Raw genomic sequence first — 61,164 nt, forward strand, 5'->3', positions numbered from 1 at the left:
TAGCTGCAGACCAATACGTCAATGCTGCTTGAAGCTTTCCAATTAATCAATAAGCCGATCAATTTTCAGAGCACTATCTCTGTCCTTCACAAACGGCAAAACCGACCCATTGATCTACCACTCAGGACATATTCATTTCAGTCCAATAGGCATAAGTCTGTTCAAAACAGAGGTTACAACAAACTTCCTTCTCTGTCTATGTTAGGTATGCTAGTCCACTTATTCGTCTTCCACTCACCTTACTTATGGTCTGGTGTTCCAGTTGTGTAACACAAGCCCCACATTTAAGCCATTGATCCATGGCGTCCACAACAAGTGAGCTGTGAAATCTAAGCATGTAGACAAAACCTACCCACAACGGCATGCCTGAGAAGAGCGGACTTTGTGTACTTTAGTTTATCAGGAGACAGATACTGAGCAAAGCCAATGCTTTACCACTATAGAACAAAAATCGAATAAGGTCAAAGTTAGCTCTAGTTGTATGGATCGAAAAAGCTTGTGCGAAAGCCACAAAATGCGCTTTCTGCTCTCTCACATTCACACATACACAAACACGCACACGCACACACATGCACTTGGAGTGTGTCTAGTGGCACAGGTGAGGGGGTTTATGGCTGTGTGCCGTGCAAGCTTTATTGTGTTTGGTGAGCGAGAGGGAGAGCTGAGAGAGAGTATGCTCAGCTCTGCGCGTCACAGATTTACTGCTGCGTCTCTAATTTCAGCCGGCCGACGTATTTAAGAGGGCTGCTCGTAAAAGACAGCAGAGGGAAGGGGGGGGGGAACGCAGAGAGCGGCGAGAGCGGGGGCCCGGCCGGACGCTAGCTAAATCAGAGCAGGCACAAAGAGGCAGGCGTCTGAGAGGTATTGACCCCACATCGATCTGCAGCCTGCACACTGCTATTGACCACACAGGGGAGAGACAGAGGGAGCCAACACGCACTGTGCCTAGCCTTAGTGGAATAAAATCAACCGCATACACAGCATGCATCCATTCACATACACTCTCTGACCTTGTGTATGATCTGACCTCCTTGATTACACCTCCACCAAGAAAAGTAAACATGTATGGTTGAAGGCAGGGACAAGCTTGACTTCCTTGTTATATGCTCATGCATTTTGAAGATGTAGACCGAACTAGCCTAGTGTTAACCTTGGTTAACTAAATTCATTTAAGCTGTATAGTTTAGTTTATTTGTGTAGAGTGTTGCTTGAAACATGATGTTAGCATCTTGCTAGTATTATCCAGCTAAATATTATTATCTTGCTACTAATTTGCCATGGTTGCTAACTAGCTAACTCTAGAATGGTCTATTTAGCTTAGCTACCCTTGTTCCTTTTTTTCATACCAGTTTTTCCACATCTGCTATCACCACTATAAGTAATAAACAAGACGGATTCTTTCATTCACACTTAGTAAAACTAGCTAGTTCGCAAGCTAACACCTTTGAATGTCATTGTGCAATTCTGATATCAGGACTCAAGTTATTTACATAATCATGATTGAAAAACGAAAAGTTTTGAATATTTTTTGTCAAGAGAATTGCTAACTTATTTTAGAAATCAGTGGTCCGTGGGACGAAATAGCTATTTTACAATGAATCACTGCAAACTAAACAGAAATTGTGTCAGGGTTGGGTTGCTAGCTAATGCTAGCAACCCTGCTGGGGGAAAAACCCGTACAGACCATTACAATTCTGATGGGTTTTAATAGTTACAATGGGAATTGTATTGGTTTTAAAGGAAACTACAATATTCCTTGTGGCTCTCTACTGGTAATGTGTTGGGTTCTATTGGTGGCATTTTATGTCTAATGGAAACCAATACCAAACCATTCAATCCTAATAGAACATGACCCAGAACACACTACATTTGTAAATGGTTTTAATGGTATTTGTAGTGGAAACCATTAGAAGTTCTGTAATGGTTTCTATTATTGTTGTTTTTCAGCAGGGAAACTTTGCTAGCAGCTACACACTCCCAATAAATAGCTAAAAACAATAAAAAAAAATGTATATGTCATATTATGTGTGATTATCTATCTATCTATTTATCTATCTAACTATCTATCTATCTATCTATTTTTGCAGATTCTACTTTGGTAAAATATGTTCTCAAAGCCAAATAGTAAACTTTTTTTTATTATTATGTATTTGAAATTTGATTATGTAATAGTGTAGAAATGTGGGATTGTTAAAAAGGTTTGCTAGTTTCCTGATCTGTGTCAGCTTTAGCACTAGCACCAGCACCATCTTGGTGGAAAGGGGTTCGCGCTCTCTTTTTCTCGCTCTCTTTTACTCTTGAGTGATTGGGAGCACTTCCTTCCTGCTCATCCTCCACTGGTGCAGGTGACAGGAGCCCAGAGACCTGGCAGGGCACACAACACACACACCCCTAGCACACACACAGGCCAGATGGTCCCAGACCCCAGTGACAGTTAAGGTGGGCTGGAACCCAAGCGCCACTACCTCATCGTTTCTAGCTTTTATCTCCTTCGTTATCTCTTTCTGCCTGTCTCTTTTTTCTCTCTCTCTCTTCCCGCTATGCCAGAGCTTCTAATCACAAATGAGTCATGCAGTTACCAGTCTCTGTGTAAATGCCAGTGAAGGCCAAACCTTAGCAGAAAAAGTCCAGTCAGACGAGGCCCATTCCAATGAGACAACCAAGTGTCATGACAAAAAAGTCTAATAGGCACATTGCTTCTTGAAACCGGTACGGCTTGCACGTTTTTTTGGCTGTACTGGCGAGGTTGTGATATTAGCTTTCACTTGGTGCTGGTGACAACAGGTGTAGCAGCTCCCAGGGGCAGCGTCATGGATTGTGGATGTGCGGCTGGTAATTGGAGAGCAGAGCGTTACGCGGATCTGCGGCAGCATGAGGTTTGGTGCGTGTGTGTGTGTGCTGGCGATGGGAGAGTAGTGGTGGCAGTGGTGGTGGTGGTGGTGGTGGGGTAGGCGTTCTCTGAAGACGCCTGAAAGAAAGAACGAAGGGACGAGGAAAGCGAGAGCACAGAGAGTAGGGAAGACAGTGGGGAGGCGGCGGAGGAGAGAAGGAGGGGGGTCATTAAACTGGAAACCAGGAACCACACGGGAGGTAGAATTTTAAATGATTCCCCCACAGCTACACCGGCCCAGCAACTCTCTCTCTCTCTCTCTCTCTCTCTCTCTCACTCTCTCTCCCTCGCACTTTCTCCTGCTCTCTCGGAGATGCAATTAATTCGGATGGAGGCTGCCAAGAGCGGAGAGATAGAGGGATGAGGGCTGCTCTGTTGTAAGCGAGTTCTCTCTTCCTCCATTACGACTGTCTGCAGTCCATGTGTTTGTGGCCTTATGTCTCCTTTTAGTAATCACCACAAGAACCCTAAATTAGCCCGACTACAGATTTGCCGAGAGACAAATAATGAAAGGAACCTTCGATCAAGAAGAAAGCAATCAATACCGCAAAGTTAGCATGTTTCACTCGATATCTTCTCACCAGCTGTTTTGTGATTACCATCACACCTATTTACAGCTACGCCTTGAACACCCCGGCTTAGCGGCATAACATTATCAACCAGCGTCAGACGCAGGGCTACGTTGCCTGCCAATGCGCTGTTGCTGGGTCACGGCCAGCCCTGACTAGCTGGGCTAGTTTTCTCATGCGGGAGACAGACCAGATGTAGTGTGGGATGACTCATAGGCCCTTTCACTCCAGGGGCCATGGGCAAACAATCCCACCAGAGTCCTGACTAGGGTTAGTTCACAGATTGAGTGAGAGAAAGAGAGTGAGAGGGAGAGAGGAAGAGGGAGGGAGTGTCATGGTACACAAAGCACGTAGCATGTAAAGTGCAGGAGGGAGTGTTGCTCAGGGCCAGAGAAAGCGTCGATATGGGGGAAATTGATCGTAATCAACAGTGCCTGCAGAGCGAGCGGCCATGTTCGTCAAAGCTCCTTCCTCTCCTGTTCTCCTCTCCTCTCCTCGCCTCATCTCTCTTCTTCCCTGCACCTTGAATCTATCTCTCAAAACAGCCTCACCGAGCCCCTGGTGGAGCTTTCAAAGCCTATGTAAACAAGCTGAGAAGAAAAAGTAGATACGATAGCTCAGTGTGTGTGTGTGTGTGTGTGTGTGTGTGTGTGTGTGTGTGTGTGTGTTCTTTGAACTGGTTCATCTTGTGCTCGTTTTTTACACATTATATCTAAAGTCAGACTAAACTGGTAATTAGCATTATGAGCATATGCTGCAAGGAGCATATGACACCTATTCTGGGCATGTAGTTAAATTAATCCCAGTCTTCTTTGACCCCAGTGCACTGTGGGTAAAACTGCAGCATTTCATGTCGCTTGGTTTATAAGTGGACGCAATGAGGAAAACAGTCTGCAGTCTTCTCATCCTCTCTCTCTCTCTCTCTCTTTCTCTCGCGTTTTGCACGCCGTGGTATAATTTCTCATTTGAAGACGCCGGCATACCTGGCTGTGTGGCTGTGCTGTTAAAAGCGCCGGCCCAATTATAGCATAACACCTAGCCTTACGGTTACCATGGCTGCACGATGCATCTGTCCCGCGGGATGCAGCGTGGAGGAACGAGCGTCTTATCAACCATCACCCCGGTAATAACACTCCCCCGAGCCTGCGCGCCTCAGCCAGGCCTTAACGAGAAGCCAGGGTGAAATCTCCCCCGCCTCAGCCGCAGCCATTGATTTGTGCTTAATCTGTTTCTGCGTGTGCGCACACACATGTGTGTGTGTGTGTGTGTGTGTGTGTGTTATAGCAGATTGTTGGGGGGGGGGTTGAAGGGCGTTGTGAGCGTGAGGAAGCGTGAGAGGTGGCGTTTATTTAGCTGTGATTTGGTGGAAGCGTTTTTTTTCCCAAGCTGGATTTTCTTGATGCAAACTGTTAGCAAGTTATTTTCCTGTCATTCTACAAGGCTTAACTGCAACAACGAAATGATCATTCTACGACGTTCAAATGCTTAATCCTTAATCAGACTCATCAATCTGCAACTTTCATAGAAATCCTTACACTATGATGACAATATTTAGGAATCGTTTATGTGATTGCAATTACGGTTTTGACTTGAGGCTATGTTCCCATTATAAGGTTTAAGTAATCCAAATCTGTTTTTGTTTTGCCTAATGGTGAACAAGGTACCTATTTTACAGTAAAAAAAAAAAATAATAATAATAATAATAATTTTAAAAAAAACTAATTGTGAATCCAAAAGTCATATCCAGATTCATAAATCTGCAGCTGTGATTGTAATCTAAATATCACAAAAACTAAGGATGCCTATTTATCCCTACAATGTTCATGTCATAATTTTGAATCATAATTTATGATTAGTTTCATCTTACTTGTCACACTCTACCTCTCATTAAACATGTATAGAGACATTACAAAGAAAAATGAAACTTAGATTGTTGCAGCCTTGTTTAGCATCTAACCTTTGAATCAAACGACCGATTATCACACTGATTAGTAGATATATAAATTTCCCATAAGAATACTGGGCAGTGCACATCCACAAGTGACAACAAGTGACATTAGTGACTTGTGAATGTTTTTATGTGTAGTCCAGGTAGATGTTTTCAGAGAGTGATGTGTAGAAAATGAGAGTCACGCTGGTGGATTCTGCTCTTCAGTTCACCCCACAGGTTTTCTATGGGTTTCAAGGCAGGGGACTGGGATGGCCATAGCAGGACTTTGATTTTTTGGTCAGTAAACCATTTTTGTGTTGAGTTTGCTGTTTAATTTGGATTATTGTCCTGCTGAAAGCTCCACCCACTGCCCATTTTAAGCTTTTTTAAGGTTTTCATTAAATAACTATTGACATTTGATAGAGTCCATGACACCATGTATCCTAACAAAATATCCAGGTCCTCTGGCAGAAAAACAGCCCAAAAAACATCGAAGAGCCACCACCATATTTAACTGTGGGCATGAAGTACATTTCCATGTGGCTACTTTTCTGTGTGCACAAAACCACCTCTGGTGTTTATCGTCAAAAAGCTCTATTTTGGTTTCATCTGACCATAGAACCCGATCCCATTTGAAGTTCCAGTAGTGTCTGGCAAACTGAAGATGCTTGAGTTTGTTTTTGGATTAGAGTAGAGGCTTTTCTCTTGAAACCCTTCCAAACAACTTGTGGTGATGTAGGTGACATCAGATTGTAGTTTTGGAGACTTTCTGATCCCAAGACTCAACTAAGTTCCGCAGTTCTCCAGCTGTGATCCTTGTGGATTTTTTGGCCACTCGAACCATCCTCTTCACAGTGCACTGAGACAATATGTATAATTCCCAGGTTGATTCATAACATTTCCAGTTGACTGGAATTTCTTAATTATTGCCCTGATGGTGGAAATGGTCATTTTCAATGCTTGTGCTATTTTCTTATAGCCACTTCCCATTTTGTGAATCTCAACAACCTTTTGCTACACATCACAACTATATTCCTTGGTCTTACCCACTGTTATGAATGACTGAGGGAATTTGGCCTATGTGTTACCTCATGTTTATACCCCAGTGAAACAGGGAGTCATGGTTGAACAATTTCCTGTTCCTAGTCACCCAGATGTACTTTTTTTTTTTTAAATATCAATGGGAATATACTTCAAATATATTTTTCACATATGAATTCTTAGGGGTGCCAATAATTGTTGCACACCAATATTTAGCAAATATTTTTTTATAAACCTGTGTTGTGTTGAGAGCAGAGAGCAGAGTATTTTTGTGAATTTTTAACAAAAGATCGAAAGGTTAAACAGTAAAGACAATTTTTCACAGCCTTCTTTACTCATATTTACCAAGGGTGCCAATATTAGTGGAGGTACTATATGTCTCAGCACAGCAGTATACCTGAAAAAAAAAAAAAAAAAAAAAAAACAGCAAGCACCATACACTCTTCATCTGGCCTTCTTATTTTCCTCAATAAAATTATGAACCGCAGCGGAGCTATCACCCGACCGCCAGAGTAAATAATTTCTGTGGAGAAGGCTCGTGCTGTTAGTTTAATTTTGGTGCTACTACAATGCTGGATTTGTCTCTGAAATACAGCATTGTTTGTTGATATCTATGATGTGCACCACACACGTGGCACTGCATAGAATATGTGGGCATGCCGGAGGTTTGTTCACACTGATGACACGTACAGGTTAATTACAAATGTAATTAACAAATGTAATGTAAACCAACATGACAAAAAAAAAAAATCTAAATTAGGAACAGTAATAAAGCTGTATGTATCTTGACTGTATCTTGAAACATTTCACTATTGTAACAGTGGCTCCAGAGTGGTGAGTGCTGAGGGGTGTGGCCAGGTGCGTCCCCAAGAAGGCAGAGCTGAAAATAAAGTTCTATGCAAGTTGTATGTAAGTTGTCCATAAACACTAAACACTCTCAAAGACACTCTCAAAACTAAATGCTAAAATTTGTAAACCCATAAATAGAGATATGATGTACAGGTTTTGGTTTCTAACTGACATGAATGCTAAGGTAACTCAAATACCCACTGATTACAACCAAAGTGAGCAGAAAAGCATCTCAGAATGCATAACATGTCAAACCTTGAGGTAGAGTGGCTACAACAGAAGACCACATCAGCCATGAACAGGAAGCTGAGGTTACAGAGGGCATAGGCTCACTGAAACCAAACCACTGAAGATTTGAAAAAGTCTTCAAATGTCCAGTTTGGGTGAGCCTGTGCCCACCGTAGCCTCAGATTCCTGTTCTTGGCTGACAGAAATGGAACTCGATGTTGTCTTCTGCTGTTGTAGCCCATCTGCTTCAAAGTTCTGCATGTTGTGCATTCTGAGGTGCTTTTCTGCTCATCACGATTGTAAAGCATTCTAAGTTGAGTTACCACAACCTTCCTGCCAGCTTGAACCAGTCTGGTCATTCTCTTCTGACCTCTCATCAACTTGCCATACAGTGGGTGTTTTTAGTTTTTTGCACCACTCAGTGTAAAGTCTAGAGACTGTTGTGGGTGAAAATCCTCGGAGATCAACAGTTTCTGAAACTGACTGGAATTGCACTTTGTAAAATTGCATCAGCATTTCATTCATATACAGGTAAATTACAGCCATAAAAAATTATTGTGAAAGAAAGCAAGGTTGGCCGTTTCCAAAATAGGATACCACAGAAAAGGCAACCTTTCAAACTAATCCAGAAATTCTGGAAAACTCCATGTTAGTAGAAAAATGGTTGATTGGACTATGGCTAATAAAACCAAATAAAAATAAAAATCACTTATATAGACAAGGTATACTGGTTCACATTGCTGACATACACCCAAATGCTTTGCATCAACATCCATTTCAGACAGCGTGAAGGCCATGTGGAGTTCTGTCTGATGAGAGAAAAGGAAGAAAATGTCACCACACATTATTAACCACAACAAAAAAAAGTTTAAAATGAAAATGCTAGAAAGGTCAGTTTTAAAGCCAATTCAATGAAAGTCATAAGATAGAAATAGTCAAATCATTTAGATATACATTTTTTACACACTCTCAGAAGAAAGCTAAAGTAAAGTACATTCAAAAGGACATAATTTGTAACTTTAGTATGTATCTTTTATCTTTTACATATACACACAAGTGTTAAAAAAAAAATAAAAAAGGAGACGCAAGAGCTTGTGGCTAATGTGGAGTAAAACATTTGTTAAACGAAAATGGAAAATGTTTCTTAGACAACATAACAGAGGCAGAGGACAACATCAGTGAGAGTCAAAAATATTCATCCATGCATCCAACATAGCTCAGTGGTTAAAACTTTGGGTTACCAATCAGAAGGTTATGAGTTCAAATCCCAGTGCTGCTACTGCAAGTACCTCAACTGCTCTGTTGTGTTAAAATAAGATAAATGTAAGTTGCTCTGTGTAAGGGTGTTTGCCAAATGCCATAAATGTAAAAAATTATAATAATGTAAATAGTTGTTGATGGTGCTTTTGGGTAGTTTAAATTTTTTGAATACTCTAATAATTTGTGACTTCTTAATTTTTTTTTTTATTTTTTTTTAAACTTAAAGCAATATAAACTACTATATTTTACAAACTTGCCCTGCAACTGGTCGACACCCCAAGGAGCATGTCCTTCGCTGTGTTCCCTGAATCCTCTGGAATGGGCTCCAGGCTCCCCGCAACCCTCTATAGGATAAGAGGTGCGGAAAATGGATGGAAGGTTGGATGGATGTTACAAACATTGACTGTTTGGTGTTTTATTTACTTCAGAGCTTTTAAGACTTGCTTAAACTGGTAAACATACACTAGCATGCCCAAAAGGAATCTTTTACTTATTTTTTTCCACTTTAATCCCTGTGCCTGACTGAAATCCAGTAACATTTCAAGGTAATGTCATTTCAAAATACCATATCTCATATTGCAAATTGACTTGATGAGTCATTGACCCTAATAGAAAATTATCGCCTGGTAGGTGATTTTAGCTACTGAACAAGCCAGCTGGCAATTCATAGTGCAACTGAAATTCGTAACATGAAATAGTAGCAAACATATAATGTTGTTTCATACCATAATACAGAAAGGTTAGGATATCTAAAATACTGAATATACTGCAGCTGTGGAAAAATCACTAAGCTCTTTCAATATGTTTACATTTTTATTAAACCACGAAATCCAATATTAACAAGAAATAAGAAGAAATCAGAATCTGCTTTTTTAGATTTAGATTTTTTAGAAAGTTTTAGATGAAATATCAACAGGATAAAGAAATGAATGAATAACGGGCATTAATGGACTGGATAGGAGAACGTGCACTTTTCCTCAGGTTTGTTTGGGTACATGTCTTCCAACTTAGTGAGAGGAATTGCCCATTCTCTGTTACACAATGATTCGAGCTCAGTCATACCACACAGTGGGCATTGATGGACAGCCCTCTTCAAGTCATTCCAAAAAGTTTTGATTGGGTTTTTTGGTGCTTTAAGTAGGCAACTAAAAGACATTCTTTTCCTGTCCTTCAGCACTGTATGGTTGCAGTAGATTCACTTGACATGTTGAAACGTGAATCATCTTCCCATTTTCAACTTCCTGGCTGAGAGTTGCAGGTTCGTCACAAAAGCACCTATGTTTTGCACCATCCATCTTGCAGTCTATTCTGGCAAAGTGCCCTGTCCCAGGTGAAGAAAAAGAACCGTACAACTATGATGCTGCTAGCAATGAGCTTTACTGTTGGAATGACGGTCTTTGGATGATAAGATGCGCTAGTTTTTTTGCCAAACATTCCGCTGTCCGATGGTTTGGATTTTTTTTTTTGGCCTTTTCCTCTTGCCATTTTCCAATACAGGCCAAATTAGTAAATAAACTCTAAACATTTCCAAAGACATAAAGGCTTTCAAATGATTTTGATCCTTAATATTAAGTGATAAAGGGTATTCAGAATTGAGTTACGCGTGCAGTGAAGATTTAATACTGAACTTGCACATCTGTATTCAGTCCTCAGACATAACTAAAGACTTATACCATTATTCAGAATGTACACACGTGGAGGGTGGCGTTTGAGTAAAACAGAGGTGTGTCTCATGATTGCTCGTGATTCTGAATTCCAGCAGGAATCGGAGGCGCAGCATCTTAATCAAAGACTAGAAGACTGCTTTTTTTTCTGGATTAAATTAAGAACAACACTTAAAATGAGCTGTAGGCATGATAGTGTGTTCTGCTTTATCTTAGTATCTGAGGAGTGTCCTACTACTACTACTACTATTGGCACTGTATTTAGTAGCTAGCTAGCTATTTAGCTAATATTTGTAAACCACTAAGATACCAATGCTTAACATTGCTACTACTGTATAGTGTCAAGTTAAATAGCTAACTAACAATATGCAGGCTAGCCTTATCTAAGCATATCTGATCAAATGTTATCTGTTTATTTAGCTAGCATATCGAACTAACAAGCTAACAAAATATTTCCTTCCACTATCTGTGCTGATACCTAGCGATAAATAGCAAGAGTGCTTTCAAAAGTTTTCAGAGTGCTCAGAGGGATATAAACTACATTTTGTTGTCTCATCACACTTTTGCTTTTGCTTTTATTTCTCTGCACCTGATACACAGTTGAATTGCTATTTTGTCTATATATGTCTAATGCTAATTCTGTATGGAAGATAGAACTGTTAGTACTGTTAGCACACCTGGATGTGAGCAGTCAGAATCTCGGTTCATGTGGAGCTACACTAATACACTAATCAGATTCGTCTTGGATATAACCAAATCAATCAAAATCGTATCCTTATGGACAACAGAATGTCAAGTTGCTAGGAATATGTTAGTGGCTAATCATGACCTTAGAAGATATAGTGTGTGCATGCTGTTTGAATTGTGAAATTCTTCAAATAAGACATCACTCCTGTGGTAATGATTGCTGAAAGTGCTAGTTTGAAACTTGACTTTAATGCCATAAGTAAAGTAAAATTATAAGTAAAGTAATTTATTTAGGGGTGCATTTCATTTGTAACTCACAAAACAGTGTCTTTTATCAGCTACATTGGACGGCTGACTTCTGTGTTTTTCATTATCCAGCAGCACACACTGAGCTGCATGGGTAAGAGCCCCACTGTGACAGTGACACATCAGCCTCTTCCCGCCTGCAGCAGCTCATTGCGTTTGCCCCCTCACGCCTCAGCTTCAGCCCTGTACCCTCAGGCACTGAGCCTTCTGCTACTGCTGCCCACATCACTGGAGACTTGCCGTTCCCTACGCCGTTCTCCTCCTGCCTCTATGGCCTGAGGAGAGGAGCAAGGTCATAGCCCAGAGCTGCTGAAGTTCAGGCTGGAGCTCTGTCCTTTCTACTTCTGTACGGCACTAAAACCAGGAGTGCATATCTACTGTTACCTCTCCATTGGAAACACGATGATGAATGCAGGACAAAACGGAGAGAAGTGTGAGATCGATAGAAAGACCAGATCGCATATTTGGTGATTTTGTTGTGACTGCTCTCTTGATTTGCCCTGCAATGAAGAAGAGCCTCATTTATTTATGCCAGGTGCTGAAATGAATTTTTCACATCACTGTAATTGCCTCACCTTTCATTATTGTATAATGATATTTCCATCCATCCATCCATCCATTTTCCATACCGCTTATCCTACAAAGGGTCAAGGGGAGCCTGGAGCCTATTCCATGGAACTCGGGGCACAAGGCAGGTGACATACCACATATCCTATCCTACAAGCCCATCGCAGGGCACAATCACACACACATTCACACACTACAGACAATTTGGAAATGCGAATCAGCCTACACCACATGTCTTTGGACTGGGGGAGGAACCCGGAGCATGAGGAAACATGCAAACTCCACGCACACAACAACCACTTGTTGTACTTTACAATACTGAAAATGCCAGTCAGATTTATTATCTGTAATGAGCTGCTCATATAACCTTCGTGGAAGGAGTCTCCAGTGCTAGCACTTTGTAACAGTCAGTAAGGTTTTCTGCCATGGGAGATTCTTTATGACAAGCTGCTTTTTTTGTCTTGTTTAGTTCAAGAAAAAGAAAAAAGAGCTAGTGAGGGAATAAATGTTGCTATAAGGTAAGTTATAAAATAAACTGCTATAAGGTAAGTAATACCAGGAAGTAGCATGTCTTGTGGACATTCGGATAAAAAAAAAAAAAAACAAAGTGTTATTCTTTAATCAAATAAAAACTGCAACAGTTGGCAAATTGCTGTGGTATAAGAGGAATAAACACTTCCGGATATGCTTTCTGGGGGATTAAATTTAAGTAGTATTAAGATTATTTATTAAGTAAATGATTTACTGAAATTTCTTCAACAAATACAACCCCAATTCCAAAAAAAGTTGGGACACTGTGTAAAATGTAAATAAAAACAGAATGAAATGATTTGCTAATCTTATAAATCCATTCCATAGGCACTAATGCACTCCAATAGCATCAGAGATGCAGGCCTTTGAATTGAGTGCTGATAGAAAGCCGGATAGTCCCTCTCCTCTTTTGTCCTCTTTAGTTTAGAGGACACGGCATCCATGGTTTAGCATAGGGCACATAGGCGGGGTACACCCTGGACGGGGTGCCAATCCATTGCAGGTCACAATCACATATACATTCACACACCCAATCATACACTACGGGCACTTTGGACATGCTAATCAGTCTACTATGCATGTATTTGGACTGGGGTAGGAAACCGGACCACCCGAAGGAGACTCCCGCAGCACGGGAAGAACATGCAAACTCCGCACCCACAGAGCCGTGGCAGAAATTGAACCCCCAACCCTGTGGGTGTGAGGTGAACGTGCATGAGATATTCATAGTCTTTCCTATTTTACACTGAGGAACATTATTCTGAAATTGTTCCACAAATTGTAGTTGCAGTTTTTCGCACATTGGTGAACCTCCAGCCCATCTTTACTTCTGAAAGACTCTGCCTCTCTAAGATACTTTTTATACCCAATCATATTACTGACCTGTTGCCAATTAACCTCCAGCTGTTTCTTTTTAGTAACACTTACTTTTTCAGCTTTCTGTTGCCCCGTCCCAACTTTTTTGAGATGTGTTGCGGCCGTCAAATTCAAAATGACCTTATTTTTTCTTAAAATGGTACATTTTTTCAGTTTTTCTATGTGCTATTGTGAATAACGTATGGGTTTATGAGATATCATTGCATTCTGTTTTTATTTACATTTTACACAGCATCCCAACTTTTTTGGAAGTGGGGTTGTAGATTAGGATAACAAATTGGCTAACTTTGGCTACTTTGAGTTGTTGGGGTCACAGAGTATTTTCCTACATTTCCTACATTTCTTGTTATTTAGCAGACTCACTCACAGTACCAACTAAATGGTTAATTAAATGATTTGTGTATATGATCAGACACAGGGTTATGGTGTTTGGTTACGGACTCCATGTCCTGCTGATGGTGATGGGTACCTGTTACCACACAGATGAAATCAAATATGATTTTTTTTTATGGAAATAGGATGAAAGAACACCTCTATCCTCTACCTTTTACCTTTCGGGTTTCAGGTGTTGGTTTTTTCCCCAGGCACATCTTCATAAAAAGTAAAGCTGGAAATTCAAGTAATGGCAGATAGCAACTGTTGCTAAACAGTGATTGGACTGCCCAGAAAATAGGGGAGGCTTGGAATAACAATAGCATATCATTTGAATATTAAGATATATTATAACTGGTTAATAATACATAACATTAGCATCTTTGAGACTTGTCTTTCTTGGGACTGTTGAACGAATCTATGGGAAATCCTACAACAGAAGGTGTTCCTATCAGAGGGAGTTCCAGGTAGAACCTCTTTATGTAGCAAATAACCTTTAACTGATTTTCTTTGGGCATATTTCACAACTATTAGAGAACCAAGACTCAGAAATGTTCTCTTCGTATATTGTTAGTCGTTCATTTCACTCATGGTCAAATCACCATTGGCTCCGTGCTACAGTGAATGCTTTCTCTTGGCCTGGTTAAGCAGCAGCATTGGGCTGTGCTGGCTGTGGCTATGGTATTGGCGAAGGGTTGGGAAAAGGAGGCGAGTACGGGGGTGGGGGCAGGGTGCGAGTGTTGGCCAAGAGGACGAGCAGATCAGCGCCGCTCCATGTCTGCGAGGTGCTGATAAGATTGCAGGATTCTCTCGCCGTGACAGTCCGCTCAGCCACTCTGACCTTCCTCTTCACAGCTAACCCTGCTAACCCTGCCTCAGCAACCAGCACAGCCTCACGTTTCCTTCCTGTTCACCATCACATCTACTCTCTCTCTTTCTCTCTCTCCTCAACCGCAGCTACTTCCGCTTTATGGCATCTACACCATGTGTAGCTTAACATAACATCTTAAGTACAGTAGAATGGATGAGTAGGAAATGGAAAAATAAAAGTGTGAAAGAGTTAATGGCATCTTAATCTAAATATTCATTATATCATTTTAGTTTGACATTATCACATGTACGCAAATAGTGAGCTGTATTTTATAATTAAACATTTTTATTCTAACAATTTGGAGGTAATTAATCAAGATTTGGATCTTGAAGAAACCGGAACATTTTTAACAGGATGTGTAAAATCTATTTAGAAAGCCAACTGAAATCCAAAATTGTTATCTAATTGATTTTTATCTCCTACTACCTAAAATCATTAGTGCTGGCAATATGTCTTTAAAAAACACTGATTCCTCTATAACAAACCATACCATACTCCATTCCTCTGCTCTCCTTTTTAAATTTACCTTATAAACATATTTCAAAGTATCTTTCATATGTTAGTTGTATTTCATCTGACCTATAATAGCACCCAAATTATTACTCATTCCAATTCATTTTCTGCAATTTGATTCTTATCCTCAAACAGTTTCTATAGAATCTGTCAAATGTACTCACTGTCCACTTTATTAAGAACACTTGATTTGCACTGCATAAAATCTTGCAGTCAGGAGCTTCAGTTAATGTTCATATCACACATTGGAATGGGGAATAATGTCATCTCAGTAACTTTGACCCTGTCATGGTTGACCATGCCAGATTTCAGAAATCGCTGATCTCCTGGGATTTTCATATCTATAGTGCCACCATCTATAGCATCTATACTGTATCTATAGCAACCATCTAAAGCGTTTACACAGAGTGGTCAGCAGTTCAGTCAGTAGAAACACCTTGTTGATGAGAGAGGTCAGAAGAGGATGGCCAGACTGGATCCTTGAGCTGATAGGAAGGTGAAGGTAACTTAAATAAACCCTCTTTACAACCATGGTGAGAAGAAAAGCATGACACATTGATGATGGTCTACAACAGCAGAAGATCACACACGAGTTCCACTCCTTTCATCCAAGAACAGGAATCTAAGGCTACAGTAGGCAGAAGCTCACCGAAACTGGACAGCTGAAGATTGGAAAAAGACCTGATGATGTACGTCATTAGTTTGACATTTGTTTAGTTATGCCGCTGTACTCTTAGACTAGCAGCATCTTCTGTATGAAGTCTTATTATTGAAAATATTATTTTTAGACTGGTACAAAAATTATTACATATAAATCACTTCCATTATAAGTCAAAGCACCTACAGTATGAGAAGGAAAATAGTGTAATATTTTATTTTTCAATAATAATAGCTCTGATTAAAGACATGTGATGACATTGATAGTGAGATGAGGTGTATACGTGGATTCTTTTTGACTGCTTTTGATCGAACCTTATGTATCTACTATATATTATGAGTCTGTTTTCACTGACCTAAAGTGCAGAAAAAAATTTTCATGCTCTCTTACGCCAACACGTGCTTACAAAGACGCACACATAGTGTATGCACTAACGAGCCTCACTACACTCTATCCCTGCTTCCTCTTTCATTCTTTCTTTATCTCACCCTGCTCTCCCTCTCTCCCTGTGTGACAGCAGACTGGGCAGTAGGCAGTGTGGTTGGGAGGAGCGAGGACGCCGCGGTGCACATTAATAATGCAGAGCCTCAGCTTCCTCCCAGCACCGTGGCCATGGCACCGGCCCATCGCTGTCACCAGGGGGGAGCTGGGAACGCTCCCTTATTCTCTCTAGCTTTATCTTTTTCTTTCTCTCTCTCCCTCTCTCACACACACACACACACATTCTCTGCACATTCGAACCCCAACAAACTGGGCCCCAACAAGAGATTTCACTTCATTACTGATCCCCCTGTGATGGCTCCACCACAGACCTGCGCTCATTACAGTGTGAGGACTCAATCCAGGACAGAGCAGAACAGGCCTATGCTGTCAGTCTCACTATACTCATGTATGACCCCCTCCATCCCACGTTCACCCGGCATACAACCACAATCCACTCTTCCTTAGCTTCCCTTACAGAAAAATCACGTACATATCACATGCCATCATGGGTTTTTTTTTGTTTTGCTGTTCATTTTATGTAAGCAATATATGAATAACACATGGCCCATGCAGTGGAACATGTAAACTCAAGTACACATGAGACATCATGAGAATCTTGTGATGAATAAAACCCCGTCATTCATGTGAAACATTATTGTGTGAAAATGAATGAATCGTGTACAAAACAAAAACACGAAAAGAAATGAATCGTGAACAAATTTCATGAACATGAACCATGTGGGGGAAAAAAATCATGTGATAAAATAACAGGAAAATAAATGATTAATTCTGGAGAGAATACTTCGTACTTACTTTCCTTAACTTTTCTCACTGATTACTTATAGCTAATGACAGGAACAAAAGATAGCTTGACACTTTTTCTTACTATTCTTCTTCTTCAAATGTTATTATCCCACTTGATCTGTAATCAATTGATGTGTAATTCTCCTGAAGGCTTACGTTCCCTCACGCAATCTGCAATCGATTAATGACTGACGCTTAGTAGTGCCTACTCAGCGTGGCTCAAGGTCCCTTTCCAGAACCTTCACACTAACTGATCCTCAATGGTGGAATGAACTTCCAACCTCAATCCGGACTGCAGAATCTGTCACTGTCTTCAAAAAACAGCTAAAGTCCCATCTCTTCCGTGAACACCTAACTAACCCCTAAAACGCCAACCCCACATTATCCAAGAAAAAAACTTACTCTGGAATTTACACCTCTACTCTGTGCACTTTGCTTTTCTAGAACTCAAGCACTACTTGTATTGTTCTCTGCTTTATATATCATTTTACTTGTATTTTCCTCATTTGTAAATGAATAAATGTAAATACATCATTCATAAAGAACATGTGTGGTACCTTACAGAAATTGCAAGCTGGGATACACTGTATTTCTAATGCATGTATCCGAACATAATATATAATACATATTAAAAACATAATTTAAGTTGTTGCTGAAATTTGTCAGGCAATTACACTTTGCTTTGCGTCTTTGCTTACTCCAGCATGTTGAAAGATTTTACTGAGTTAGGGCCAGGTATACTCATCCTCAAGCTCAACACTGCAGTCCAGTGGTTTATCAATCTTCAAACGCACACTGATAGCTATAGGACTGGGTACATTGTGTAGCATGAGAAGATCACAGCAGATGTCAAATTCGTACATTTCTTGTTCTTGATATAGAGTTTACAGTCATTGGCTTGATGAGTCTTTAAAGATTTGTAACACTTTACACTAATACTTTGAACGTCTAAATATAAAATAAGTTCTATATGCATGGCAATTATCCATGTTTCAGACATGTGAAACTTTAAATTATGACCCAAATTGTGTTTTAACTGCTTATGTATTTTTATATCTATCACCTGATTTGTGTAGGTCAACAACCTACACAACAACAACTAGCTCTTTTGTGTTGACAATTCCTTGTCTTTGTCCCATAGTAATGGATGATAAAGGGCTTTTACATGTGTGCATCATATTTATACCCCAGGGAAACCCCAAAGGAAAGATCAGTTTCTGGGGAATGAGAGCAAAGGAAATATAATATAAAATCTTCAAGAATGACAATTTGTTCGCATTTATTTAAAATATTCATTGGCAGCGTTAATTATTTTAGCACATTTTTTTAATACTGTCATATATAAAACTATTTTAAATAAAAATGTTTACTAAAACAAAGTTAAATAGTTTATCACATGGTTTTTGAATGGAAATGTTTGATGATTATGTGAAAGAGTTCTACTAAAGGAGTAGAACTGATGCTGCTTGGTGTAAAAGTATGAAGATAATCAGGATAGTGCCTCATCACTGTCTCTCCTTAGGTTCTGCAGAAGATCTCAATCCCTTCCAGCACCCTCCACTCGAATCCAGCTTCACACTCCTGCTCAGAAAACCCCGGCTCTGGATCGGAGATACTGGCTCAGTATCAATTATTCATCTGGCTCTAATTGTGTTTTTTACCTGTAAATGTCAGACTGTGTCACAGAAAGAGATTTATTCCTGAAGATTAGTACTATAGGAGCATTTCTTAGTGTCTGATGTGGATATCCGGCCTCAGTTAACAGCAGTCTGCTTTATTTAGTGCAATATGCTTTATTTTATACGTCCTATATGGCTTACTATAAGCAACTTACAGTTACAACTTACTGTAACCTCCCCTTCCCAAAATAACATCACAGACTTTGACTGCATTTCAAAATGACAGTTCTTGTCCAATCGCATTTTTATTATTATTTTTACCTTATTGAAAACCGAACAATCTATAAGATTTGTGAACATTTCCATACTCGTGGGTTGGTTTTTTTTTAAGCGTTTGTGGTCGTTTCTTAAAAAACATGCAAGTAGACAGACGTCAGAGCTGTAAATTCTTGACACAAATACATGCATTTGTTTTTATTCACAAAACCAGCCCATACTTCTAATTCCAATACAAACATCGCTGTTCATTTTAAAAGATGTAGCTACTGGCAATGTCATGAAAAAAAAAGTAACCAACAAACAATTTTTTTTTAAAAAAAAGAATAATTTTTCAGTGCGTTTAATTGGGCAAGTGCTGTCTCCAAGTGCTTAGGAGGATGTATCCACACCTGCACAATGGCGACGTCGTAACGAAAAGTATGGCCGCAGTCTTACAACAAAACAGTGCAGACTTAAATGTTAGGACAGATGGATGGTTTGGCGGTCAAGGAGCTTCCAGTAGTAGCAACCCCACATGTACAACAGTCATCATCTATTCTGACCATACACTACCATGGGGTCTCGACATATATTTGTTCTTTCATTCCATTCAGAAAAACGGGATTTTTACATCTTGAAATAGTTTCTTTTTCTTAAATGACAAACATTGATCAGTTTTTCCAATCTATAAATTTAAAATCAAACTAAAAAAAAAGAAAACAATCAATAAAATACAGAGTTTTAAGTAAGAACAACGGTGCTAAATTACAATAGTGCTTGCCATGAGCCACTAGTTTTAAAATATAGCTGTAAAATTTACATTCTCTACACAAGTACTGTATCTTTCCACACGTGAACGACATTAACACCAAACACAGAAATTTTGTTGATTGTCCACACTCAGTCCGTCATTTCTGTTTGGCAATGAACTGTTCCAATGTTTAAGCGAGAGAAAAAACCTGCTGGAAAAAGGACAAAAAGGTACCAAAATGGAAACATATAAAAGGGAATGAAAGTTGCCATAATTTTTTTTTTTTATTATGTTTAATTTTTGGTTCAAGGAATAAGTAGGTGCATCCATTATTCGATTGATTACGTTTTTGTTGCGTTTCTGCTTTGTTGTGTCTGTGTATGTGTGTGTGTGTGTGTGTGTGTGTGTGAGTGTGTGTGCGTGTGTGTGTTTCTATGAAGTTTCTGGTGGTTGTTTCCTCTTTTTTTTTTCGTGGATTGAATGCTTGCTAGCCAGTGTCGGTGCTGGAGTCGGTCCAAGCGAGAGTTAGCATTGCACTTGATGGCAGAGCTTTGGGTGGAGGTCGGCGATCACAGCCCTACTGGAACCACCGGAATGCCGCGCCCGTTGGCAGCATCACCTTCTTAGAGAAAGAAGAGACAGAAGGGAAGAAAGAGAAAAGGAATTACAACTAAGACATAATTCTTTAAGAAGGTGTTTTATCATTTAGTCATGCACACTGACACACAAGCTGTAAGTTGGTTTTATCTACCGTCTGTGCTCCACTTTAAAGTTCTTTTCCACTGAAAACCTCTGCATCTCATATGTGCTGTCCCTCCTGTCCTTTTTCCCTTCCCCCAGCTACAGGCCATGGCCTTGGCTCCACGTGAAACCTGATATGGCACATTTATTATTTAGTCACCACGCAGTCACGTCGCGCTCTCACCCCACTACTCACACGCATGACACTCCCTCACGTTATCTGTGTCTCTTTGTCTCTCTGTCTTACCCTCCATTTCCCACCTTGTTTACTAGAGTTTGCTTCTGAAGCCCAGACAGTCTGGGACAAGGCCATGGTCAGCTAGATGAGTGCAGCAGTACTGTGTGTAGGTGTGTATTGAGTTAGGTTCTGGGTGTAGGTGCAGTATTGAGTTTTAGGTATGCATCAAGACTAGCACTGTGCAATTTGGTCATTCTGATAGCCCGAGTATTTAACATGTAAAATAAGGAAGTGCACAAGTACTTGAATCCCCATGGACTCTATGGAGAATATCTGTTTGTGCATTTTGCCATTAAAAATGTATTGCATCAGTTGTGACTAATCAAACATAAGGGGCTTTGGCAAGGGGCTTATGGAAGTTTCCTTCTCAAAGTAAAAAATATAGACCTGATATTATTAACTATCTTTTCAGCTCTTCTGCAAATATTTACAATATATACAATATATAATAATATGCAATAATATATACAATAATGGCAAAAAAGATACTGTGCTTTTAAAGCTACATTAATGTTCAATTATCGATAAAAACATTTGGCAAACATATCCTTTGCCAAGACATGTTCTTATTAATTATTTTAAACAAATCAGAAACACACTGCACTTTCAGGCCTCAGGTACTTTTCAGAGAACTGTCTTTCAGGTCACTTCTGTGATGAGTTTGGAAACATATAAAGTTCCCAAATGACACAGGTGTGAGTAAGGAAAATTTTTACTCTCACAGTTTCTAAATGTATGCAACGGGGACAAAAAACCCCCCATTACCATGACTCATACTCTTTAGCCGAACAGAAAGCGTGTGTGTAGGTGTAGTGTTGATTATTGAGACTGTGTGTAGGTGTAGTATTGAGTACTGAGGTTGTATGCAGGTGTAGTATTGAGCATTGAGCCTGTCTGTAGGTGTAGTATGGTGTACTGAGGCTGTACATAGGTGCAGTATTGAGTACTGTGGTGGCGCGAAAGTGCAGTATGGTGTAGTGAGGCTACAGTATGTGAAGGTGTAGTGAGGCTGTGTGTGAGTGAAGTATTGAGTATTGTGGCATCACGATGGTGCAGTATGGTGTAGTGAGGTTACAGTATGTGAAGGTGTAGTAGACTGTAGTGAGGCTATGTGTGAGTGTAGTATTGAGTATTGAGGCTGTGTGTAGGTGTATTAAGATGTATTGAGACTGGTTGTATGTGTGGCCAGGTGCACTGAGGCTGTGTATAGATGCGGTAGAGAGAACTGAGGCTGTGTATACATGCAGTATTGAGTCTGTATGCAAGTCTTGTATTGAGTACTGTTGCTGTGTGTAGGTGAAATATTGAGTATTGCGGCTGTGTGAAGGTGCAGAATGGTGTATTGACACTGTGTGTAAATGCAGTAGGGTGTACTAAGAGTGTGTGTAGGTGTAGTACTGATTATTGAGGCTGTGTGTAGGTGAGGTATTGAATTCTAAGGTTGTATATAGGTGTAATTTTGAGCATTATGCCTGTTTATAGGTGTAGTACGGTGTACTGAGGTTGTCTGTACTGAGTATTGTGGCTGTGCGAAGGTGCTATATGCTATAGTGAGGGTATTTGAAGGAGTAGTAGGCTGTAATGAGGTGTAATGTGTGTGGGTGTAAGTATTGTGGCTTGTTTTTAGGTGTAGCCAGGTGCATTCAGGTTGTGTATAGATGTAGAAGGGAGTACTGAGGTTGTGTATACATGAAGTATTGAGTATTCAGGCTATCTATAAGTGTGGTATTAAGTATTTATGCTGTGTGTAGGTGCGGTAATGAGTATTAAGGCTTTGCGAAGGTGCAGTATGTTGTTTTGAAGCTGTTTGTCAGTGAAGTAGGCTGTTATGAGTCTGTGTGTAGTTGAAGTAGGATGTATTGAGGCTTTATTTAGATGTAGTATTGAGAATTGAGGCTGTGCGAAGGTGACGTGGTGTATTAAAGCTGTGTGAAGGTGCAGTAGGATGTATTGAGGCTGTGCGTAGTTGTAGTATTGCAGTTGTAGTATTGCAGATGTAGTAATGCAGTATTGAGTATTGAAGCTGTCGGTAAGTTTAGTATTGAGTATTGATGCTGTGTGTAGGTGAAGTATTGAATATTGAGACTGTGTGAAGGTGCAATATGGTGTATTGAGGCTGTATGTAAATGCAGTAGGGTGTACTGATAGTGTGTGTCGCTGTAGTAGCTTGTAATGTGGCCTAGTGTAGGTGTAGTATTGAGTATTGAGGCTGTACGCAGTTGCAGAAGGATGCATTTAGGCTGTGTGTAGGTGTAGTAGGATGTATTGAGGATGTGTCTAGTAATAGGAGGTTGTATAGAGGTTGTGTGTAGGTGCGGTATTGAGTTCTGAGGCTGTATGCACGTGTTGTACTGAGTATTGAAGCTGTGTGAAGGTACAGTAAGGTGTAGTGAGGTTGTGCGTAGGTGTATTGAGTATTGAGGCTATGTATAGATGTGGTAGGAAACACTGATGCTGGTTATAGGTGTAGTAGGAAGTATTGAGGCTGTGTATAGGTGTACTAGATCATACTGTGGCTGTGTCTGGATGTAGTAGGCTGTACTGAGGCTGTATGTAGGTGCAGTAGTTAATATTGAGACTAGGGCAGGGCTTGTGTGTACTGAGGCATGGCTGTGGAGATGAGCTGTCGCCTCCCTCCCAAAGGCAACACTACTGCGGCAGAGAATCTCACACATTCACCAACACTGCCCCGAGCCAGGAGGAGCTCACATGTCTCCTCTTGTGCGTACGCGCGCACACACACACACACACACACACACACACACACACACACACACACACACACACACACACATGCAAACAGTGTCAAACACACTCTAGCCCACACAATCTCACTCTCAGTGAGAGTAACCCACATTCACAAATAAATACACAAACAGACCCAGGCACTATAAACTTTACTCATGTTAAATTTGACTACACAGACCAGAATAATTAACAGGCCACAGTAAGTTTTTTACTGTTCTGATTTGACACTTTAAGAATAAAAAAATATAATGATCAAAACAAAACAAGAACAAAGCAAAATGTCTGTGCTTTCCCTGGAAAAGATCACAGAACAACAGGGAATCGGGAAACACTCCATTTTTATCATTAGCTTACTTTGTCAAGCATGTGTTTGATTATGGTTACGTTGTGGATTATGAGTTTTATGTCGAAATTTGTGTCATTAAAAAAAGACTTTATCCTTCCGTTTTAATCGATGGCTAATTCATTTTCTCCCTGCACCTTTTCAACAACTACATTATCGTATCTCAGCAAGAAATCCAAAAACCAATTCCTCAAAACAATCTCAAAACAATTTAGTAGGACCCATTTTCTGAGATGATGAGTGAAAAAAACAAGCAAGGTGTCGTAAAGGATCATTACTAGAATGACCTACTAACTAATTTCATACTGCACATGACACAAATAAGCCTTGACATGCATGACATAACTGAGAAAAGGAATGAAGGACATTGTCATTTTGTCAGCTATAGATGTAAAAGCAGTGTCTTCTTCTTGTAATTTATTTGGTTTAAATTAGGCTGAATTATTTTATAGAAAAATGTATGCCCATCTCATAGCATGTTGCCAAACCTATTTCTAAGACATCACAAAACGTTGTGTGAAATCACAGCATCAGGCATCACTGTGTTACACATCAACCACTGTCTCTATGTCAATAGCAACCTATCAACCAGCAAATGCTTAAGAAGTCAGCATAAAAATGCCTTACCCTCTCAAAGACTCGCTCACTAGTGACGCCCCATGACCCATGATCTTTGACCCATGCTCTGTAAAAATAGCAGAGCCTGTCACGTGGTCTTGGAGTAGCAGCAGTTGGTTTCCTAGCCCACTGACACTCAGAGTTTGCCCATTCTTTCCACCAGTTTAATCGCCCCATTTCATTCTCCCTTCATTGATTTTACAATGAACCTAGTAGCGCTCCACCTGCTGAAAGTGGTCTCCTACCCTTCATCCCACTCGCACCTTTGTAGAGACTCTACAGAGTAGAAAATAAATTATGAAGCATCTTCATTCATACACAGACAAGAGCATGTCAGAAGGTCTAAACATACTTTTGATTGCTTTATACACATGCTTAAGAGACTGCCCGCTGCCTTTTCCCTGTGGTCTTAATACAGTCTAATCTTACATCAATCACCCTTTCTAATGCAGGTGTCAAGACACAAAACCAGACACATAAACAGAGCACCAGATCCTGAATATCTACACTTGAACATACTCAAGAAAGTAAGCAACCAGCCTGAAATTAATGTACAGTAAAAGTAAGCAAACACCCCATTAGGAACACAATACCCTTATACACACTTATACTCATGAAGAACAGTGCCATAGTGTCAGAGGAAAACGAGTTGTGTCAAAGTATTGCTGAGGAATAGGATAAGTTTTGGGATAAGTCTCTGATCTAAGCATCGGAATAAATGTACGTGGAAATATTAGGTCAAGCATTTGGGTAAATTCTGGACCTATTATTGGAATAAGAACTGAATTAAGCCTTAGGATAAATAGTGGGTTAACTATTAGTTTATGATTTGTAATAAGTGTTTTGGATAAGCCTTGGGTTACATGCTAGGATACGACATAGGTCAAGCATTGGGTCAATTATTGGAATAAATGTTGTGACCTTGGGTTAGTGTTAGAATGAGTAGGAAAAGCATTATGTTGCAGGTAGGTGTTGTACTAAATGTCAAGTTAAGTGTTGTGCAAGTGTATGGTTGAGCACTGGTATACGTGTTGGGATAAATTTTGGTGTAAAGGATGGGGAATGTGTTGGCCTAAGTGTACAAGTAACAGGGTAGGTGCCAGATTAAGGTTTGTGGTAAACATTGGGATAAACATTGTAATACCTATTGGAGTAAGCATTGAGATAATTGTTGGCATAATATTGGGATAAACATTAGTATAAGTGTTGGGATAAGCATTGGGATAAAAAAGAATTGGGATAAGTATTGGTGTAATAATGATGAATGCAAATAATGTTACAATAATGAGTAATGGTAAAAGCATGGCAAATGCTGGAATAAGTTTTGATATAATCAATGTGATACGTTGTGGGATAGTGTTGGTATAAGCAATGGGTTAAGCATCAGAATACATTTTGGGGTGAGTTTTAAGGTAGGTCACAGAAAACATGTTGAGGTAAGTATGCAAGTAAGGATAATAAGTATTGGGATAAGTGTTGGACTAAGTGTGTGTCAAGCAGTTCTGGCCATTTCTTATTCTCCTGTGCTTCTCCTATTGCTGTTTAAACTGAGTGATCCCAAAATAAATTCAGACACATCAGAGAGGTGTGAGGTGGCGCACTGCACACCACCCCCTCCTGTCTCTATTACTATCTCTCTCTCACATGCTTTCTCTGTTTGTATCTCTCTCTCTCTCTCTCAGTGTTTTTATATGGCCCTCACTTAGGCAACAGTAACACATGATGAAACCTGCAGATCCACCAACCCCACAAACATTGCAGCGACACCCACATACTCCCTCTCTCTCCGTCTGTTCCTCTCCTCGCCCCTACCTGACACACACACCTACACATGGTACACAGGCCACAAATGTCACTAGCCCACGCTCTTGCATGGTTTCACAAACACAAGAATCCATATGGACCCATGCAGGTGAGGAGCGAACAGGCTCCTTGGTCCATCTAGGGTGCTTTCACATATGCAGCATTTAGTCAGTTTGAATCAAACTCTAGTGCGTTTCCTCCCTCTGCATGGTTCGTTCGGACAGGAGACAACAAAGAATTCACATTCAGGTGGAGACTAAAACAACCGGTCCGAGACCATCTGAGCAAGGTAGTTTCAGGCAAACTCTAGTACGGTTTGATTGCAATGAGTAAGTGATTTGACCCTGAATTGACCCAACTGCAGGAAGCAAGCAAACATGTTGTGTATTGTGGGTTGTAGGACAGAGTGTTTTTTTTTTAGTTTTGAGCTGCTAAAATAAGACATGAACCACAAACAGTGCAAAGGGACAGATATGTAAAACTGGAGAAATGCTATGTGTTCTGGATATTTAGGTTTTAAAACAAAAGAGAAAGTAAATGCTGGATGTGATACACAAAATGTTTTAAACTATTTATCTATATAATTATCTAATCATTTATATAGCACTGACTCTGTGTTGAGTGCCTGTGGGATTTTTGGCTTTTGTTTACTATTAACATCACTTTATTTCTGACCAATGAATGCTATTCATTCTCAACACTACACATTCCTCTTTTTTTTTTTTTTGGTACTGCATCACATAAATCTGCAGTGAAACTATACCAAACCAAACACCCATCCATCCATCCGCTTATCCTACACAGCGATGCCCAGGGAGACACCCTGGACGCAGTGCCAACCCACCACAAGGCACAATCACACACATTCACGCACTACGGACATTTTAGAGATGCCAATGAGCCTACAATGCGTGTCTTTGGACTGGGGGAGGAAACTGGAGTACCCGGAGGAAATCTCCGAAGCACAGGGAGAGCATGCAAACTCCGCACACACAGAACAGAGGCAGAAATCGAACCCCCAAACCCTGGAGGTGTGAGGCGAATGTGCTAAGCCACCGTGCTCCAACCAAACTAAACAGTCTACAAAAGTCAATTTAGCTCTGATCCACCCTTACACTCAAAATGTAAACAGTTCTTCTGTCACATATTCACTTAGCAAAAAATATTTCCACATCCACATCAATCAATATGCGTTATGTTTATGTACTTTGAAATTTCAGCTTCAAATGATCTTAATTAGAGTCTTTGTGCATGCCACCTGTATCACTCTGAGTTTGTGCTGGAATTAGTATTTGTTTAGCAAAACTGCCGTTTGCGAGCCAAACAATTATGCATCTTGTCAAAACACATGCTCAGTCTGTACAGTTTAATAATGGAATTACTTTAACAGGTAACACTTCTGATGAGCTGTGGGGAAAACCTAAAATTACAGCGAGGAGATCTGCAGAAACCTTCTACACCTGTTGTGCACTTCATAGAGATGTTGAGTAAGGCGACTGAAATGGTTCTGTCACCTGTTTTACAAAAGGCTTGTTGCGCGAGTTTAATTACTGTAATGTAAGATGGCACTCTGATCCCATTGCACACCATGACCTTGTTTGACTCCATACACATTCAAAGTGGCCCCTTAAGCAGTGCTACAGCTTCACGCTGTACCCAATTTTCCAGTTATTAGAGCAGCTTAGGAAATGAAAGCGATATTACAGCAGTAAGTCTGTCTGTGGTACATCGATGCACCATCCTATTCTCTGTGATGTCTGAAGACTGAAGACTGAATACATCTAAAGTTGTTTGCTAAATGGTTGTCATCAATAACAAATTAATCAAAGTTAATGAAGGTCCAGCATTTAGGACAAAAACTAAAAAGTAAAAAAATTGAAAGTGTGTGATTAAAAAGCCTGTATACGCACAAGGCATTTTCTATTCCAAACCTTTTGTTATTTACATGGCTTAGTATCAGTGTAGCAGAACATCTCAAGGGACACATTATTTTATCAGGATCCTGCAGAGCAACCCTCTCTTGACACAAGATCACGAAAGTGATGCATATTTAGAAGTTTTGTGGCAGGCAGAATTACAATGTAAAGTGCTGAGACATGCTTATCACCCCACTACTGGAGAGCCATTTGTGTACCAATGATATTACATTTACAAATAAGTATTGAACGTAAAGGTAGAAGATATTTTAAACATAGATAAAGTGTCCTTCACAACAACCTGTGTGCGTGCTTCAGATAAATAAGTTACAACATTAATAACACCTACCTAACAAGTCTACTGTGCTTAAAAAACAGCATTTTTGCCTGTACAGCTCACCATAACTACAGTTTACCTCGAAATATAATTAAAATGCTTCAAAAATCATATTATTTTCACATTAATGTGTAAAGCACATGCTTGAAACATCATTTTCCATGAGTCATCCATTATAGGTTATGAAAAATATCAAAAATATTCAATAAAGAGTTTGGGTACACATTTACCCCAAAGAAATATTCTGAATATTCCACATGTCACATTTTCAACAGTTGCATCATTCAAATATCCTGATCATAGGGAGAGAAAAAAGTAAGTTTTAACAGTCTTTTTTCCCCCATTATTTTCTGTGATATTGTGATATTGATTGCATGTTGCTCTTTGAATGTACAACCCTGTTACACAAATTATAGACTGAATATAAGTTACTCATTTAAAAAAAACTTTTAAGTTAATAATTTGAATATCCTTAATGCCCTATTAACCACATTTTCTTTATTTGCAAATTCTATGCTAAAACCTTAACCCTGTTACTCATTTAAAGGGGGGGATACTGTTGTCTGGGATGGGGTAGTGCATTAATGATTGAATGGCTGAATGCATGTTTTATTATATTCAGTGTTGGAAAATGATTAAACAATAATGTTTACATTTTACAAGGGCCAAATGGCAAAACTATTGTGGAATCCCCCAGACTATCCCCCAGACTATACCAAAGAACTAGAAGCTGAGAGAGAGAGAGAGAGAGAGAGAGAGAGAGAGAGAGAGAGATTAAAAATCTTAAAACAATGAGACTGAAGTACTTCAAAATCAGAAACAGGCAATATGTAAACACATGAATCACAAAACAGACATACTAAAGATTTTCCTTTGCAAAACAATAAAGAAGACACTCGAGACCTTCCACCGTTATTGAATTGAGCTAACTCCAAAAACGGTATTATTAGTTTTCAACCAAAAACGCAAGTGGCACTGAACATACAACCTTTCCTACTTGTAGACAACCTATTAGTTAATTTAAATCTATTAGAATATGGCTGCAAAATCAGTGAGAATTTATGCACCATAAAACAAAATTCTACAAAATACAGTACAAATTATACTCTATTATTACAATGTAGATTATACAGATCAACTTTATAATGCACTTGCAATAATGTCATTTTTACAATTATATTAATTTGAATTTGAATGACACAAGGCCTTTTAATACATTTTGAAAGGAGGATAATCCCAGGAGGCATGTTAATATACCGGCATCCCAGCTGTATCAGCACGTAATTGTTGAAAACCATTAATTAGTGCCAAAATGATGATGCATTACATAGCTCATGTTCTGCATGAAAAGGTACACTTGCCTTAGTGTATTCAGTACCTTAATTAATACTAAATCAACTTGAGTTAATTCACAGAGAGGAGTTAATGCATAATCTGCATATCAAAACTGTTGAATCTGTTTCATTTGAATATAATTTGTTTAAGTATTCAATACATTGTTATCCATTTACATGAGATTACAAAAATCTGAATTGATTGGATTCCAACAATAACAGAAGAATTATGCAACAACACAAGTAATACTATATAAGCATGAAATAAGACGTGTATTCTTATTTCTCCCATTTTTCTATTCTCCAATATAACTGATTTGTTGGTTCTTTAATTTAATTCTACTTTTAAACCCAAATGGTTACTTATTCTCCAGTAAATGTCTCTAAAGTACTTTGATTGGATTTGGATTGGACAAATCAGTACCCCAGGACATGCCACAAACATTTTTTTATTCATAGTTGCCCAATAGACAAGTATTTACAACAACCAGAAAAATGACCCCCCTTTCTAACATCCACAAAAACAAGTTTGTATTTGGTAGGTTTAAACTTCACACACTTCACCTCAATACTGTGTCTATATGGAATTAAATTTGTGACAAAATTATTGAACATAAGTTTTCAAGAAACGAACAAAAATATATAACGAGAAAGAAGAAAAGCACTCTAAAATTGAAAACTGAACTCAGTGGCAAAAATGTAACATTTCTTCAAATAAACAGCATTCCTTGATAACCGTTTTTTAAGCTTAATTTTCGCTAATCATGGTTTATCAATGCACTGCCAGAGTTTTCGTTTATGTTTTCAAAGGTTTAATTTACACTCATGTTTACATTCACCAATCTGGCACAAACCTCCCATGTGGGCGGGCTAAACAGTGCTTTACTCTCATTGGCTAGTGAGATTTGGATCGACAGTTCGAGTGTCCAGCTGAGGAGGAGGAGGAGGAGGAGGATGATGATGACGCTGCCACTCCGTGCCTCTCCTCCTGAGTGCTCATCTTGAAACAATTGTTGGATGAAACAACCCAAACCTCAAATATTATTTACGAACTAATATGCTGATTAAGTAAGTAAGTCATTTCCACTACAAAGTACAAACACTATAACTATACAGAGAACCGCATCCAGAACGTTCTCCAACATTCGCTCCACCGAAGTCTCTACTTCCAGGTCGGAGAGCTGTCAATTCAAATCTCACTAGCCAATGAGAGTAAATCGCTGTTAAGCCCCGCCCACACGAGAGGTTTGTACCAGAATGGAGAAAACGTACAACTTTGAAAGCGTAAATGAAAACTCTGGCAGCGCATTCATAAACCGTGATTAGCGAAAAGGAAACTTAGAAAACCGTTAACAAAGAATGCTGTTTATTTGAAGACCACGTTGTTGCTACTGAGCTCACTGTTTTCAGTTTCAGTGTTTTTCTTCTTTCTCATGGTATATTTTTGTTCATTTCTTGAAAAGTTACATTCAATACTTTTGGCACAAATTGAATTCCATGTTAACTGTACCAACTGTACCACACATTTTACTAGGTACATTAGGTATGTGCCACAGGTATGGAAACACTGCTGAAATTGAGCAGCACAAAGCAGTCATTTAACTCACCTGCTTACTACACTCAGTCACCTCTCAGTTAAATATATCAAGAACACAAAAAGAAGCCAGTCAGACTCTAATGGTCTTTTATGTGCATGCGAGAACAGAATAACAAAGCTCGTAGCAGAAATGTTTGCCAATGACTTGCAGACTTTTTGTTGATGATGCAAACACTACGTGCACATGCTCACATACGCTTTGCTTTCCCATAGCTAATTAGCTCTCGATGTTATTACATTACGTTAGCTACCACTTTTTAGCCTAGTCCCTAAACATGGGACCTAGCAGCACATTGGAACTTTTACTTGTGCTGTGGCCTAGCTAATAAATTTATCACTTGACCACTCTGACACTACAATTCTAAATCAGTAGAAATCAAATAATTATGCCAAGCTGCACGCTTCTTGCTGCACTCATTGAACAATTCAGCTACATTAAGTAACAGCTAACTGCTAGCAGAAATGAGAAAGGAAATGGTTACCATATACTATAGAGACACTAGCTAGGATGGTGCTATTTTCTTAATTCATACTGAATGTATCATCATAAGCAACATTAACATGAACACAGTGTTATTTGACTTTTAGTTGGCCTTATGTTACTTGTGTGATGTGTGACCCATCTTAGAGACCAGGTGCATCCTATTCAGAATTTGAAACAGATACTCAAATAAACAATCTGTAAGGCAAACATTACTCATTAGAAGCATCCTTTATGGAAAACATCTGGCTACCCAATCAGCTTGACATACTTGTAGTATTTTCTATCATCCTTACAAGCATTAGTGACATTAATCTTACCTGCCTATTAGGGTCTCTTTAAAATGTTATTAGCCTTATAACCAGCCTTGGAGGCCAGACACATTAATTTTTAAGCAAACATAAGCTATAAAGCATGGCAAACTGGCAAATGAATCCCTGATCAGTCTGACATTGGTCCTGGTTATATTTGATGAGCTTGTGGATGATGGTTGCATGTGTGTGTGTGTGTGTATATATATATATATATATATATATATATATATATATATATATATATACACACAAAAAACGATGGAAGCCATTCTACTTAGTATATTCAGTACATTTACTGAAATGTACCTCTGTTTGCTACTTTAGATGTTATGCGTAGTGATTACAAATCATGATGTACTACTAAACAAAAACAAAAAAAGACAGACAAATCACTTTTAAAATAATTCAGAATACTCAAGTGATGTCAAGTTTGTAACATTACTAAAAGGATGACAAACCATGCTAGCTTTGCAGTTTCTAATCATTTCGCTAAATTACAGTGACTTAATAACCTAACTGAGCTATAGCACACATACTATTAGCAGTAAGCTAAGTAAGCTAATGTTTAAATGTCTATGATTTTCTTAGTGGCTTAGTTTACTAGTGAGCTATAGCATACAGACTATTAGCAGTTAGTTGATGTTTAAACTGCTACATTTTGCTCTTTTTTGTGTACAAGCACTTCATAAAAGCTCCTAGTGTTCCACTTTACCCATGACTAGCCACAGAACCAAATGGACTATCTAGCTAATAAGAACGATATTTTTAAGTTCCCAGCCTGTAGAATATGTCAGTGTGTGATTTCAATCGATTTCTATGGCATTTACACTTCACTTTTATGTGCCAGCATGAACAAATAGTGACGGCAAGAAGCACATGTAGCAACGTCTTACAGCCTTAACACAGCTGGCATGGAGTGAAACTTGTAAAATGAAGCCAACTGTCACTAAAAAAAAAGTTTCATAAACATGTCTGGTGTGAATTGACCTGAAAGGAACCAGAGGACAACATAACACCACCTCAATGAGAGTGAGTCAAATTCTCAAACATACACTGACAAACCAAAGAAAAGCAATTAGCAGTCAGCTCCATTGATGGTACTTTAAGCAAAATATTATGAATATTTGAATATTTTCTTAATATTTGAATTGTCATGCTTGTTTTAAACATTTCCAGTTTAGTGTCCTGTTCACTGCTTCAGAATTAGTCAATTAATGGTTTGCTAAAGCTGTTAAAACAATATATAACATACCAAAAAGCGGAGTACATGTTTTTACCACTTCATGCACTGCTTGCAAATATCGATGCTGTGTGGTTTTTTGGGTTTTTTTGGCACTTTTATGCGCATTAAGAAGAGTGTTTGAATGAAAGTGTATTCAACAGTACTCTTCTTTTCAATCTTTCGACAATATTTATAGCCAATTGCTAATATGCTAAGTTACAGCTAAATTTCTGATTGCACCCAGCCTGGTCATGCCTGTTTTGAGATTCTGACACCAAATGTCTAATAGTCCTGTGTGCTTTATGATTGGCTGTGCCTTAACACAGGGAGATGCTGCTGTGGTGTATTTGCATTGTTAGCAGAAAATAAAACTTGATTTAACTGATCCAATTTACAAGAAAATACTGATTATGATTAAAGCAAGATAAGTTTAATTAAATTAATAACTGAATGGCACATTTCATAGTATGTGAAAAACAGTCAAACCAACTTCAGATGACCTCAGCATAAAGTTTGGAGGGCCATGTGCAAGAGAGAGAGAGATAGAAACAGAGGGCAACTGTGGCACCTGGTGCTCCAGATGACAGTCCTTTGGCCAGATGGACCATGTCAAACAAAACTTACAAATGTGCATCCCACTTTTTCTACTATAAACTTACATTCTCCCTACTACATATCATTATACTCATTTATAAGGCACATGCTTTCCAGGAGTCCAACTCCTGTCACATGCACCAACCCTTTTATTACTTTTCAGACACACCTTTCACACTTATCATTCCCATAGTTTTGGAATGACTATGGGCCTATTTGTAAATCGAAGAAGTCTACCAAAAGCTCTCCAGCATGCAGTGTCAGTAAGGCAAGCTGTGTGGAGAGAGACGTGAAGCACAGTGGGTGGACAGATTAGAGCAATCCCCATGGTGCATGTCTGTCCTTCCACCCACTCCCCCAATACTGCCACTGCCACCTGCCACCCCAAAGCCTCATCACCCACCTTTTTAACCCCACCAATCTGGACCTCCATGAGGGGAATGGGCTCTCTGGACATATCAGCTACCTCTACCATGTGCAGCCCTGCCTCCAAAAAAGGTGAACGTGCTGTCTATTAGAACCCATTGCACCATGAGATATCAGTAACATACACCAGATATAAGTATTCACAGTAAGGATACACTACCAGGATTACCTTGTCATAAAGCAAATTGTTTGAGGATTTCAAAGAATGGTCAGTCTTCATCTGTGTTATACCACAGAAATACCATAAATTTCTTCTGAGAAAATTCTTCTGAGAAAAAATTTACCCTACAGCCCTCAGGAGTAAGTAGTGTTTTTTGGTCTTACCTCCAGTGCAGCAGATGGTTTCTTCTTTAGCTCCTCACACTTGCGGAACTTGCAGATCTGGTGACCCGTCTTGCGGTTGCGGCAGCTGCTGCATTGCTCACAGTTGATCCTGCGCCGGCAAGGCGCACACATACCGCAGCGTTTACGCTTCTTTTTGCCGGCATTGATGGCGGAGGCCAGCTCACTGTGTGCTGGATACTCAGCCAGGCCGGCCATGTGCAGGGCACTGTCGGCAAGGAACACACCGGCTGGCGTCATGATGAAAAGCCCAGCCGGGTTGAAGGGAAAGCCACCACCTATGCCATACGGGAAGTCCGTGTGGCCTCCCACACTATCACCTGCTGATGCACCCTCCAGGTCACCTGACCCTGCTTCAGTGCCCACTCCACCCACTCCCACCCCTGCACCCATGCCCCCAGGCAGCAGCATGTGCTCCATGCCTGCTCGCTTGAGCAGCGCTGCTGCCTGGGCAAAGTGTAGTAGGCCATTGTGTCCTTCAAGTGCCTGTTCCAGGCTCCGGTCCGCTTTGGCAGGCACCAGGGCCGAAGCCGTGGATGACGAATGCTGCTGCTGTTGCTGATTGCGTTGGCCAGGCTGGACCTTCCCCTTGGCCTGGCCGTTATGGCTCAGTCCGTTGGTGTTTTGTGGGCAGGCAGCTGTGTACTGGGAAAGAGTGCGAGACCTTTTCAGACTTTTGCTGAGGGGCTCGCTAATAATGCCGCTGCGATTGCGGCGCTCAACGACGGGGCTGTCTTCCCTGCAGCTGTGCTGCTCCCGTTCCTTGTCCTTATCTTTGTCCTTGTCCTGGGCCTCGGGTGTCCGGCTGCCCTCCGGCCGTCCGCCAGACATGGTCCAGCCCCAGGGTGTGAGTGTGTGTATGTGTGTTCGTGGGTGGGTAGGGGGTGGGGTTGGGGAGGGGACAGGGGATTGGCAAAGGAGGAGCCAGGCAGTACTCTCAGTCCACTGGATACCCAGATGAGGGAGGAGCCTCCTCTTTGACAAACTGGCCAGCCAATGGCAGGCAGGCCCTGGCGCCGCAGAACCAGCTTTAGACCTCAGCCGTCATCTTCCCACTGGCAACCGGTAAACTACCATAAAGAAGGATAGAGTGAAAGAGAAAGAAAAAGAAAACAAATGTTTGTTCATCTATCATTCAACAGCATTATAGAAACATACCCAACCATGAGGAACCATCAAAAAACCCAAGTCCTCATATGAAGTATTTTACAGTTTTACAAAGATGTTAAACTGTTTAAGACTGTTTACTAAAATGCTATTCTTTAGAATCATTTCTAAGCATTTAGCTTAGTTAAGCCTAATGGATGGAATCAATTTGTTAGACAGTATTGAATAGGAAGGTTTATAGAACTACAGCTCTTCAGATCTATCTCTCTGTCTCTGAGATGAGCTATCCCTTCATCATTCTGAGTTAAGCTAAATAAAGGTATTGAGTACAACTGGTAAAGTCAGGCTTTAAAAGACATGACTCAGGACCTGGGTTTTAAAAGCAGTGTACATCAATGCAATGTAGTGCAAATATTATTTGTTGCATTTTTTCAGTGCTTTTGGGAAAGCAGGCCACAAAGTTTAGAGAAAAATAAATTACACATTACAACACAATGTCAATGCACACTTTCCTGATAATATGCCATGAATTTAACCACTGAAGTCACGTACTAGGACTCTTTTTCATGACTTCTCCAGAGTGTACCGTCACATCTCGCTTGTTGCATTCCTTCATCTTGTTAGAATCTGCATCTCTAATGAGGTCATATATGTTGTCTACCCATATTCCAGTTGGTGCAATTGGTCCACTGTGGATCAGTCAGTCACATTTTTGACTGAACTACTTACCAGCTGATCTAAGAGTTGTCATAGATACTTACACAAATCTGATGCTAATAATTTAACCAAGGAACAAGGTATTTGCAGACGTTCATAACATCTGTGACATGGATGAAACTGGAGAGATCTTGCATGGTGATACTGCACATCGTTTGATCCCAAACATATTCAATAAAAAAGACTTGTTATTGTTCTTCATCAGTTTACACAGTGACCACAGACACGCATACATGTACAACCCTGCTGAGGAAATGGCCAGGCCTGGCCTTATAAGGGAAACAAAGGGAGGGGGAGGGAGGGCTAGGCGGGTGGGGGGTGTCTACGCAGTGTGTGGAAGTTGGAAGGCCAGAATTAGTGGGAGGTAAAGCTTCAAAGGCAGGAGTGCAGCCCCCGCATTCTCCCCAGCTCAGGGGTCTGTGGCGCCAGTGGACCACAGCCAGTCCATCTCTCGCTCTCTCTCTCGTTCTGTTCCTGACCAGTGGCCATGCTGAGCCAGGCAGCTTCGCCTCCCGCCTGCCAAGCCAACCCCATCACACACAGATCTCATGGGTCCATGGCACAACCCCACCAGCACATTTCTTATCCATTCAACTCGCTCTGTGCGCCAACACTTTCATTTGGATGCTCGAAACTTCAGAAAAATCACGTCTTACCCAGACCTTGCTAGCTCATCACTGGCAGCCTTTGGGTTCTGTTTCATTCTGGCTGAGAACGACAACATGGCACATTTAAAATCCCTTCCACTCGCATGGGTGTTGCATGGAGCCAACGATTGGCTACACACCATCAGTGACCAACCATCCCCCCAAACCATGCAACACTCTCACCATCTTCAAGAATATGGCTGTTATCTGGGTCAGTCTTGTTACAAATCTTGGTTTGTTAGTAACTTCATTAGGAATCATATTAAAGTGTGTTGTTAATAGGCTAGCTTTCACTTCTGCAGGACAAACATACACCCTTCCCTTGAAGGGTGGGATGTGATTAGATTTTGGGCCATCAGCTGTACTCATGGTGCAATACTTAATCATCATAGGTGTAATGCAAAGCTAAGGACCCAACATGAGGGTGCAATGCTGTCATCCCCACCACACTTCATTAAACGAGATGACAAGACAAACAGGCTCATGAAAAGGAAACAGGAAGATCAGATCAATTCAAATATAGCATTAGTTTTAATTATTAAAATGTATAGGCATTAGTGTATAAAGTGCCTGGTTATAAAAATGTATTCATTCATTAATCCCTTCTCTGATATGATTCCTTTCAGGAATTCAGTTTAGCCATCAGTTATTCACCTTAAAGAATATATATAAATAACTACTAAGATATATTTAGTAACTAAAGAAACGGTAGAACTGATCATTATTAAATAGCAATCGCCAGCCATTATTTTTTTTCTTAATTGAGCTTGTTGCTCAAAAAAAAAGAAACAGATTAGCTATAAAGGTATCACTAACTGTTCACTGAACCACTGTACTATATTTTTCTGATTATTTCCTGAGTTTGGTTCCACATAGTGAAGAGAATCCAACACGAGCAGTTTAAAGTAGTTTATTACATTGCTAAACTCCATATCTGGAGTGCGGTCATACAGTAAGATCTTGCAAAGATCTGTAAATATGCAGCCTAGAGAGTTCTGACATTGTCTGTCATCCGTCAGTTATTAAACGCCACACTCAGCAGTGAGCAATTTTGATTTCGCTCTGTCTATTAACGCTTCTTTTAGATCCGATTCTCACAGAGAGAGAGAAAGTGTGTCTCTCAAAACGGCTTCTCCAACGCCTCCAAAAGGAAAATGCTGTGTTTGTCAATCATATTGTCTCTTTATCTTCTTTTCTGCAATAAGTTCTGCTCAAAGGATGTTGGTCTTTATGTCCTCAATGACTTTTTGAACTAGACTCACCAGCCAGTTTATTAGGAACACCCATACACCTGCTCATTTATGCGATTATGTGGCAGCAGAGAAAAACATAAAATGATGCAGATACTTGAAGCAAGAGCTTCAGTCAATGTTCACATCAAACCTGAGAATGGGAAACAAATGTGATCTCGGACACTTTGACTGTGGCATCGTTGTTGGTTCCAGATAGGCTAGTCTAAGTATTTTAGAACCTGCTGAAAAAAACCCAAAACCATACAGTGAGCATCAGTTCTGTGGTTCTCATCACTTTGATGACAAGAGAGGTGATGAGAGGAGAATGGCCAGACTGTTTTGAGCTGGTAGCAATGCAATGGTAACTCAAATAACCACTGTTAACCACTGTGGTGAACAAAAAAGTATCTCAGAATGCACAACAGACTCAATCTTGAGGAGGACGGGCTACAACAGCAGACGATCACATCATGTTCCCCCAGGCTCACCCAAACTGGACGGTTAATGATTGAATTAGGCAATGTCCAGTTTGAAAATATTGCCATCTCATACACAATCCCCTATCACAGCTAATATTATTTTGTGCCAAACCAGGCAACATCCTACACAATATCAGAGTAAGAGTATGGTATGCATGATAGTGTCAGTGCCTTTCAGGGCCTCTAGTTCCTCAGCCCACCTGTGTGCAGAAATCCAACATGAGCTGAATAAATGCCTTTTAGCAGTTATTAACTGTGCAGTCATGTGAACAACCATGTGACTCATAGCAAGAGGTTGCAAAAGGTCAAAGACAAAGACAAGACTTTTGCACAGAAAAGTAAAAATATCAGTGTGTGCTTGTGATCAAGGAGACCATTTAGTCTTACATAACTGGACCTGTATAGGGATTTCACAAATTAATTAATGATAATTTGAAAATAAATGTGTTACTGAATTAAAGAAATAAAATTGCCAAAGTTGGGAATAAAAATATTTTTTCAAATTGAATGCGGGTACAGCGACAGTTTCATGTTAGGTGAGTTCATTAAAGCAATAGTTCTGCATATGGTGCTGTCAGAAACTAATAGAATCATTAGTATTGGAGCACTCGGACTCTGACATGATTCATTTAAATGCAAAAAGTAAGAGAAAATTCACGGATTGTTTCTTAGAGGTCATTAGGCTGCAAGTGAGAATCCAGTTTGAGCTTCAGACAGACGTTGAGATTCACATAGAAATGGTTTGAAGAGAGGCATAATTAGCAAAAGGACAGAAGAATAAGCATGTCGAAAATATTTGAGGGTGAGTTGAATGACAATGGATAAACATATCTTGTTATCAGAAGCCATATAACAAGCCAACTTCACTTCAGTTTTATCATCATATGATGAGGACAAACATAATAAAATAAGGTCTGATTCAGTGTCGTGTTACCTCCAGCGGTGAGTTTGGGGAACTGTCTTAGACTAGCTTCCTGTTTACAGTCTAAATGAAATCTTGAGAGGATATACTGAGGATTCAGTTGCTGAGTAAACATACTGGGTATTTTTTCATCTTCAGACAGCTGTAATTCTACAATGAATAACAGCATTGTGACAACATTATGATTCACCGCAGCACTAGTAAAGCTGAAATTATGACAGATGACAAAGCTCTTTGGAGTTTTTGTTTGTTTGTTTGTTTGTTTTTACAGCCTTTACATCTTATTCCTGTGTAAAACTTTTTATGTTTTAGATGGCTACATATTGGTGTTTTACATTTTGTTTATCTTTTACAGAGAAAAGATAAGCCAGTTCTAGACCACAAACACAATTATAAGCAGTACTTATACAACCCCAATTCCGAAAAAGTTGGGACAGTAGGGAAAATGCTAATAAAAACAAAGAGGACTGATTTGTAAATGTACTTTGACTTGTATTTAAACAAAAAATGTATAAAGACAAGGTATTTGATGTTTTACCTAATAACTTAATTTACTGCATAGTTATTTGAAGATAAATGTTTATTTTAAAACTGATGCATGCAATATATTTCCAAAAAAGTTGGGAAAAGGGAAATTTAGGACTAATAGCGATGTGACAAGTTGAAATAAGCAGGTGAGGCAATCATCTAATCATAGTATATAAGGAGCCTCCAAAAAAGGCCTAGTCCTTCAAGTGCAAGGATGGGTCGAGGCTCGCCAATCTGCCAACAGATGCGTCAGCGAATAATCCAACACTTTGAGTACAACATTCCCCGAAGACAAATTGGTAGGATTTTGGGCATTTCACCTTCCACAGTGCACAATATAATTAACTGATTCAAGTATTCCAGTCAAATCTCGGTAAGTAAAAGGCTAGGGCAAAAACTACTTCTGAATACTTCTGGTCCCTCAGACGTCACTGTCTTAAAAATGTCATGAGTCTGTAATGGATATCCTGACATGGGCTCGGGAATACTTTGGTAAACATTTGTTAGTCAACACCATTTGCCGCTGCATCCACAGATGCAAGTTAAGGCTTTACTAAGCAAAGCAGAAGTCATGCATCCAGACTGTCCAGGCCAACTTCTCTGGGCTCGGTCTCATCTGAGATGGACAGTAGCACAGTGGAATCGTGTTTTGTGGTCCGACGATACAACATTTCAAATAGTTTTTGGACAAAACAGCCGTTGTGTTCTCCGGGCCAAAGAGAAAATGGACCATCCAAGCTGTTATCAGTGTCAGGTCCAAAAGCCAGCGTCTGTCATGGTATGGGGGTGTGTCAGTGCCCATGGCATGGGTAACTTGCACATCTGTGAGGGCACCATTAATGCTGAAAGATATATACACATTTTGGAGCAACATATGCTGCCGTGCAGAGCAGGACAACGCCAAACCACATTCTGCCCGGATTATAAGCGCATGGTTGCGTAAGCATTTTGATTATTTTCAGTCATCAGGTATGAAATGAGTGTATATTTTCGAAAATAAATTAAATCTACAAAGTAAAACATCAAATAATGTGATAATAATGTATTTTCAATATAGTACAGGGTGAATTGAATTTTCAAATGGCTCTTTTTGTTTGTTTTACTGTCCCGGAAAAATTCTGTTTTAAAAAATCTAACAGAATATTACACGTAACCTCAAGAGAGAACAAGTACAGGAATTGTTAACTAGCATTATTTATGACATTAGTTCAAATGTCATCCTCAGTAACTGTTTTGAGCGATTCAGTAACTACATTGAAGCTACCAGGAAAGATTACATGGTTAATATGGCATTATTACCATTCACAAAGTAATTCATAATTGTAATGACGTATGTTTACTTGAATGTTCACTAGATTACTAAGTTATCTTCCAACAACAATGGCCAACACTTTTATAATACTTTTAGGACTGATCTTGTTGGTTAGTTCAAGGACATATAGCTTCCATAACTTACATTAATTAATATAAATAAACCTTGAATTTAACTGAGAAAAATGAGAAATGTAGTTAAATGAGAGGGGTTACAGCCATAAAGGGTGTACATTTAGCAACTCGGACTATTATAATAGCACCTAAACAGCATTGTACATTTTTATTAAGTGACTGAACAAAAAATAGAGTCATTCATAGTGAAGCATTCAGACTCAGCATCCATTGTAATGGCCATAAAACTATTCATTTAAATGAAGAAATGAAAAGAAAATTCATTGATTTCTTATTAAAGGCCATTGGATAGTCATTGGGAATCCAGTTTTGCCATACAAAGTTTTGAAAGAAGCATGATTGCCAAAATGATCATATTTGAGGGTGAAATAAATGTCTTGGGTGTGAAGGGGTTAAATAAAATCAGAAGGATATGCTGTTATATTCTTATTTTATATTTATTGTCATATAATAAGTGTAAGCATTAACCTAAGCAGGCTGTGCACATATTTACCATTATCACTTGGCTGTGTAAGAGTTTGGCAAGCCAGGTGAAGCGGGCTAAGGTACTCAGGTAACAGGTCATTCATTATGTCACAACCCCTTCAGGCCAAACCCAATTAAGCTGTGTCCAACAAAACCTTCAAGTATAAACTGAAACAGACTAATACTCTGGATAGCTGTCATATGAGTAACTCTCTAAAAGTGACTGGGACAAGATTGATGATGAGGCAAAAAAAAAACCCAACAAAAAAACCCCATCATGATCAAGATTAGGAATCAATCTTAGTTATGTCAGTATTAAATACCTTTCAGTGAAAAAGGCTTCCATTCTATCTGAATCCACAATAAATCCAACATTTTAAATACTTCCATGGAATTATGTTGTTTTGGAAGTCTTTTAAAATTGACTTGCTATTGTTTACATCACCTATATCATGTCTTCACTGGAAGCCTGTTAGAAGAAAAAAACAATAAGTAAACCATGATATGACAATCAATGTGTGTGGTGCAAATAACCAAATCTCACTGAGATTTTTATCATAGGAGATGTATGAAGCTCACAAAATGAATAGGGTTAAGCTGATTTTTAGAAGATTTTTTTTTTTAAATCAAAAAGTGGTGAAGCCCAGACTGAGCATATCAAAAAGTGGTGGTGAAATGTCACCAGCGTCCCCAGTGTAAGTTATGCTTTAAAAGTTATAAGGAAGCTTTGGTAACCGGCTATGCAGTCATTCAGTTATTAGAAAATTGAATAATTTTGTCTTTATCTTATTTTTCCTTTAAACAATAAACTACAAAGAAAACATATGTAAATGTAATAGCTGCTGTATTCATTTCTTATCAAACATGACAGTTCCTTCATAGATAGATCGATAGATGTTGTACACATGTTGTAAGCATGTAATAACTCAGGTAATAGCCTTGTAAAGCGATAAACTGAGTTATTACATGCTTACAACATGTGTATATGCCTATAAAAAGCAGCCAGCACACTTCTGCAGGAACAATTCCCTTGTTTACAGTAGCCGTTTTTCAGCACTACACTGATCCCGTCAGAAGAAGCTGCTCGTAACCACAGCTCGCGCTTCCTCCCTAGAGGTGTGTATGTGTCGGTAATTGGTCTTCCTCTGCAGGAGAGCCATCCCATCCGAACCAGCTCCTCTGCACACCCCATGCCATCCACGTCCACGCGCCACATTAATCCCAACATCTCCAGCTTGAGCCAGAAATCAATAGCAGGATGATTTAAGGGTGTGTTCTTGTTTTGTGCTGTTTTATCAATTTCTCGATTTCAAGCCTATATTTATGTGTTTCCCATAATGTAAGTGAGATTTTAAAAATCAGCACACTTGCAGAATAAAATGACCAAAACAAAAATGGGAAAAGAGTGTTGAGACGCCCTCTCGCCTAGGAGGCTGACAGCACAAGCAGGAGGAAAAATCTACTTGAGGTTGCCTCGAGACGTCACGCAGGCAGATGCTTATTAGTCCAGGTAATGCGGAATCTAACGCATCACTCCCCTAAAGACGGGCGGTCACGCAGACACACACTCACACGCACACACACTCACCCCCCCCTTCTCTCACTCCCTCACGCTCTCAATTTCACACACGCACACACACACACACACACACACCTCTCCAGCCACCCCCCTCACTCCCTCACACTCTCAATTTCTCACACACACGCACGTTGCCCCCCCCCGCTGATGTTAAGGAGAAATTGACGCGCTTTCACGCGTCATCAACATCTGCACTTTCACCATCCAGTGTAAATCCTGTGCGCCCTCGAGTTGAAATGAATTGCAAACTTGTGCAGTAATGACCAAAGTTGAACGAGTGATGAGTGATGCGCGAGATGAGCGGCGAACAATACAGACAGACCACACATCCTCAACTCCTTCTCCGACACACACGCTCAAGCAACACGTTTCCTCTGCGCTTAAGTAGACTGCGTAATTAGTCGGAAAGGCTCAGTTGCACAGCTTCCTGCGTTATATAGCCTAGCTTTTATACTGCACAGGTGCGCTGCCATAAAGTTCCGCTACCATAAAGCCTCACACCACCGCACACACCCGAGCCCACCTGTCCATAAACGCAGGGTTCATCCACGCGGTTCCGCTGCCAAATATTTAATCACAACGGTGATATACAATAAAGAAATAACGCACCGTGTTCTCCGGAAGATAATCCACGGTGAGATTAAAACCTCGCGATTATATATATATATATATATATATATATATATATATATATATATATATATATATATATATATACACACACATATATATGTATATAATTTTAAAAATCATTTCATATCAAACACGGGATTTATTTTTTGTAATGATTCCGTACTTTGAATAGCCGCCAAGAACCGTGTAGGAAATTACTTTCACGCACAGGAAGCCAGGAAAGAGAAATGCATCAGGTATAGATAGCCAGGCAGCGAACCCGAGTGACATTAAAAGCGGCACAAAAATACCTTTTGTCTGGGCTCGGCGGTGTGAAAGCGCAGTGCCGGCGGTCGGTGTACAGCGGCGCGACCGCGAGCGTACGGCGGAACCATTCTCTCTTTCACCCAGACCAGTTGATCATCAGCAAAGATGACACGCCAACTTTTGAGACTTCAACAAACTATGATCCCCTCTACTCCAAATCCACCCGCCCCTTCTATACATCTGCATATTCGCAAACGCGTCCCCCTCCTCTTTCCTCTTTTTTTTTTTTTTTTTTTTTTTAAATTCGCACCTACCAAGGCGGCTTCGAGCTGAGGGGAGGGCTCCGAGTGTCCGTCCGAGCGGTCCGTCTCCGATCCCTTGCCGCGCCGATCCACGTCAAAACGAAAGCAGCAAAAGCTCACGGTGCGCTCCCGGAAAGCGCGGAGCCCCTGAGCAAGGCGAGAGCGCGCCGAACCGGGCGGCGAATCACGTCCAAACGCACTTTTTCTGGACGCCTGAACGCGTGGGCTCCCGAGCCTCTCCGCTCTCGCAATCCCACCTCTACATCCCCGCTCACGGAGACGAGCATGCAAACACATTTCATAGATTTTTGGAGCTTCACGTAAAAACCGAACTGGAGTTTCCCGCACGATGCGCGAGGGCGGAAAGGGGAGGGAAGAAAAAATAAAACAGCGCACAAACCGTGACAAAGACGTCGCGATTTCTTAAATGCTGCTTTTGATTTGCTTTGATTCCGAGGTTGAAAGGTTGGACTGAACTCGCAGGCTTTTTTTCTGTCGCCAGGTACACGGTTAAAAGCTTTACGCTCTATTGTTTCAGCTGCGCGTGATCAGCAGCCGTTTCTTTCGCCTGCCATTGCAGTACACACACAGCCTTTGGGCTTTTGCTCCTCTATGAGCAAAAGTTGATATGTCCTCATACCTCTTTAAGACTGAACTTTCTTTGAACACATTCATGTTTACAGTCAAACAATGTCAAACACAAATGCACGTGGTTACTAGTGGCGCTTATTAAAGCGCATGGTTTTGCGGAGTGCTTTGTTTTTGCAGGGAATGCATCGTGCAAAACAAAAATGAAATTTATTTATGAATAATAATAATAATAATAATAATAATAATAATAATAATAATAAAAAATAATAAAAATACATTTTAATGATGCAATATTTTATACATATACATAAAATATGTTAAATGCTAAAAATAGCCAATATACACTATATGGTATATATTACAACAATTATGGCGTTGCAATGATAGGTTGACGGATAAAAAAATGTATTCTTTTAGAATTATTTTATTTTATTTTTTTTGGCCTTTTAAAATGTGTACCCCAGCACTTGCAATAGGTGACTTTACCGCAGGTAGGTAAAGAGGTGTTGGAGGAAGCATGGTGTTGCATTATTGCATGAATTTGTGCACACAGGGGTTGGTTGGTTGGTTGGTGATGTGTCGATTGATGATGTGTCAGTTGGTTGGTGATGTGTGAATTGGTTGGTGATGTGTCGGTTGGTGATGTGTCAGTTAGTTGGTGATGTGTCGGTTAGTTGGAGATGTGTCGGTTGGTTGGCGATGTGTCGGTTGGTTGATGTGTCGGTTGGCTGGCGATGTGTCGGTTGGCTGGCGATGTGTCGGTTAGTCGGTGATGTGTCGGTTGGTTGGCGATGTGTCGGTTGGTTGGCGATGTGTCGGTTGGTTGATGATGTGTCGGTTGGCTGGCAATGTGTCAGTTGGTTGGTGATGTGTCGGTTGGCTGGCGATGTGTCGGTTGGCTGGTGATGTGTCGGTTGGCTGGCGATGTGTCGGTTAGTTGGTGATGTGTCGGTTGGTTGGCGATGTGTCGGTTGGTTGGCGATGTGTCGGTTAGTTGGTGATGTGTCGGTTGGTTGGTGATGTGTCGTTGGTTGGTGATGTGTCGGTTGGTGATGTGTCAGTTGGTTGATGATGTGTCGGTTGGTTGGTGATGTGTCGGTTAGTTGGTGATGTGTCGGTTGGTTGGTGATGTGTCGTTGGTTGGTGATGTGTCGGTTGGTTGGTGATGTGTCGGTTAGTTGGTGATGTGTCGGTTGGTTGGTGATGTGTCGGTTAGTTGGTGATGTGTCGGTTGGTTGGTGATGTGTCGGTTGGCCGGTGATGTGTCGGTTGGTTGGTGGCGTGTTGGTTCGTTGGTAATGTGTCCGTGTCCCTGCACTCGGCTCCTCTCTCCTCTCCGCGCTGAGCTGGAGTCCACTCCGTCTCTTTGGAGTGGCCGCTCCGATGGCAGGCGGCCAAGTCGAGTGTGTGGAAATGACACCGCCAGGGCGGCAGAGATTTTCCTTCATTTCTCTCCTTCCCGATCGCAGACGGGCTGACATTGGCTAGAAAGTGGAGCAGCTCGTCAGGGACAATCGATGCGAATCGATCGGGCCGCGCGGCTCGAGGCTTTCCGAGCTGGAAAATTACGAGAGAGAGAGAGAGAGAGAGAGAGAGAGAGAGAGAGAGAGAGAAAGAGAGAGAGGATGTTCTACCGATAGCGGTGCAAGCAACCCTTTTTTTCACACAAACACCCGCCGCTCAGAGCGCGTTTATAGCCCGCGTTAATCTTCCATTGAATGCCTTTCCGTTTCGTTTCACTGAACCGACACACAACTTGACCGCGTCGGGATTTTTTGGATAACACATTTTGTTCCCAATCCATTTAGGAACTAAACGTTGCAGGTTTGAGGACAGTTTAGTACTCAATATTTGATCAACTGCTCAATCAGTGTTGGACTGATTAGAGGACACAAAATTACCTGTGTCTCTAGACTTCTTCTAGGATACTGTAGAGAAGTTTTGTTCTTTATTAGAACACTCTTTATGTAGTAGGGTTGAAGTATGTGTTTCTGCTCTTTGTTTTACGCATATTGGTAAACTGATTAACCGCCATATTATTAAAACTACACTTAGTTTATAGCTTATATCAGGTACACTTATTAAGTGCTCTTGATTGGCCCTCTGGCTTATAATCATAATCTTCTTTTTTGTCATCTTTATTTTTGAACCACATTTGATTATAGATCTCAGTGTGCTTTAAATAAAAGATTAAAAATTAGAATAGGAATAAAGAAAAACACAAACAAATTAACAATATGCATAAAGTTAAGCCTTAAAGGTTCTTTTTACGGAACCCATACTTTTAGCAAAAAAGGTTGGCTTGTAAAAATTGTGGAAGAATTTTTATGCCATGTAGAAGCATTTCTTTAATAAATAAATAAATAAATAAATAAATGAATGAATGAATGAATGAATGAATGAATGAATAAATAAATAAATAAATAAATCATATATAACACCATATAGGCTACAAATGTTTCCATATGGAGCCATAGTAGAAACTATGTTTTCTTAGTTTATACTTGTTCTAAATGGATTTTTCCTTTTTGATATCCGATTATACCATGATGATTCATCTATCCTCCATGCCACTCATCCTACACAGGGTCACAGGAGCCTGGAGCCTATCCCAGAGAACTCAGGGCACAGGGCGATAACCGAAAATGTCAGTCAGCCTACAACGCATGTCTTTGGACTAGGGAGAAAAAACCGGAGTACTCAGTGGAAACCCCTAAAGCACAAGGAAAACATGCAAGCTCTGCGCACACAGGGCAGAGGCAGTATTCGAATTCCCAACTTTAGTCTTGCTAACCCATTTATACCAGCCACCCTTGATGATGATGATGATGATGATGATGATAATAATAATTATTATTATTATTATTATGATGATTATTATTATTATTATTATTTATTAATTAAAGGTTCAAGTAACTAATTTATTTACCATTTTCAATTAGTAAGAATGATTAAGAATGAGTAATAATTAAATGTGTAAGTTATTTTAAGTGAAGTATTCACATATTTTGTGACAACACATAACTATTACTAGAAGACAACTCATTGTGAAAGATAAGCACTACATTTCCTCTGACATAAAAATATCAAGACCAATAATCAAAACTCTGACTTGAAAATGTCTACAAATTTGTCTAAATTTCACCTGAATCAACAATGTGGTGATAAAATGTACTTGTCCACCCCATCACACCTGACCTAATGTCATTTCATTATGTTAAAATAATAAACTGAACCTGTTTAATCTTTGTTCCACTTGTGGTTCTGCCTTGCTTTTGCTTTATGCAAAGGTTATAAGTTTACTTTTCTTACCAAATATTCAAATATTACAAACAAGCACAAATACCCAAAATTAGTTACATGTATTTGAATAGCACACCTTGAATAAGTGTACATAAAGATAATAAATAGCACATATAAAGAAATTACAGAGAATAATTTAAGTATTCAAATGGTTCTTTATACTATATAACCATTGCCTTTACCAAAGAACCCTTGAAAAACTTTTTTTCTAAGAGTGTATAACAGAGTTTTCCAGTCAAAAATGGTTCCACCTTGAAGGAGCCTTAATTATCCATATAATTATCCATTGACAAACCCCTGAAGGGTTCTGTATACTGAATAGCCCATCAACCCATTGTAATTATATACTTGGCCACTTCAGACACATCGACCTTTGTATTCCACCTTGTAGTAACATGTTTCGAGTCTACAGTCCATATTTCCCCAACACAGTTTGTGTTAATTGTTAATCTACCCAAATGATATCTAGGCATAGGTGGTCTTTCTTGAAGAGATGTGTATTTAACATTTATGGAAAGAGTCCGGTGCGGGGGCGAGTTGGGGGGCGTGGTGGCTTAGTGGTTTGCACGTTTACCTTGCACCAGTTTGCATGCTCTCCTGTGATTGAGGGGTTTCCTCCATGTACTCTGGTTTCCTCCCCCAGTCCAAAGACATGCGTTGTAGGCTGATTGGCATTTCCAAATTGTCCATAGTGTGTGAATGTTTATGTAATTGTACCCTGCGATTGGTTGGCACCCTGTCCACGGTGTCCTTGCCTTGTGCCTTGAATTTCATGGGATAGGCTTCAGGCTCTACGACCCTGTGTAAGATAAGCATTATGAAAAATATATGGATTGATGGAAGGAGTTTGTGCATTCCGGTTTCTTAGTAACATGACAAGCTGCATTTTTTGTCTTATTAACATAAAGAGAGAGAAAAATGAGAAGCTGGTAAGGAACTAACTAAAGGTGGATTGCCTTCAAATTAAAAATGTCAATCAGACTATTGCAATCTGTAATTACTTAATTATATCAATAATAGGAATCAAACATTTTGTGATGTTCTGTTATTACAAAATATTTAAGTTCAGGCTAGTAACCACCCTGTCATTGATTATTTTCCTATAGTCATGTTTTATTTATTAAGTAAACTACACTGAAACTAATATTATAAATGCAAGGACTGGGACTTTCCACAATTTCTTGTAGATTAGATTTTTTTTTTTTACTAATGATACTTTTGGAAAGATTGGTTTCCTTTATAAAACGTATGCCACCCATGCAGAACAAGGTTTTACATGAATGGCAGGTTTGTGATTTATGTACAGTAAATTGACCAATTACAGTGTATGGCGAATGCATTTCACCAATATTGTGAAGTATGGTCACAGCAGATAGTCTCCAGATAACTATCACACAAGATGCTTCAAAAGGAAGGGAAGAGAATCAATGAAAAAGTGGGTGCCCAAGATTAAGAAAATCTATAAACAATGAGATTGGATTATTCACAGCAAATGAAAGACCACAGGAATATGGTCTAAATCTCTACATCATTAAGGTGACAGCGTTTGTTCCACAGCTGACGTATTTGGTGTTTGTGTGTTGTTGTTTTTTCGCCAAAGGAAGCTGTGTGCAGCCTCTCACGAGGGGAAGGCATTGGACACGCATTGCTTGCTAAAATCCCCGGAGCGTCTCCATTTCCCGGCCAGGCCTCACCGTGTCTTACATTAAGCAGACGTCCGTTTGTGCGTCCTCTTTTAGCTTTTCAAAATCACTTCCATGCCTAAGTGGCCGACCGCTTTCCGCGCTCTCCTGGAGGGGGAGGGAGGCAGAAAAACAGTTGGCGTGGACTGCCGCACTGTTGACGCCATTTTTAGTCACTGTTTACCATAGACCTGAACGGCCTGAATGGTTAGAACAGCCTGCTTCAATAGAACACATCAAGTGACTCTATAAATGGTCACACTGATTATGGATACTCAACTTGCCTCATGACCCCATTCCCCTCTCTCTGTCTCTCTCCCTCTCCCTCCCTCACTAAGTTCTTTCTATCTTTCTATCTTTCTATCTATCTATCTGTCTGTCTGTCTGTTACACACTTTAGTGCAGCAAAATACTGCTGGACCAAAGCCAAGAACTGGTGACGTCAGCAGCTTGGAGAAGGAAATTACCACTTTGCAGGCAATTACGTATGAGCTATATCGTTAATGCTAATGGGTTTAACCTGTAAACCCCCTGGACTCACTGGTGTTTCCACACTTCATTCTCACTTTTGTAGCTAAACATACCTTCCTGCTTGCTTTCCTGCAGTTACTGGATAATTCATAGTAACAAGTAAAATATATGTTATTCATTTTTGTGCATAACGATGTCTCAATCTTGTGTACAGCTGCAAACTGATCTAAAAAAAACCATGATTATTTAGTCAGGGGAGGAAAATTACTAAATAATATGATGAGCTACTGTGAGTCCTGTAATAGTACTTCACAGCCAGGGATGTCGGGTCGGAATTGACAGGTAATGAACAGTCATTATGGCCTAATTTTAGACATGAAAGAAGTTCACTGCATCGTGACTGGCAGGAGCCAGCAGCCAATTAGATGTCAGAGAGGGTGTGAGAGCGCAAGCAAAGCAAACTGGAGTCTGATAGTAAGCTATAAGAAAAAAAGACAGGATTCATGGAGTTTAAGCTTTTTTCTTGTCTAATTTGGTGGGAAGCTAGTGAATGGTAAATCATGACTATTATGATTATTTACTAGTGACTGACAGGAGTTGTTGGTTGAGTATCTGTCTAATTTGGTACTTTAAACTCAGTTATATATTTTTTTGCCTGATATGTGTCTTTTTATCCTTTGATATGGGTTGTAGCTAGCATGCTAGTGCTATTTGGGTGTAAACATTTTAGACAGGCTGGAGAGAAAAATGGACACTTTAGAAAGTAAACTACGCTGCGAACACAGTCCTGGTAATAAAAGAAAAAATAGAAGACAACCAGGTGTTATAGGTTTATTCTCTACACTGTATTTTATCTACTTAGCTAGAGTTAATGGATTAGCTGCATATAACATCCCCAGAGACGCACAGAGCCTCAAAGAAATCCGGTACATTCAATCTGCTGTCCAATTTATTCTGTAAAAAGATATTTATTTCACATTTTTGGAAGGAGTCTCCGGCGTCAGTGCTTTGTAGTAATCAGAGGTATAGCTGTAACTTTTTAGCTGTATGGCAGGAGAGTCTTCATGATTAAAAGGCTTTGTGTTTTCTCAGCAACAAAACAAGCTGTGTGTGTTTTTTTTTTTTTTTAAAGACAGAGAAAGTGAGGCTAGTGAGGAAACAGCTGCTAATATCATAAGTGATACTTGTTTCATGGACGCTCCTCAACAGTACATGTAACTAATTAGATTTTTTTTTTTTTTAAGTATGTGTTATTCTTTAATAATTTTTTTTAAGTGCTAGCTTTAAAACAAATTGCTGTGCTATAAAAGGAATAAAACACTTTGGGACATGCTGTTATTGGGTGATAACAGCTCATTTGGGCTCACTGTATCTATACCATTTTATACTAGCTGCAACATGTGTCTTATATTCCTAACGACAAAGTTCATCAATAGAGCAATAATAAAGAACATATGAGTCAGAGACCCTCGGGTTTTAATAACGTTCATGCCCGACGTTACTCAGACACTCTACCATTAGATTAGGGCAAGCATCCAAGATATAGTGGAAACACATCGTATTACATTAAAGGTCTCATTTAGATTAGAGACATATTTAGCTGTCTTTAAAATCATTGTTGGCTGAAAATGATCCCACCAGAAAAATACAACTGACTGTCACAATGACCCTTAATAGGCTTTTTCTTTCTTCTGGTTCCAGAGCTGATGACTAATCTTGAACCATTACAGACTCTACCCCTACAAAAGAGTCGACAAAATATCATTGGTCCAGAGCCAAAAACTTATCACATCAGCAGCGTGGAGAAGGAAATAACCACTTTCCTGGTAATTACAACTAAGCTATATCACTAATGCTAATGGGCTTACTTTTAAACTCACAGGATTTATTGATATGCCCACACTTCATTCTCAGCCTTGGAATTTGCTGTCCTTTAGTTACTGGATTATTCATGCTAGTAAATAAATAATGTGCAATAATATTAATAATAATAATAATAATAATAATAATAATAATAATAATAATAATAATAATAATAATGTGCAAATGGACAGTTTTGGATAGCATGACCTTACAGAGTTTAGGAGCTAGACACTCCTGTACAGAGCTAAAAGACATAAAACCTTTTTTGTTGTTGATTGGTATATAATCATTGACTATGACATTTACCTTTCTTATGACAAAAGATTTGCCAGAAAGAATTTTTTTACACTAAATCATTTAATAAAGAAAATTTACCTTTTATTTGCACTAGCGAAATATGAGTCAAAAAAAATTTCTGCATATGGTATAAAAATCTACACAGCAAGCATATATTAAATCTTCTTCCAGTCAATGGTTTATGTCACCCAGAACTTACCTGATCAAAATTATCATAAACCATGGGATCATTTCACATTTTGCATATCTGGGAGATCACATTCACGTCTGTCAATGAACAAATTCAGTGTGTGTCAATCTGAGTGTGGCAGCTGATAAAATGCTTCATTCGAAGTTACAAAATCCAATTCAATATCCATATTATCAGTAATTACTTCAAGTACAGAAGTACAAGTAATAACAATAAAGTAAAAAAAAAAAAAAAAAAGTAAATCATAATTGTTCATGCGGAAACTCAAACTAAAATATAGGTAATGAGGTTTAGTGTCAACATGTAATTTGACATTGTGAATCAGAATCTGCAGACATAGATGTTAATTAGGTTCCTTAGTCCTTTAATTGAGTACAGATGCATTTAACTGGAGTCCTTTTGGGCTGTTCAAAGATGCTTGGATATCATCACATGTTTTTAACATTATTTAGTCCTTCTAGGATTTCACAATTTTGCGATTGTAGAAATTAATGCATAAGCAAGTAAACGGCGCAGTATTTTTCTGCAGATTTTGGCCAATGCGTATCATGTGATGTCATCACACCACGTATTCAGCCAAAGCCCTCTTCGATTCATATGCATTGAACACACAGTGGTGCTTGAAATTTGTGCAACTTTTAGAATTTTCTATACATTAAGTCCTAAACGTAGATGAAGAGGAACTAATTAAACAAATGAGACAAAAATATTACATATGGTCATTTATTTATTGAGGAAAATGATCCAATGTTACATATTTGTAAGTGGAAAAAGTTTGTAAACCTTTGCTTTCAGTATCTGGTGTGACCCCCTTGTGCAGCAATAACCACAACTAAACGTTTCTGGTAACTGTTGATCAGTCCTGCACATCAGCTTGGAGGAATTTTAGTTCATTCCTCAGCACAGAACAGCTTCAACTCTGGGATGTTGGTGGGTTTCCTGAATTAATTGATTGCTTCAGGGCATTCCATAACATTTCTATTGAATTAAGGTTAGGACTTTAACTTGGCTATTCCAAAACATTAACTTTATTCTTCTTTAACCATTCTTTGGTAGAATGACTTGTGTGCTTAGGGTCATTGTCTTGCTTCATGACCCATTTTCTCTTGAGATTCAGTTCATGGACAGATATCCTGATGTTTTATTGTAGAATTCGCTGTTATAATTCAGAAATTAATGTTCAATTAATGATGGCTGGTCGACCAGGCCCAGATGCAGCAAAACAGGCCCAAACCAGGACACTACCACCACTATGTTTCACAGATGGGATAAGGCGCTTATGCTTGTCCATGTGATCTTTAGCAATGAGCAGTGATGTCTTGTAACCCTGCCAGTGTTGTTCAGTGTTCTCCTGATGGTGGACTCATGAACATTAATGTTAGCTAATGTGAGAGAGGCCTTTATTTGTTTAGAAGTTACCCTGGCTCCTTTATGACCTGGACTATAACACGTTTTGCTATTGGAGTGATCTTTGTTGGTTGACCATTCTTGGGTAGGGTAACATTGGTCTTGAATTTCTTCCATTTGTACACAATCTGTCTGACTGTGGATTGATGGAGTCCAAACTCTTTAGAGATGTTTTGTAACCTTTTCCAGCCTGACGAGCATCAACAACTCTTTTTCTGAGGTCCTCAGAATCTCCTTTGTTCATGCCATGATACACTTCCACAAACAAGTGTTGTAAAGATCAGACTTTTATAGATCCCTGTTCTTTAAATAAAACGGTACTCATTCACACCTGATTGTCATCGCATTGATTGAAAACACCTGACTCTAATTTCACCTTCAAATTAAACTGTTAATAACTTTTGCCACTCACAGATATGCAATAGTGGATCATTTTCCTCAATAAATAAATGACCAAGTATAATAATTTTCTCTCATTTGTTTAATTGGGATCTCTTTATCATCATTTAGGACTTGTGTGAAAATCTAATGATGTTTTAGGTCATATTTATGCAGATATATTGAAAATTCTGAAGGGCTAACAAACTTTTGAGCACTGCTTGTAAGTGCAGATAAAAGGTCTCATTTACCACCAAACATCACTGCAAAAGACTGTGCAAAACAATTTTGTGCAATTGCAATTTCACCAATTAAAGTAGTTTTCCGCAAAAAAGTAAAAAAAATAAAATAAAATAAAATAAAATAAAAATAATAAACTCCACAAATTGCATAGTAAATTTTGAAAATAAATAAATAAATAAATATTTTGCCTGCAACAATCGCAAAAAATACGAAATCCTGCATGGACTGATTACTACATAATATAAGACTTTGTAATTATTTCTTAGTTCATAATGAACAACCAATCCCTTAATTTACATTGTTTTAATTTTTCCTTACTTAGGAATTAACCAGTATTCATTAGTAGTTAACAGCAGTGATGTAGATGTAGATGCTTCTTTACAGCTTAACCTTGCACTGACTAGTTATATATGCACAAAATAATTTGAAGAGTGAACTGCTTCTTTGAGAAAATGTGTGTAAAAATGTTTAGTTAACTGATACAATCTGTTCTTTTTAATGTAGGCCATTTTACCGATAGTGAGAGCTAACAGGATGTAAAATAATATATAGCCAATTTCTTCAAATGTGCTTAATTTTGAAGATAGAATATTAGTTCTAGTAGATTGTTTCCCTGTATTGCTGAGATTCATTACTTGGTTTGTATATATTTGAGACTTCCCTGACACATACTCGATCTACTTTTATTTTTACTTTTCTTCAATGCCCAAGCCATAGTAAACGCGTGAACGCAGTGGAGTGTCATTTTTTACACCTTGGGCCTGAGATGTGTGAAATTCCACAGGTACACAAAGCTACGCACATGGCGCTCAGCTGCAGGTGAAAAGTGTAAAGGTGGCAATGGATTTGACAAGCTTACTTGCAAGAAGCTACATGGGAGAGATTTAATGGAGAAGCACAAGTTTGGTTCCCTTAAGTGCAGTGAAGTCGATCATTATTTAGAGGTCAAAAGGGAAATTCAGTTGCACACCTGAATAAAGTCTATAGTAAGGGTATTTACATAAAAAGGTGATCACCAGTGCATGGGCACAACTCAACTCATTTTAACTTTCCTTACAGTAAAAGACTGGGAAATGTATCTACATGGTTTATACTGGGTTATTTCAGCTTTTGTTGTCAAAGCATCAGTCAAAAATAATTTATTAGAAATTATGATTTTATTATTGTACTTATTAGGGATGCACCAAGCTGATTCTCAGTATAAATATCAGACCAATATGTCTTGCATAACTTGTGTCATTAGCTTTCCTTTAAATTTGTATCTTCCAAAAAGTTATGGGTTGATATTAGACCTATAACATGTGCCATGACATCGCCTTGGACTAGGGGGTACAACTTTACTAAACGAGTTGTCAAAATAGAATATTGTGCTCCTCAGAGAAGGAAATAATGACCATCATAGCAACTTGAGAATAACTTGTGTTAATAGCCAGTATTTAATAAGCGAGCCAATTGTTCAATAAACCAGATGACTGGCGATACATAAGACGATGCATTCTATAAATAAAACAGCTGAAATAATTAAGCTATATGATTTACAATATGGTGACGCTCCACCTCACTACTTGAAACTGTAATTAAACCAGTTCCTTTGCTTCAGCAACCAATGTGATCCCAATATCAGAATGGCATATTTGTAAAACAAGTGATGTGTATATAAATCATTCCCAAAATCATATACATATAGATGTACTTACTGTGAATACAGCTTGTTATCAGACTGGCTATCTTCTACCAACAAACACGGTGTTATTGAAAAGCATTTTCTATGGTCTACCATCCATGATTACAGCACGGTGATGCAAAAAATCGGACAAAGTAGGGATTTAACAACAGGAATATTGATTATTGGTGCTGCCCCAGACATTGTACTACTGTCTGCAGGAAATTGTTGTGGTGGATAGACAGATCATGGCCCACTTGATTGAAAGATTGAATCTTTCCTCAAATAGATACAGACACAGTGATGTCATTGGTAATATTTACATGATTTCTTTCAAAGCTTGGGCATGAATCAGCACTAATAAAATAGCCAAACAAGACTGTTCTCCTTTGTAACTGTTCTAGTGGGGGAAAAATCTGTATTGGGTATTGGCCCCAACGTTAGAGCTAATATATCATTACTGTATAGAAAAGTTTTAATTGGAACCCTCTCTGGAAGCCAAACCCTGTGTTTAAGGGCTCTTACAATTTTATCATCACCTGATTAACTGAATCAGGACTTTGAATTTGGAAAACAGAAAACTGTAGATGATGAAGGATTCCCAGGAAGACATACCATAGACAGTCCAGCAGGCAAGACCCAGGAACTTACATGACCACTATAAAAGTGGACATATGATTCTAGAGACAATGGGATACACAGCTCTAATATTATATGAAATGGTAAGGGTTATTTCTGAACCAATAAAAGAAATAAATATATTACAAATAGTATATAACAGTTCTGCATTCTTATGGGGCCCCCTTGTGGTCTGGGGGTCCTAAGCAAATGATAATACCATTAAAGCTAGAAATGACTCTGGTTATGGTTAACATTGGATAAATCTATGAAATGTTCATGGTGTATGAAGGTAGAATGTTTGGTGCAAACCCAAACAGAGATATGAACCACAATGAACAATGGACAATGAAGATGGAGAAAGGTAATTCCCTAGAACAGCACTGTTTGTTAAAAGAAAACTACAGGCATTCCTGAACTGAAATAGATTTATCTTTTATATGCATCCAAATCAGATATAAAGTTCTAGCATTTTAAAATATGGTTACCTCAAAAAGGGAAGTAGAAAAAACATTTAAAGATTTAATTTTGATCGCGGACATTTTGATTTGATTAGGCTTATGACTGTTTTGCTACAGCATGTAGCTTTCCATCTTGATCAAATCCGGACATTCACTGGGTCAGGAAATCACACTTAGCAAGCTTTCAGATATCTTTTGGCAGCCTGATTGCATTTACCTCCACGTTTGTTAGCTCCTTCCACTAGGATGAACTCAATTTTAGCCAAACCATAATTTGAATTGTTTGTCTTTATTGGCTGCTTGCCTAAATTTGAGCCACAGCAACATCCGACAGATTTTCTGAAATGTCTGCATAGACAGTTGAATTTCAGTTGAACTCTACTCACTCTGACACTTTCAATGTTTTTATAAAAGCATTTCTAACACACTTCACAAGCTAAAATCCTGCAGCGGGGCAGCTTAAGAATGAAATTACCACATAAGATTACAAATATTTTTGCAGTGGCTGCTTTCCCCAAAATAACCTTTTATTATTGACTATGCTTGAGCTTGTTCCTCAATTCTGACCTCTGCTTGATAAGGTTTTAGCTTGGCAGACTTGAAAAACTATAGGAATGTGTTGTACTGAGGATACAGAAACCAGAAAGGGGGTGCATTAATATACACAGCTTTGTGTGTACACATCATATATGATTCTTTCTTTTAAGTGGCGCACAACACAACTTATAAATGCAAAATCTTTGTTAATGTCTGTTTTCATTAAGAAAGTGTAACAAATGTAACTTGGTATTGGGGTGATAGCCTCAAAAGCTTGTCTTTGTACCCATGTGAGAGAAACATGACTATAGATATGCATTATATAAGGTACATAATTGGAGTAAGGGCCACTGTTAAACCTTTATGGGGAATATTTGTATGCTAAAAACACAAATGTACAGTATAGTACGTTTTGTGGCTAATACTTTCAGTGAAGCTCATATTCATATGACATCATGAATATAACTGTGCTTATAATGACATTAATGATAACAATGCCCTATAAAGCTCTAATAATATGGTACAAATGATTTCTTGACAAAAAGTACTGTAAATTTTAGAGTAATTATCTGGCAACCTGATTATCCTGCATCAGCCAAATGACCAAATATATATTATACTCTGTAAGATATTACAATACTTTACTGTAATTATCTTTTACAGTTGTTTACTGTAAAATCGACATTAAATGTTTTACAGTTTGCGCTGTACTGCAAAAACTTATAATGACCTGTGCATAATTACAAAGCTATAATAATAATAATAATAATAATAATAATAATAATAATAGGAAGTTACATGTGTGTCCTTGACATTTTTATAAACAATCAATGATGGCATTTTAAAGATTTATAATGTCTTTATATTTGTTAAGAAATGTTGCAGTTGATTTTCAATTACTCATTAATTATCCATTATTAGTTGTGAAGATTGTGGAGAATATCGCATGGTGTTATAAAAAAAAATAATGGCACTTGTGTTATAACATGGTTATAAACGATCAAGAACTTATTTCTAACATATTATGAGTTATTGGCAAAAATGCTTACAAGCAATCATGACCAACTTAGAAACTTCATAATTACATGCATATTATGAGAGTGGACATTTGATTCACGCATGAGGCGTGGGAGTAAAGACAAAATGGAAAGTCAGACCAAGTTAGATGGAGTGAACGTTTTGTCTCTTGGCGAGAGAAACAGAGAAAGAGAGAGAGAGAGAGAGAGAGAGAGAGAGAGAGAGAGAGAGCAAGCCGTGACAAAGGAGAGGTTCGGGTGGGTGCGCTGAGCCTCAAGGCTGCGGCCACACTCAGATCTTTGTTGTTTTCTCCATGTGCGAGACGAGGCAGAGAGCTTTTCCTGACAGGGGAGGGGGGATTAGTGTTCCATGCCTCCTTCTCCAGCTGCACACAAGGCCAGCACCACAGGAGTGCTCCTAAACACCCCGAAAGAGCGAGAGACACAGAAAGAAAGGGAGTGGTGGGAGATGTACGGCTTCTCAGACATTGAAGAATGTTGTGAGCTGCGTAAGCTTTCCAAACAAACACCGCTGTGCCCCCCTCCCCTTTTTCCCCCACAACACACATGGTTCTGCTTCTGTCCTCGTCAATGTCCTCGTGATGTACAGCACTACAGGAGGACAGGATGGGCTTTCCTCGTTAATATTTGCTCTGGTGTCTGTTTATCACTTAGATATTGGGCCACTCTCTCTGAGCAAAGCTTCTTAGAAGGATGAGAGAGTACGGGGGGGGGTGGGGGGGGGGCAAGAAGGTGACTCACATGTGAACTTTGAGAGCCATGAGCACTGTCATGTCTCAACAGAGAAGACAAGGTTTCAGTGTCTTAACCTGAGTGATTTGAACTGTCAGCACAGGAACAGGTGCGGCCAACACAAACATCCACACATGACATGTTGACAGGACTTCTCCAACACTGGACATTCAGCACCCAAAGATGTTCTAAACACAAATAGATTTCATAAAAATATTAACCAGAATGTTGTTCAGGAGGATTTCTTCAAAATTTCTCTCAAATCCTGGAAGACACATTTAACAGGAAAAATGACTGAGTTCTGAGTGAGTGCATAAATGTCCGGAAATTATCTCTCAATAATTGATCGCCATCTAATGGTGTGTTGATAGCATTACAGATGATAATCCAATATAAAAGGATAGATCTCAACACCAAAATCATAAATGATATAATGATATAACTAGCCATTAAATTCACGCTAAACATCTCACTTTATAATCCTATTAGGCTTCAACATGTCACAGGCAAATGTTGTTGTGTAATAAAATAGAAGAGCCAATCCGGTCTCAACATGCAAATGACGCCTTAAAAAGTACAGGAGAGTATATGGTAAGGGAAGGGGGAG

The 61,164-nt window shown here is 39.3% G+C and overlaps 1 protein-coding gene across 4 annotated transcripts; it reads right to left on the reverse strand.

The window, feature by feature from the left end:
- Nucleotides 1–19,164: 19,164 nt before the first annotated feature.
- cxxc5a (CXXC finger protein 5a) lies at nt 19,165–45,396 on the reverse strand. 4 transcript variants are annotated; one of them, XM_017493506.3, is made up of 3 exons: nt 45,097–45,396; nt 34,764–35,851; nt 19,165–20,346 (listed from the first exon to the last, which is right to left on the reverse strand). In XM_017493506.3, exons 2-3 carry the CDS (start codon nt 35,610–35,612, stop codon nt 20,305–20,307), a joined length of 891 nt encoding a protein of 296 aa, XP_017348995.1. In that variant the 5' UTR covers nt 35,613–35,851; nt 45,097–45,396; the 3' UTR covers nt 19,165–20,304. The 4 variants fall into 4 exon arrangements, with proteins under 4 accessions (XP_017348995.1, XP_017348991.1, XP_017348994.1 ...); XM_017493502.3 differs by having other exon boundaries at nt 19,165–20,349; nt 45,097–45,394; XM_017493505.3 differs by having other exon boundaries at nt 19,165–20,349; nt 45,093–45,394.
- Between the last annotated feature and the right edge of the window lie 15,768 nt (nt 45,397–61,164).

This window comes from Ictalurus punctatus, chromosome 18, assembly GCF_001660625.3.
Source record: "Ictalurus punctatus breed USDA103 chromosome 18, Coco_2.0, whole genome shotgun sequence".
NCBI lineage: Eukaryota > Metazoa > Chordata > Actinopteri > Siluriformes > Ictaluridae > Ictalurus > Ictalurus punctatus.

Bases quoted from the DNA above. Each gene is read 5' to 3' on its own strand.
- cxxc5a (XM_017493502.3), bottom strand. From the start codon at position 35,612: ATGTCTGGCGGACGGCCGGAGGGCAGCCGGACACCCGAGGCCCAGGAC. The intron at 20,350-34,763 runs GTAAGACCAAAA...TCTTTCTCTAAG, and splicing joins AACCATCTGCTGCACTGGAG to AAGGTGATGCTGCCAACGGG.